Source organism: Xyrauchen texanus, chromosome 21 (assembly GCF_025860055.1).
Source record: "Xyrauchen texanus isolate HMW12.3.18 chromosome 21, RBS_HiC_50CHRs, whole genome shotgun sequence".
Taxonomy (NCBI): domain Eukaryota; kingdom Metazoa; phylum Chordata; class Actinopteri; order Cypriniformes; family Catostomidae; genus Xyrauchen; species Xyrauchen texanus.
The window spans coordinates 25,372,078-25,444,166 of record NC_068296.1 but is presented as its reverse complement, the minus strand read 5'-3'; the positions used below and the strand labels follow the sequence as shown (position 1 = coordinate 25,444,166).

The 72,089-nt window shown below is 39.9% G+C and overlaps 1 protein-coding gene and 1 non-coding gene across 2 annotated transcripts; both read left to right on the top strand.

The window, feature by feature from the left end:
* Positions 1-32,830: 32,830 nt before the first annotated feature.
* On the top strand, positions 32,831-65,010 carry LOC127661480 (eukaryotic translation initiation factor 4 gamma 2-like). Its single transcript, XM_052152218.1, has 22 exons — positions 32,831-33,028; positions 33,154-33,403; positions 43,500-43,608; positions 46,329-46,394; positions 46,475-46,597; positions 46,788-46,890; positions 48,485-48,616; positions 48,929-48,995; positions 49,086-49,237; positions 50,580-50,690; positions 52,230-52,412; positions 52,597-52,735; positions 52,836-52,990; positions 53,072-53,182; positions 53,477-53,605; positions 53,844-53,948; positions 54,039-54,254; positions 60,826-61,084; positions 61,558-61,762; positions 62,988-63,196; positions 63,315-63,436; positions 63,716-65,010. The coding sequence occupies exons 1-22, from the start codon at positions 32,831-32,833 to the stop codon at positions 63,779-63,781; spliced, it is 3,210 nt and encodes a 1,069-aa protein (XP_052008178.1). The 3' UTR covers positions 63,782-65,010.
* On the top strand, positions 53,226-53,393 carry LOC127662024 (small nucleolar RNA SNORD97). The gene has a single exon (XR_007972845.1). It is a non-coding gene; the product is annotated as a small nucleolar RNA SNORD97 (small nucleolar RNA).
* Positions 65,011-72,089: the final 7,079 nt, after the last annotated feature.

Below are 72,089 nucleotides of genomic sequence, written 5' to 3'. Positions count from 1 at the left end.
TACTCAAACAATTTGAGTTGCTATGCACAAGAAGCATCTGCTGACGTGGACCATGCCTCTCAAAAAAGAGATTTCAGAAGACCTACGATCAAGAACTGTTTCTTTGCATACAGATGGAAAGGGTTACAAAGTTATCTCAAAGAGCTTAGATATGCATCTGTCCATAGTTTCAGTAGTTTGTATGTTAATATAATTTTGTGTTGAAGCAGTAAATGTATTTGGCTTGCTGTCCATATACTGGAGGGCTCTGAGCTTGAGACTCGACATGAGTCCAAATTACCCCCAAAAAGGCGTTAAGATGAAAGATCAGTACCTTGACTATGGCAGGAAGTATTTAGGACAGCAAGCCAGAAACAACTGGCTTGGAAGATACTTCTGAATTGCTATTCCCCCCAAAATATGTCCTTTACACATTTGTTTGAAGGTGTGTTCTTGTATGATGGCTGGTCGATAGGGTTACGCTGTGATTTGAACAAGAGACCACCACTCCTCGTAGAAGTGGATGGGCTCACGGCATGTGAACAGGGAAGGTGGAAACGAGAGCTCGTACTTCGTTCGAAATGATGGGCTCACACTGCGATTCAAATGGGAGACTGTTCTAAAGAGAAAGAGGTTTAGCTCATGGTATTTGTGCGGGTAAGCCCAGCATGCAACAGGGAAAGTGAGAATGAGCGTTGGGTCTTGCTGCATCGAAAGGGAGGGCTCACACTGCAATTTTAATGGGAGACTTCTCTGTGGAAAGAGAGAGCTCACGGCATTTGAATGGGTAAGCCCAGCAAGCAATCAAACGGGGAGAATGCGAGTTGGTTCACGCTGAGTTCGAAAGGGAGGGCTCACAATGCAATGTAAAAGGGAGGGTGGGTGATGACGTGAGTGGCGGTGACAGGTGGTACTGATAAGGGATTAGCTGATTAGCTTTCCTGATGTGGAAACAATTGGATCTGATGTAGCTGTGATATGTGACTGAGGACCAATGACTGAGAGAGATTGTTGTTCTGATAAACCTTTTTGGGCAGCTGTGGTTGCTGTACTGATACGGAATGAATGACTGAAGTAAAATTTGGCCGGGATGCCGGAATGGAGGAGGACTGATTTAAGGTGCTTTTGGAACCAGAATCTTGAAACTGTGTGGTTATTATCATCGGTGAATTACTGATCAAGAGGGGACTTAATGTGGGAATGTCTGTAAGAATGAGTAGGGGCAGAGCCGCCACTCAAGGCAGAGGCATCCTCATGCCTGGTGCGGCTCCGAAGGCAGGATAGGGTGAGAGGGAGGAGCTGGAAAATGTAAACATAGAGCTGGAGCATTTGTCCTTAGCGGAGGCAGTCTCGCACTCGATTGCGCTCTGAAAGCCCAAGGGTAGTATGGGGAGAGTCCTGGGGAAGGCTGGTTGAGGACAAGGATTTAGAGCCTCTGAGGTTAATGATACTCAGAGTGGTGGCAGTAGGCAGACTCCTGCGTCAGGGTGCCCGGTGATTGGGTCTGAAGTAAGCGGAGGCTGGAATTGGAAAGAAAGGAGAAGTGGTGGCTTGGCAGGCGCTTGGCCTGATGCTGATTCCGCACTGGCTGAAGGCCTTTTATGGGATTGAAGTTCAGTGAGGGAGAAATGTCCTGTGCCTGTAAAACCAGAGGGTTGTGAGCAGTCAGAGTGTTTGCGAGCTGGAGCGTTGCATCTAGAGGATTCAGCTATAATGTTTTCAGGGGTTTTAGATGTAGAGGGAATGTCATGTTGGTTGGGGCACTACTGCGGCAGTATCAAATGGAGTACTGCTGTGGCAGTATCGAGCATAGGCGGGAACTGCTGCACTGGTATCAAGCGTGTTCAGGTGCTGCAGCACAGTATAATGTGGGGCAATGCTACAACGGTACCAAGTGGGGCGCTGCTGCAGCAGAATCAAGTGGGGCACACGTGGTTTTATTACATTTACACAAGCCTGTAAGGAAAGCACAAGGTTATTTTAGAGGTTATATCAGGCTCTATTATTATGTGTTGGCTCATTTTAGCCATGAGCAAAATAAATGTGAAGGCTAACGGGAAATGCTAAAGGATCTCAAGATCACTGCACCACTACTGCACTCGAACGGGAGAGCCCATACTGCTTTTCAGACAGCAGAGTCCATGGAGCGAATGACGTGAAATCTCACACTGCATTTGAGTGGGAGAGCCCACCCTGCAATTCGAACAAAAGAGCCTGCATTGCAGTCAAACTAGAGGGCCCACACTGCGATTCGAACAGGAAAGCCTGCGACCAATGCGCTGAGGCTCACACTGCATATGAACGGGAGAGAGCCCACTGCAGTTCGGCAGGAAAGCCTGCTTAACGTTTGAATGGGATGGCCCAGACTACGATTCAAACAGGAGAACCAGTGGCCAAACTGCATAGGCTTACACTGCATCTGAACATGAGAGCCCACACCGCATTCGAATGGTGGGTGGAGCAGAGTAAAGAACCTTGCCGAATTGCGGTTTGTGATGGGTATATATTTATGAGCTATGACCCTTAGACTTTTAATAAGAGGAAACATAAGAGGAAACAGGAAACATGATTGGAGTGTTGTGGGAGATTTAGTGGCACGGCCTGAAAGGTTCAACAGTTGTGGCACCTGGACAACACATTTGTGTTGCTTTGCGGTGAGGTGGGACATTGTCGCATGGCAGAGGTTTAGGCATATGGCCTAAAATACTCCACAGTTGTGGCACTTGGACAGTACATATGCACTGCTTTGTGGTGTCATCGGATTTTGATGCATGACCCGAAAGATGCCGCAGTTGTGGCACGTGGACAGCACATTTGTGCTGCTTAGGGATGTTTGAGCCAAAGGCAGTGCAGTTGTGCTTTCTTAATGTGGCAGGGCGGAGGGCGGGGCCGGGTCGTGATCCTACACACCCGGTCCCATATTAGGCTAATCAAGCCTCTGAGGTCTATCAAAAATATGTCCATCAATGATCTCTCTCTCCCGCACGATCCTCTGCAGTCGACCTTTATACCTCATAGGCTTGATTAGCCTAATACGGGACCGGGTGTGTAGGATCACGACCCGGCCCCGCCCTCTGCCCTGCTACACTTAACAACTAATGTTGAATGGTAATGGTAGTCTTGGAAAGCAGTGGCGGCTGCTGGTCTTTCAAAGAGGGGAAGCTAATTTTCGGCCTACATTATAAACTTATTTACCCTATTTTTTGCACTAAATCAATCTTAGGTGTTGATCTGCCCTGCTGTTTAATTCAAATTTTTTCCTCGTAAGGAAGACTTTCAAATGGCTTCGCCAAAATCAAGTCGACAATATTAGCACCGTCTGCCATCGTGCGCAGTTTCACCCGTACGACGCTAGCCTAGCCTACTGTATGAATGAATGAATGAACGAACGAACGAACGAACGAACGCTCTAAAACAAAATATATTAAACTTGGTAAAACTGAAACAAGGAATGTGGTGTATAATTGTGTGAAATGTATTAGGCAAATTGACTAGCAATTTCGCCAAACAAATATAAAGAAATAGGTTGCAGCAGTTTGTCTTTCGACTACACTTGAGAAATCTGCGATGGGACTGAGCGCGAAATAGCTTCAGTGACTTCTTATAGTACAGATTCGCTGTCAATCAAAAGGAGATGCAGTCTTTCGACAGATCCTCCAATCATCACGCGGAAGCCAGCCCACTCCTCATTCACCCCCAGAGACGCTGAGCGACCGTGGGCGGGACATAATCGCAGCATTTATCCAATGACCGTCTATTTTCGGAGCACTGAAAAAAACTGTTCAGAGCAGCCCCATTGAAGTCAATGGACGCTCGGCTTCAACAGGGAAATGCACTGACGCTACGGGAATGTATGAGAAGTAAATCGAGTCAGCTGACCTGCTATATGTAATGTAGCTGATTCTGAACGAACTCGTCTTCGAGATGAACGTGTTCTAACGCATTTTTAGTCAATAAATTGTTTACACAATAGTACATATTTGACCATTATTTTTTTGACATTATAGGGGAAGCTGAGCTTCCCTTGCAGTCTTAAAGAAATCCCCACTGTTGGAAAGACACCTAGACAGAGAAAGTGAGAGGTAAACCTGCTGGAAGTTGAAACCCCTGCAGTAGGCGCAATTTCAGGCATTGCTGTAGAAAATATATAACAGTCATATTTAGATGAATCTTATACTAGAAAGACATTTCACAACCCTGTGAAATAAGAAATAATCGGTGAAAAGTTAACTCCATGGCCACTGGATAATGGGCTGCACTTGAGAGAGAGAGAGAGAGAGAAGAGAAAATAAAAATTAGTATCATTTCTAAAAAAATGTGACCAGAAGAATAATGATCTATGAAAAGAGAGAGCAGCTTTGCAATGCTTTCGGAAATGTAGGAGAAGTGTGCTGGGGAATACAGTACATCTTAATAAACAATGTGAAAAAACAGCATAAAATGATCTGAGAAATAAGAGCTTTGGCTCTGTACTGCATACTGATATGCAGGAGAAATGGACTTGCAATCATTACCGAAGGATTCACTTGTGGTCATTCGCTCCTTAGGAGTATGTCTGCCCCCTGCTGTTCAATAAACATCAATAATGCTGAGAGGAAGCGAGACACGTTGCAGGATGATTATGAATGAGTTGGGACGTGGCGCATGATCCACCTCTTGCAGAGCCAAATTCCTCTCGTGTCTGTTTAGACAGAGACCACGTATAACTGCAGTGTGCTGTGGAATGGAGAGAGTGCTGCGTGGCAGCAAGCTTGCGTTAAAATGTCTGCTTTGGTTTGAAAAGAAGTTGTCATTAGATTATCGGTCGATTGGAAGGAGTTCTGTTACATGATGCCCCTGTGTTCAGAATGGAATAAATCATGCTCCAAAAGGGCTCTTTAGAGGGAGAAACAAGTGTGAAATTCATGTTAGAATATGACAAACAATCGTTGGTAAGAGCATGCCCTGAACAAGCTGTGGCGAAGTAATGAGGCTGACAGGCCTCACCTGTGTGGCAGAACCTGATTACAAAATACTGGGGGTTGAAATTATCGAAATGGATTGAATTAGTTCATCTTTGTGGATTGAATTATCGAAATGGATTGAATTAGTTCATCTTTGTTTCTCTCGCTTTAAAATAAAAATGGAACTCTAATGGCATGAAGCCGGAACGGCACCCGTTCGCGGAGGCAGCTCGCACTGCTTTCTATGTTTAGATAAGAGTGAGCAGTTGTAGAGAACTGTTTCGCATTTTTAAAAGATGGAGCAGCCAGTTTGCGTAAGCAACTTCATGCTATAAACTGCTTCGGCGAAAGGAGCATAGAATATTATAAAAAAAATTACACTTAACGCGGTAGCCGTCAATACTGCTAAAATGAAAAGAGTTGCTTTGGCAGCTTTTGTTGAATAATGAGATTGTTTGGATGGAAGAGCTGATCTGGTGGAGCCGAATGCTTTGCAGTGAAGTTGCATCTGATGATCCGACTGCCTGTGTCTGTTCGTGGGCAATGGGTGGGGCTGAATGCTGGAAAGACTGTCATGTCAGGAGAGTTGTCATTGGAAGCAGGTAAGCGGCAGCTTATATACTCCTGCATTCTTGCTGTGATTTGTCAGATTAAAATTAACATGCTCCTCCCGAACCTCTGTTAATTAACTTCATTAGACAAATTGTCTATAAATGGAGATGATTTAGTACCAGTGGCGGTTCTACATTGAATTGCACCCCCCCCCCAAAAAAGAAATGTATATTTCTCAATTGCACAAATCCGTCCTAACATCCGACATTGTGCAGAATTGTGTTCATTGTCTTTTGGCAAACTATGACAGTTCTCAGAACTTAAATATACACTATATACATAAATGTGCCAAACATATATATACAATCAGATATATAAAAAATTTAACAAGTGCAGAGAGCAACAATAATATAACACATTAAGAATAATATACAAATAAAATATAGAATAGAATATATATATATTATATATTACACACAAATGTGAAAACACACTAAAGAGAATCTAATTATTACACTATTGCACTAAGAACAGAAAACACAAACTAAAACTAAAACCTGACTTTTCTGGCTTTCCTTGATGCAAAATCATCAATGATGTCATCGTATGAAATCTGCTCCCCTATTGAGTGATTGATACTGATGACGGCAAGGCCAGTGAGCCGTTCCTGGGACATGGTTGATCTCAGCTCCTCTCTGCTTGAGCCACAGTGACTGGCAGAGTAAGTGCAATCCTGATAGCAGTCCAAAAATTGGGGTAGATCTCCGATAGATCCTTATCATGCATAAAAGTGATAAGCTCAAGGAGGCTCATGGTCTTTGATGGCAGTTCAAGGAAGTTCTTATTTTCCTAAAAAAAGAATAAAGAAAAATATTCATGACAGCCAATGTCAAAACCAACATGGCAGTTTAATGTAATGTTAACTCATAAAGCTAAGTAGTTTCTTAAGTTTAATAATTAATCTGCTATGTCATGTTTTTTATGACATATTTATGACAGGTTATGATGTCTTGGTAATGTCAAGTTGTCAACAAAGGCATCTCAAACAAATAATGTCATATTTGCATTAATAATGTAATTATTGAGCGAGTGACACTTAATAACAGTTGTCATAAACATGCATAAAAACCTCCTTTATATTCATGGCATGTCATGTAGCAAATAATTAGTAAATAAATAGCAAATGTCGTCTCTTTGAAACTACCTACAGATTAAAAAAAATTCTGTTGGCTAATTACAGGGCCTAACGTAACCCAACTGATGGAAATAAATGATAACTGAACTTGTAACAGTTTGGTTGCAAAGCACAATATTATGGTGAAATTAGATCTCGTGTTTGTTGACTTAAAACCGCATTATTGTTGTATAAGATAACAAGCATCATAGCAAATAGGCTAACAAACGTAAGAGTTACCAACAATTAACATTAGCCCTTCATTCATGACAACATGGATACCGTAATCATATCACAGAGAGAACATAGTTGCATACCTTTATCTTTTGCTCGTTTCTCCTCTTCTTCTTTTCTTTTTTTTCTAAATTGTGCATCTGATGGCTTTGAACTTTTCCTATCCATCCCTGTTTATTTGGCACTCGACAATCAACAGATTTCCCATCCCCCGCCCCCCAACACTGTCACTCACTCACCACGTTACGAGTCACGGCCAGAAGTCAAGACTAAACCAATTCACCTTGGTGAGGTGACCACATAATCGTTTTGTATTACTTATTTTTATTAGCCATTTCACACAGAAAAACAAAAATGTGCAGGAACTATAGGCCTGTATTTATAATATTATGAATAAAATGTGCGTTATTTGGAAGAAAGTCGAGTGTGTGACTGACTTTAGCCCACTAATTTCATTAGAGTATTGCTCTGTTATACAGTGGACCCCCTCCCCCCAGTCAGTCACCCAGAGGTGAACTATTCCCTGCCTGCTGCGCCCCCTCCCCTTTCCCCTTCTCACACACGGCACTTTCTCAGCACGCAGGGGCGCCAATTTGCCAATTCCCCACACAGTGAAATGATAGATAATAGAAATCTCTATGTAGAAAACCGCTTCGCAGCGCAGAGGATTTTAATGGTTTTGTTTTGTAACTTCTCGTGCCGCCCGCCATGTGACATGAAAACATGCCGCCCTGGGCGAATGCCCGGTTCCCCCGTGCCTAAAACCGCTACTGTTTAGTACAGTGGCTACTCTCCCTAGAAGTGGCCATCCAGCCAAGATGACTTAAAAGGGCACACCGTAGAATGCTCAATGAGGTAAAAAAAAAAAAGAACCCTAGAGTGACAGCTAAAGATTGAAGGAATCATTGGAACTGGTTAACATCTCTGTTCATGAGTCTACTATATGGAAAACATTAAACAGGCATGGTGTTCATTGCAGCACACCATGAAGAAGCCGCTGCTTTCCAACTAAAACTTTGCTGCGCATCTGAAGTTTGCTAAAGACCACCTTTACACTCCACAATGCTACTGGGAATATGTTTTGTGGATTGAGGAAACTAAGGTTGAACTGTTTGGGAAGAACACACAGCACTATGTATGGCTTAAAAACGGCACTACATTCCAACATGAAAACATCATCCCAGCGGTGATGAATGGTGGGGGGAGCAATATGATTTGGGGCAGCTTTGCTGCTTCAGGGCCTGGACCTCTTGCTATAATTGAGGTAAAAATTAATTCCCAAGTTTATCAAGATACTCTACAGGATAATGTCAGGGTGGCTGTGTGAGCCTAAACATAGAAGTAAATCCACTACAGAATGGCTTCAAAAAAGAAAATCCACATTTTGGAGTCAGAGCCCAGACCTTAACCCCTAATAGAGATGCTGTGAAATGACCTCAAGAGAACCATTCACACCAGACATCCAAAAATATGCCTGAGCTGAAGCAGTTCTGTAAGGAAGAATGGACCAAAATTATTTCTGAATGTTGTGCGGGTTTAATCTGCAACTACCGGAAATGCTTGGTTGAGGTTATTGCTGCCAAAGGAGGATCAACCAGTTATTAAATCCATTAAAATAATTACTTTTTCCACAGCACTGTGAATATTTAATAGGATGTGTTCAATAAAGACATGAAAGATTATAAATGTTTGTGTGTTGTTAGCTTAATCACATTGTGTTTGACTATACTTGTGACTTTGATGAAGATAAATTCATATATTATGACCAATTAATGCAGAAAACCAGCTAATTCCAAAGGGTTCAAATTATTTATCTTGCCACTATATATTATATACTGTATACACATACAGTATATCATATCCACTATTTCTGTTCCAGTGGATAAACAGACATACCTATACAAATCTTTTCAAAACTTAGTGGGTACTTTTTTTAATTACAAAAATTCATTTAGGACATGATTTAATTTTATCGATATGGAACTGATTTGATTGTATAAAAGTGGAGGCCAATACTCCATTCTAAAATGGAGGCAGACCTGATACCTGGACCGATAAGACCAGGAATGTGTATTAAGAGTAAATATATGTATTTTAAATTCATGTTTTCTTAACCTTAAAACATTGGTTAACCTCAAATGGATGAAGAAATAGCAGTGTGGTGTTTTGCTAGTATGCATGTTAACAAGATGGCCATATTAGCAATAGCAGTAAATATATACAGGTCCTTTTTTTTAACTAAAAACACATTTATTCAGTAGATCTCTATTAAAGAATTTCTTACTTCTGATGAATAACGTAAAGAGAAAACTGCACAAACTGATGAGCAGGTAAAAAATACATATCCCTTAAAAAAACACTAAATACTAAAACTAAAATACTATTTTCAAAAGAAGATTTTTATAGTTCTTTGAAATACATAAATGCATTATTTAACAGTAAGATGTTAACAAGTCTTGAGTCAAATGCTGTTTTTGTGTGCATGGAACACCACTAATCACTGAATCTTGTCTTATGGCTGTGATCACCCATGTTATTCCCGAGGCATAACACTCCAGCTCTTACAACAATTTACAAAAGTGGCTGACCTGAAGAAGCACAAATGCTTTTTTTTTATCTGTTTATTGAAGCTTTATAATATACTTGGGTTTGCCATGAGTACAAAATTATACAAATCATACAAAAACAAAAAAAATACAGTACACAACCCCTATGAAAAAGATAAGGAAAGGGTCCCAGGTCTCATAGAGCAATCCAGTATTGGCTTTTATGGTGTATCTGATGCTCTCCAAGTGAATGCAACTCATCAACTCACGTAACCATCCCTTCAAATGAGGGAGGAGAGTTCTGTTTCCATAACAAAAGTATAAGTCTTCTGGCTAGCAGTGTGGCAAAAGCCAGAGCATTTGTAATAGGGCAAGGGAGGTTGATAGTTTTTGGAGGGAGACCAAAAAGTGCCACCAGAGGACATGATCAATCAATTAATTTTTAACCTGTGAGAAACCTGTGCCAAAAAGGAGCTATAGATGGACACTGCCAAAATATATGTATTAGGTCTGCAGGAGCCTGATGCTCTGGTCACATGGGGTGTCAATGTCATGTTTAATTTTTGATAGTCTAACTTTAGTCCAATAAATACCATTTATACATTTTTATTTGATAACACTTGGTCGAGTACAGATAGAAGAGGAGTGAACACGAGCAAGGATCTGATTCCAAATCTCATCATCATATGTGAGCTGGTGGTTTGATTCCCATTGTTGTCTGATATGAAAGAGAGGGGATGTAGAAAAGGAGGAAATAAGATTGTATAGAGTAACTATTATGCCCTTTCCTTGATGCTCACCTCTAGGATTTGATCAAGATGGGATTTTAAAGGGATGTAATGGAAATTAGCAAAAGTGTTTTTAACAAAATTCCGGGTGCTGCAGATATCTTCAAATTTTTACCTTTGACAGAAGAAATTGTTGTGTCAGTTCAGAAAATCTTGAAAAACCCTTATCAATGTAAATATCCTTGATGGCTGATATTCCCACTCTGTGCCAAATGTCAAATGCATTGTCGTTAGTGAAGGGGGAATAAAGGATTTTTGGTTATGGGTAATGTGACTGACAAAAGTTGAAGACCGAAGCAAGACCTGAATTGACACCAAATTCGTAGTGATTGTCAAACAATGGGATTGCCATATGCATCGGGAAATGGTAGCGAGAGGGCAACATAGTAGCGCAGCAGATGAGGTTGGAGTGCAAGAATGCTCCTCAATACTGTCCCAGGCCAGTACCCAGTCACTGAACCCAAAATTACTCTGGAGCCAATACAAGGTACCGTGTATATTGGCTGCCCAGTAGTATGATAAAAGATTAGGGAGAGCAAGTCCACAGACTTGCTTAGATTTCTGGAGGATTTCTCTGTGTATTCAAGCTGGGCCTTTGTTCCAGATAAAATAAGAATATGTGTTGATTAAGGGTCTTATAAAAGGATTTAGAAATGAAGATGGGGATACACTGAAATAGATATAAAGTTGGTCTCTTTAAGAAAACCAATGTGTGTGTTTAAAAATTGTAAATACTATTTATTTCATTTAATTACATTGTTCAGACCTTTGACATTCCAACTGTTAAAGTAAATACATCTACCCCCTGAGTAAACGCCGCCTGGAGTGGTAATCATTGATCAACAGCAGCATGAAGATTATAATATAAATGTTGTGGTATTTTTGACTGATATAGGATTGGAGGAAGAGAGAAAAAAAGCCATCCATAAAACCCAGTAAACACAAACCGTGTAAACATCACCCATCTGGAACATCGCAAACTTACTCTCTCTGAAAAACATTCAGAGAGAGCTCCGTATTAAACATTCAGATTAAAGGAAGCGCCATGTAGCTTAAAGCTGAATCTGAAACACATTGTGACCATCAGGGAACTAGCCATAAAAGATGTCAAATATAAAGAAAATAATACAGTTATTGCCAAAAGAGAGTGAAATAACAAAATGACACTAACGTGAGTCCAGTCCTTAAACATCAGTGCCGAACAAGATAAAGTTTACTTTACCTCCTCCCAAGTGAATACAATGTATTGTGTATCAGTCTCTTTTTTTGAGACTGCAGGTTTCCCATTGGACAGCTTAATGTCCTTAATAACAGTCTTAATAACGGAGATAAAGGAGGTGGATACAGCATCTGATGTTTCGAAGCTGTGACGGTACCACTGAATGTCAGCTGGAGCTTACAGTGGTACAGCATCCTGAAACTGATGCCAGCTCCATGCAGATCTGCTTTTACCCCTTTGAACTACTACCTCTTGAGTTCTGCAGAGAAGTCAGGGAATATTCGAATCTTAGATCCCTTATAGCACAGTTGCCCTTGCTCTCGACAATCGTCAAATTTCATCCCTGGTTTGAAAACACAGGACTTGTAATAACGAGCCTCGGGGGTGTACAAGGCCAGGATTTGGGTGCAAGGGTCCGATGCACCCACTTGATATCCGGTGTATGAGATAATTTTTCCTTGATGAGTTCGGAGAAAAACTACATCACGAAGTGCGAGGGTTTAGGTAGTTCAACGTTTTCAGGAAGGCCTAGAATGCGGAGATTGAGTGATTCTCCAGGTCGTCAGCCTTGCTTTTAGCACTTTGTTATCTCCTTCGAATGAGTTACTTTTATGCTCGAGGACATCCATCCTTTCATCTATGCTGTTTATCGAGGTTTCAGTGTCTTTAATTTTGGAACTATGGTTTGAAATAGTGTGTTGAAGAGCCACAGTTGAGGCTATATTTCCATCAGAAACTCCGACCTCACCTGAGCGATTTCCTCCCAAACTGTTGCAGCGAGCATTTCCTTTAGAGAGGCCAGGGTAAAACCTGCCATAGCTCCGGCCATGTTGTCTGCTTTGTATTTCCTCTCACACGGGAGAATTTAGCTTGGATTTAGGTATGATAGTGAGACAACGCAGATTCTAAAGAAATTCGATGGAAACTTAATGGTCCCAATGACATATTAAAGAATTTACAGGGCAACTTGCTACATTAATCAAAAAGCGTAGCATAATACAGAGCAGCTCACAGACACATCTTACCCCTCCATTCACACACCGGAACTTTTTTGTATTGCCTGGACATAAGGGATTTAGTTTGCTAAAATGAAACAAACATCTTTTAGAGGAAAAGTATCATCACATTAGTTGTGCAAGTCCAGGTGATTGCAATTGTGATTGGAAATCAATGCTATAGTCAAAAACACCCACAAGAATTAAAATAAATACCCTGGCACCCGCAAATATTTCAGTAATAGGCAACAATCGAGCAGCACAATATCGAAATGAGGTGTTGTACAGCATGGCTAGCACTCAGTGGTTGTCTTGCTGCAGATTTATGGGACAACCTCCAATCATTTCCCCCCGGAATCCATTATTTCTGCTTCCTTTCTTCTGTCAAGGTTGTGTGTGTCGAGTTGAAACGACTTTTCAACCCAAGCTTACAGTTAAATTTAGCAGCTGTTTGCATTTTACTTTCTATTGGTTATGTGCATCTGTGCAGGAAAAAAAATCTAGATCTTATGTAGTTACTATGCATTTTGCTATTGAGTTTTACTTTTACAAGAACATTGTGAAAAAATATGCAGATTTAAAGATCAAATCCAGTAAAGCTAATAGGACTAGATGTTTCAATCCCTTTAGTAGGAAACTCTTGACAGTAGCAGTCGGTGTGGAGTGGTGAAAAGGAGGATAAGGTATGTCATTGGGGTCTTCAGGTGGGCACCCTGCTTCATCGACGTTTCGTTGATTGAAGCCCACAACGTCTCCATAAGGCTCAACAGTGTACCCAGCGTCCCAGGTACACCCCCTCCATGCCATACCCTCCATATCCCTAAAGGACTCTGCATGGCAGGGGTGTCCTTCTCCCTGAATCAGGCCTAAGCCTGACCGCATACCATCTGTTTCTACCTTACTGCCCAATTGGAGTCGTTACGCTTGATCCAGAGCCAATTACTGCTTTTTTCGGCAGCAGTTGACATGGACTTGATGGCCTGTTGGAGACAGTGACCCTTCACCCCTATCTTTTTCAGCAAACTGATGGTAGATGTAGCAACAAATCCCCTGCATCCCACCTCTACTGGAAAGATGCTGGTCTTCCAGCCACTCTGGGATGCTTCAGCTGCTAGGTCGGAATATTTGGTCTTTTTCCTCTCATAAGCCTCTTCAACTCCATCTTCCCATGGTACTGTTATTTCCACCACATATACTAAATGTGACATATTTGGCATTTTTTTTATCTTATCTGAAAGAATAGTGGCATTATTGCTTTATGGCAAATAGACACCTGATTAAATCTGGATATAAATCTAGACTAACATGGGTTATAGATTGGTTAATAATAATTATAGTCTGTGTGGCATAAGTGACAACAATCAATAAGTTGTTTCATGGAGTTTTGTTTGTTTGGATTAACATGCACAAATGAATCGCTCACAATAAGATCAGGAAGCTATGAAAGTAAATTGGGTCAATTTAAATTAATATTGATATTATTCTCATCCCTTTGCTTAATATCAAAGGGATGTGGACATAACTGTGCAGACACAATGCCAATGTAATTGACATGATCAGTGATTCCAGTGAGCTTTTTTTTCAGTGAGTGACATCCTTAAGCAATGCAGTTACTTTCAATAAAGCATTTATTCAAGAAATAATGAAGCTAAAGACAAAATGTGTGCAGAGTATCAGATTCCGCTGCATATCATCAATTTTGTTGATTAAAATTATACCTCAAGGGACTGAAGAGGCCTCTGAAGATGTTAACATTTTATTGCATTTGGACTTGATAGTGGTGAATATTGCGCAAGGCATGATTAAACAGGTGTATTTGACTAATGGGCGCATAAGTTATGAATAACACATGGGTTAAATGCTATATGAGGTATTAGCTAATAAGATTGAGCTGTTTTGTGAAAAATATTCACAGTTGTGTATACATATTATTTTTAATGCAGCAACAAAAACAAGCCTTGTGTGTGGTTATCATTTCAGCGCTAAATCGGAAGCATGACCTTTAACATCTGAAGAAACTCTAGGTCTCCATAATCTACAGTATATGATATTACTCTGAGTATGAATACCAATGTCTGAACAGTTTTTTTCATGTGTTATCACAAAGACCATCAAAAGTTCTAAAGTCATTTGTGATTCTTTTTAGTTAAAAATGTCCCCTTTTTTGTTGAGGAGAGTGTGCTGGCCTTTCATGTGCAAATCTAAAAGGATGGTATTTCCAATAGAGGAAATAAAAGGCCACCGGGTCATGTCAGGGTTCAGAAGGAAGAGGACTCAATTGCAGGGTTCAAAAACAGTTTATTGGGAAACTGACAAGCACGGGCCGGACAGGACGAGGTCCACAGATAGTAACGGCCTCAGGAAACGTAGACTGGGTCCGTCGGACGGTTACTCCCAGCCAAGAGCAGTCTGCAAAAGAGGTCAGTGATGATGGCGAATGAGACGGGGGAAGCAACGGGAAGTGTTGGCAGGTGAGGCGCGGCGAGGGGGAAGGGAGATGACTGCTGGTAGCCCGGAGGTGGCGAGGGAATAGGCTCTGTCCAGCAGCCTGGGAGACAGTGAGACTGGAGAGGGGAAAAAAGGGGAAAAAGGGGAAAGGCTAAACAGCTCGAATAGCAAGCCACAGGGGATGAGAAAAATGAAGCAAAAGTCTATAAACTATACAAAGTTAATGTATAGCAAAATAAATAGAAAAACATCAAAAAGGGAAAAAATAATAATAATACAAATCAGGGTAGAGCAAGCTGGGATCAAGACACAGCAAAAGAAAAGCAAAATAGGAAAACCCTAGGAATCCAAGGCAAATCTAAATAGAAGAAAAAATAAAAACTTGACTAGATAACTAAATTACCACAAATAACAAGAAAGAGCAAGATTAGCTCGACGTGAATGACACACGCAAAAACACGATCTGGCAAGAGACAAAAAACACAAGGGGAATATAAAGAGAGGCTAATGAGGAGTGACACGTGAGTGTAATGATGAACTAACAAGGTAACAAGAGGGAGGGGCGACAGCTGACAGTGCGCGCATGGAAAACAACACGTGCGGACACACATGGTGAACGAACACAAACACCACGCGCAGAAGCGCGCGGGTGGACAAACAAGACAGCGAAGCGCTACGGACTAACAACGACACAGACACAAACACAACAAGGCTGATCAAACCGGCATCCTGACAGTACCCCCCTTCAGGGGCATCCCCAGACGCTCCCTGGGTAGAAAGGGGCCGCTGCTGGTGGAAGTCCTCAATCAGAGAGCGGTCCAGAATATCCCGGGATGGCACCCAACATCTCTCCTCCGGGCCGTATCCCTCCCAGTCCACAAGGTACTGGTATCCCCTACCACGCCTCCTGGAGTCCAGCAATCTCCTGACGGTATACACAGGGACCCCATCAACCAGACGGGGGGTGGGGGGGATTGGACAGACACAGTAGGGTTAAGGGGGGAAGAAAATACTGGTTTTACACGAGAGACATGAAAGACAGGGTGCACACGACTGAGAGCAGGTGGGAGTCTGAGCCGCACCGCCGCTGGACTCAAGACCTTAGAGATGCGGTAGGGCCCTATGAACCTGGGTGCTAACTTGCGTGCCGGCACCTTAAGAGGTAGGTCCTTAGTGGACAGCCATACCCTCTGCCCACAGACATACTTGGGTGCGGAGTCGCCGGCGGTCTGCTGCCACCTTGGCACGTCTCCCTGCCCAAAGCAGGACCTCTCTGGCTCTTCTCCAGGTTCTTTTACAACGCTGGACAAAGGCCTGGGCAGAGGGGACAGCGGCTTCAGATTCCTGTAAAGAAAACAGAGGGGGCTGATAACCAAGAGAGCACTGAAAAGGGGACATACCAGTAGATGCCACAGGAAGTGTGTTGTGTGCATATTCTGCCCAGGTGAGCTGCTGGCTCCAGGAGGCGGGATTATGCGATGCCAGACAGCGAAGAATGCACTCTAAATCCTGGTTGGCCCGCTCAGACTGCCCGTTGGTCTGCGGATGGAATCCTGAAGTCAGGCTGGCAGTAGCCCCAATAAGATGACAGAATTCCCTCAAAAAGTGGGAAACGAACTGGGGCCCCCTGTCAGACACCACGTCCGTCGGAAGACCATGAATCCTGAAGACGTGATCGACCACCACCAGTGCCGTCTCCTTCGCAGTGGGTAGTTTGGGAAGGGGAATAAAGTGCACCGCCTTGGAAAAACGGTCAACCACCATCAAAATCGCGGTGCAGCCCCTTGAGGGAGGGAGGCCAGTAACAAAATCAAGGGAAATGTGAGACCAGGGGCGGGAGGGAACGGGCAAGGATTGCAGCAGACCAGCGGGGGGCTTGTTAGAAGACTTATTCTGGGCGCAAACCAAGCAGGCTGCCACGAACTGTCTGGCATCTTGGTCCATGTTGGGCCACCAGAAGCGTTGACGAGCAGAAGCCAGAGTTCTCCACACTCCTGGATGACAGACCAGCCTCGATGTGTGGCTCCACTTCAACACAACTGCATGCAATGGCTCAGGGACAAACAACAGGCCATCCGGGCAACCCATCGGAACAGCCACCCCTCGTAGGGCCTCCCTGACCTGTCCCTCGACCCCCCAGGACACGGCAGCCACCACAACATCTTCAGGCACTATAGTGTCGGGAAACGACTTACCCCTAGGGCAGTCAAAAAGACGGGACAGGGCATCAGGCTTAACGTTCTTCGATCCTGGCCGATATGAGAGGGTGAAACTGAACCGGCCGAAGAAGAGTGCCCATCTGGCCTGCCGAGGGTTCAACCTCCTGGCCGAACGGATATACTCCAGGTTCTTATGATCGGTCCAGACCAAGAAGGGCTCCGCTGCGCCCTCCAGCCAGTGACGCCACTCACCCAGGGCCAGCCTCACCGCGAGCAGCTCCCGGTTACCGACATCATAGTTCTGTTTAGCCGGGCTCAGGCGGTGCGAGAAGAATGCACAGGGGTGTACTTTTCCATCACGAGGGGACCGCTGGGAGAGAACTGCTCCAACCCCAACCTCGGAAGCATCTACCTCCACAATAAATTGCAGATCAGGTTCAGGAACAGACAGGATAGGTGCAGAGGTGAAACATTTCTTAAGTCTCTGGAAGGCCTCCTGAGCCTGATCTGACCACCTGAAAGGAACACGTGTGGAGGTTAGAGCTGTCAAAGGTGCCGCGGTTTGACTGAAGCTGCGGATAAACCGCCTATAGAAGTTAGCAAAACTCAGGAATCGCTGCAACGCCTTGCGGGAGTCAGGGACTGGCCATTCGGAGACAGCCCTTACCTTCGCCGGATCTACCTTGATCCCCTCCGCTGAGATTATTTGCCCCAAGAACGGAACGGAGTCAGCGTGGAACATACATTTCTCTGCCTTGACGTACAACTGGTTCTCCAGAAGACGTTGCAGCACCTGGCGTACATGCTGAATGTGTACCTGTAATGAAGGGAAAAAAATTAAGATATCATCAAGGTACACAAAGACAAATCTATTGATCATGTCTCTCAACACATCATTGACCAGGGCCTGGAAAACGGCCGGGGCATTGGTGAGCCCAAAGGGCATCACCCTATATTCAAAGTGCCCAGTGGGGGTGTTGAATGCCGTCTTCCACTCATCACCCTCCCTGATCCGAACCAGGTGGTAGGCATTGCGGAGATCCAACTTAGTGAAGACCTGGGCTCCTTGCTACAGCTTGTGAGCAGTAGACATCAATGGCAGGGGGTACCGATTCTTTATGGTGATGTCATTCAGCCCACGATAATCGATGCAGGGATGGAGTGAACCATCCTTCTTCCCCACGAAGAAGAACCCCGCGCCTGCGGGGGAAGAGGAGGGTCGGATGAGGCCAGCCGCTAATGACTCATGGATATACTTATCCAGAGCCCCCCTCTCTGGTCCAGAGAGGGAGTATAGGTGGCCCTTGGGTGGAGAGGTGCCAGGGAGAAGGTCAATGGCACAGTCATATGGCCAATGCGGAGGAAGGGATGCCGCCCGGGACTTGCTGAACACGCGTCGCAGGCCAAGGTACTCCACAGGAACACCGGTTAGATCCAACGCCTCCTCCTGTAACATAGAAGAAACAGAGCCAGAATACGAAGCCGCACCCAAACAAAACTTGTGACAAAAAGAGCTCCACGCTAACACAGAATTTTCTAACCAACTCACATGGGGATTGTGCTTAACCAGCCACGGGTGCCCCAATACAATGGCGGTGCTAGGAGACTTAAGGAGGTAGAACACAATTTCCTCACGGTGGTTGCCAGAGATGACTAGGCTTACAGGGTCAGTGACATGGGTTATTTGGGCCAAGATGGAGCCGTTAAGTCCCCTCGCTGTGATAGGTTTCTGGAGGGGGGAGGTAGGAATTTTCCAACGAGCTACCAAATCAGCATCAATAAAGTCACCCTCCGCACCAGAATCAACTAAGACTGAGCAACGTCTTGAGTAGGGGCCCCACCCGACAGTGGCAGGAAGAAGGGTGCGGGAACCGGGGGAATAAGACAAGGGAGTTACGCTCACCAGTATTTCCCCAATTACTGGCGAGCCCTGGCTTTTAACTGGCACTGAGCTGCAAAATGTCCTGGTTTGCCACAGTAGAGACAGAGTCCCTGGGATATGCGGCATTGTCTCTCCTCTGCTGCCAGCCGCATTCGCCCCACCTGCATGGGTTCTGGCTCTGGGTGAGGCTCAGGGCCATGGCTGGTTACTGCCAGTGGAGATATGGTTCCTCTCCATTGAACACGAGCAGATCGTCTCTGACGTCGCATCTCCAGACGAGTCTCCACTCTGAGGGCCAAATCCACCAGGCCGTCGAATGAGGATGGCAAGTCATGAGTGGCAATTTCATCTTGGAGCTCGTCGTTAAGGCCCTCCCGGAAACGGTCCCAGCAAGCCTCCTCATTCCATCCAGTTAAGGCAGCAAGAGTACGGAAGCGGATTGAGAAGTCGGTCACAGAGTGGTCCCCCTGTCTCAACCTGGCGAGCTGGCTAGCGGCCTCCTTACCTGCCAGCGATCGATCAAATACCTTCAGCATCTCCTTCTCGAACAGCTCGAAGGTGGTGCAGAATGGAGCCTTGGCTGCCCACACAGTGGTTCCCCATTCACGGGCCTTGCCGGTGAGCAGAGTGATGACAAAGGCCACCTTGGTGATCTCAGAAGCATAGGTGGTAGGTTGCAAGGCAAAGATGGTGGAACACTGAGTCAAGAATGAACGACAGGACTTGGGGTCGCCATCATAGGGGGTAGGTGTGGGCACTCGGGGTTCTAGACCCGCATGAGCAGGTACGGGAGGTGAGGCAGCAGCAACAGCTCTGATGGAATCTTGGTCCCTTCGCAATTCTCTAAGCTGTGCGGTGAGGTCTGCCATCTGGTTGGCCATTAACTCTACATCACGGGTAGTGGTAGTAATCCGTGAAGCATGTTGTCCAAGCAGAATCCCCTGCTGGGCGACAGCGGTCCGGACTACATCTGAGCCTGCTGATTCCATATCTGGCCAGATCGTACTGTCAGGGTTCAGAAGGAAGAGGACTCAATTGCAGGGTTCAAAAACAGTTTATTGGGAAACTGACAAGCACGGGCCGGATAGGACGAGGTCCACAGATAGTAACGGCCTCAGGAAACGTAGACTGGGTCCGTCGGACGGTTACTCCCAGCCAAGAGCAGTCTGCAAAAGAGGTCAGTGATGATGGCGAATGAGACGGGGGAAGCAACGGGAAGTGTTGGCAGGTGAGGCGCGGCGAGGGGGAAGGGAGATGACTGCTGGTAGCCCGGAGGTGGCGAGGGAATAGGCTCTGTCCAGCAGCCTGGGAGACGGTGAGACTGGAGAGGGGAAAAAAGGGGAAAAGGGGGAAAGGCTAAACAGCTCGAATAGCAAGCCACAGGGGATGAGAAAAATGAAGCAAAAGTCTATAAACTATACAAGGTTAATGTATAGCAAAATAAATAGAAAAACATCAAAACGGGAAAAAATAATAATACAAATCAGGGTAGAGCAAGCTGGGATCAAGACACAGCAAAAGAAAAGCAAAATAGGAAAACCCTAGGAATCCAAGGCAAATCTAAATAGAAGAAAAAATAAAAACTTGACTAGATAACTAAATTACCACAAATAACAAGAAAGAGCAAGATTAGCTCGACGTGAATAACACGCAAAAACACGATCTGGCAAGAGACAAAAAACACAAGGGGAATATAAAGAGAGGCTAATGAGGAGTGACACGTGAGTGTAATGATGAACTAACAAGGTAACAAGAGGGAGGGGCGTCAGCTGACAGTGCGCGCATGGAAAACAACACGTGCGGACACACATGGTACGCAGAAGCGCGCGGGTGGACAAACAAGACAGCGAAGCGCTACGGACTAACAACGACACAGACACAAACACAACAAGGCTGATCAAACCGGCATCCTGACAGGTCATTGTGCTAATACAGAAAATCCCAGAAAAAGTACACTCTCCACTGATAAAATCCATTTATATGTTGTGTCTGTACCATAGAATAAAGAATCTCCCTTAAACTACAAAGATCAGTATTAACACTGCTATGAACCAATAATTCTATGGCAATTGTATAATAATGCTGAGGGAAGATAGAATAAAATTCCATATTAATTTCATATAATGGTTAAATCCATATCTTCAGAAGCAATATGAGGGTTAAGGAGAGAAACAGATCAATATTTAAGTCAATTTTCACTTTCACTTTCACATTCTTCCTCTTTTATTCACATTCTTTGTCCATATCACAACCTACTGATCAGGGAGGATAATTTAATATTACTGTTAATATTGATCGACGTTGTGTCATTGAAGTGACACTAGGGGTCACTCTTGGGACCCTGAGATACCTTCTGATCTTTGATAAAAGGCCAATGGGAATTGGTGAGTGGTATTTGCATGCCACTCCCCCGCACATACGGGTATAAAGAAGCATGGTCATGTTCTTCACTGCGAGAACATGACCATGGCAACATTGCGGTCACGGCTCGCTTTCGTAAGGCTCCACACCTCAGTCAACCTACCAAGGTTATGAGGCCAGCGCAGCTAGCACTGGGGGCGATTTGTGGACCTCAATGAGACCATCGGATAAATCCCCACGGACCTCCCATTCCCCAGCACGCTTGTTTGCTGCAGCTATGCTTCCGGATGAATGTGAGTTCGACCGCTTGTTCTGTGCCCGCAATGGTGATGAGCTCTCGAGTGCAGCATCGGAGAGCAGGCTCGTCCAGTCAGATGCAAAATCCTCGGCTGGGACACAACGTTGAGTGAGTGACTGATAGGGAACGTCCTGGTTACTTCCGTAACCTCCATTCCCTGATGGAGGTTACGAGACGTTGTGTCCCTCCTACCACAATGCTGGACTACCTGCTGAAATGGCTGGGACATTCTCTCTCGGCTCCTCAGCACAAAATCTGAATGAGCGGTCCGCACGCCAGCTCCATTATACCCGTATGTGCGGGGGGATTGGCATGCAAATACCACTCGCCAATTCCCATTGGCCTTTTATTAAAGATCAGATGGTGTCTCGGGCTCCCAAGAGTGACCCATAGTGTTACTTCATTGACACATCTCGTTCTCTCCATCAGGGAATGGAGTTTAATGAAGTTACCAGGACGTTTCTTACACTTATATTGCTTCAATTATATAGATTTAACCACTGGAGTCTTATAGATTACTTTTATGCCGCATTTATGAGAATTTGGGAGATTCAAAATGTTGGTATTCTCCATTCACTTGCATTAGATGGACCCACAGAACTGAAATATTCATCTAAAAATCTTAGTTTGTGTTCAGCATAAGAAAGAAAGACATACACATCTAGGATGGTATGAGGGTGCGTAAATGATGAAAGAATTTTCATTTTTGGGTGAACTATCCCTTTAACACCTTGTCTCAACCGCTGTTTCTGCTACTTGTTCACACGGGAAGTCTGCATGTTGCTTCCAAAACTTCCAGTATCCTGACATAGGCTCCATTATGTTGAGTGATTGCCAATCTCCCATAATTTTTATACTGGATCAACTGTTTACCTTCTCATGTGGTGTGGCCAATAGTGCATTGCATCAGCTGAGTGAAGACCCAGGGAAGTAATTGCATTTGCATAATCAGTGACAAGCGTGATTCGGAGGTTCCATTTTCACTCTAAGATTAAAGTTTTCTTCCACTGTAGATTAGGCTTAGTGTTAGGGTTTGGGGTAGAGTTAATAAAATATGCACTTCAATCTATTACATCATGTACAGCTAAAAACAAGTCGCTTTGGCGCCCCTTGTGGCCATTTCACCCGGAAACTGAAGTTCACTCATGCCCTTACAATTAAAAACACTTCACGTCTTGGCCGCTGGGGGCAATGCTTCAAATCTTTGGTAAGCAAAGACCAAGTTTAGCTTAAGAAAATGTAACCTACTGTTCCGAATTCACTGTGATATGGTTCCAAAATAATTTTGCTAGCACTGTCAGCTCCACAAAAGTTATGTTCCACTGGCCCTTGTCTGCTTTTGGTCTATTTTACAACTTAAAATCACATCCTTTTCACCCTTTTTATGGTTATGCCATTATAAATGTGTGATCGTGTTATGAACAGGCTGAAATTACACCTGCCCTTTAAAAAACCTTGAAGCCTCAATTCATCTCCTAATTTGGAGGTGACGCTATCATCTCCAAACACATCTTTGAAACGTGGCCCTCTGGCTGCCACCCTACTGGTGCTCATTCCCACCAGCAGATAAAATCTTTGAGCTTGAAGGGTTTTAATGAGGCAGAAGATTCCTGTTAGCAAGGGTTTTTTAATTATCACTTCACTCATCTTTAGGAGGGGAACAAAATGATTGGATGCATCCAATCTTGTTGACATTTTTGGCACTATTATGGAAGACCTGGAGAAATACTCAGAGGTTTAGCCTTTTATCCTTTCTTTGTGATTGTGAGTCAGAAAATGAAAGCCTCCAATGTTTTAATTCATCTTTATGGAGAAGACAATAGGACAACGTTACCAAAGGAATGCATTCTCTGCAAAGATCTGTTTTCAAAAAGGCTAGCTTTGAATATTTGCAAAACTATGTGAAATTGATCTTTGTTGCTGCTGTCTGGGTCTGAGTGACTTTTGCCCAGGGGTGGAAAGAGTACTGAAAACTCAAGTAAAGGTCTGTTACTTAAAAAAAAAATTTGTTTGAGTGGAGTAAATGTTCCTGTCCTAAAAACTACTCAATTAAAAGAGTAGCTCATTTAAAAGTACTCATGAGTATTGAGTACTGAGTTGCAAAAGCTATGCCCTTTATTATAAAAACTCTATGCTGCAATTTAAAAATGTAGCACACATACCGTAATTTACATTCCTTTTATGGCCGTTTGACAGAAAGAATAAAATAATATATTTAATTGGTGTTTTTGAAATACATCACTTTTTTTTTTTTAAATAAATAAAAGGGCGACATGATTACAGAAATGAAATGTCATAATGTATGAAACAATTACATTAAAATCAGTTTATGTGTAATGTCTAAATTCCCTTAATGCCGACTGAGAGAGTTATTGTTGAGCATAAAACATGTTCAAAACAATGCAACGAATGCAAAAAAATTTAAATAGAAACACTAAAAAGCAGGGACACTTAGCACGTCATATCACGCACAATTGAGGCAGTAGAGCAGTTGTTTGGGACTGGGGCCACATCTGGCTTTAAAGGAATAAGTCACACAAAAATGAAAATTCTCTCATCATTTATTAAACCTTATGACATCTCAGATGACTTCAGCAGAACTTCAGCAGAACTCAAATTAAGATTTTTAGAAGAATATCTCAGCTCTTTTGGTACATACAATACGTGAATGGGTAGTAAACTTTTTAAGCTCCATAAAATCAGCATAAAACTAGCCTAATCCATGTGACTCCAGTGGTTAAATCCATGTCTTCAAAAGAGATATGATGGGTTGGGGAGAAACAGATCAATATTTAAGTACATTTTTATTATTAATTCTCCTCCCTTCTCAGTCAATCTTCAAATTTAACTTTCACTTTGTTTTTGGTGATTCACATTCTTCATGCATATTGCCACCTACTGGGCAGAGAGAAGAATATTTAGCAAAAATGTACTTCTGTTTCTGTTTTTACACCTATAATATAACTTCTGAAGTCATGGATTTAACCACTGCAGTCATATGGATTACTTTTGTGCTGCCAAGAATTTTCATTTTTGAGAACTATTTCTTTAAGTTGCACATGGGGAGGCACATTGTCCTTTTGAGATACAATGTTCCACATTGATTTAATTATTGTATCTTTAATCCCAGAAATAGTTGTGTTCTCATTGTAATGCATGATGCACAATTTTCTGAAGTTTGTGACTGTTGGAATGTTCTGCTTAAGTATTGCTCTACAAAAGTTTATACTTTTCTATCTTTATATAAGGCCAAGCATAATTATAAATTATTTTATCATATCTAATTTCCTGGTAATTTATTATACAAATTAACACACTCTACATCAGGGGTCAATATTATATAAAACAAAATATATATATTATTAAAAAAATATATTTTTATTAAAAATGTCACTGTTTTATTCTATTAAATTAATACTTTTAAAGATACTCAAGTTATTCAGCCAAAATTAGTGAGTTGTTTTCTTGTTATTGTTGTTTGATTAATAGCCTTTATATGATATACTAGTGTTGTAGACATTTTAATGCTAGTGGCCTAGTCCCTGTATCTAAGGAATGTAGAGGGGGAAGATCTGCTTCTGTTGGAGACCTTGGGGAAAAGAGGTATAAAAACTGCTCAGCCCTCCCCAACTGGGTCTCACTCATGTCACAGAGTAATTCCTGTGTAATGACTGGGTCCTTCTTGCAAGAATAAATTTTTTTAAAAGACTGTTTGATTCAGAGAGTCTCTTACGCAGTGATAATGGTTGGTTAATTGTTTTGCCACAACACTAGACAGTGCTCTATTTGGTTACGTGTACACTTCAAGTCATTTTGATGCAAAAATGCTTTTTGTCCAACTGTTTATGTTCACTTTAGACCAAATCAACTGCATTTATATTAATGCCTCACCAAGATGGGCACTGGTGGAATTATGAAGTGTATTTGATCATTTAGGCCCGCATTAGCATATGAAAATTAGCCATCAGTTACACAACTAAAAGCAGAAATTAGGAAATAAAAAGTCAAACTTTTATATTTTATCTAGATCAACCAACCAGTGGTTGTCTTGCTATCACTATTCTAGATGTCGAACATAGGCTAAGTATAGAAAATTACTCAAAAGTTTATAATTGATATCGATCTCTCTTTTTTTATTTTTCAGATAAACATCAAGATTGGTTTATTGCCCAGCCCTATTGATAACATTGCCTTAATCTCTCACATCAACCCAAAAATCTCAGTAATGGATAGCTAATTTACAGGCTAAATTATAGACACACAGAATCTAGTAAGCAGAAATATGAAATATACATGACACAATCATGCATTTGGCCTTTTTCACTGCGAAAAGCCCTTTCAGGTGCGGCCATGATGTTCAGGTGTTGAAATGTGTTTATGGCATCCTCCACATCCATAACAGTTGGCACAAGATCTACAGCTGCCATTATAATTTTTATGTGTGATATGATTTGACGGGAGTCACAAGACACTTTAGCCAATCATGTTGATAGATGAAAATAAAATCAGGACAGGGAAGGCACGAACTCAGATGATGGTAAAATAGCGCATTAAAAGTACTCAAGTAAAAGTATACATTTTTAAAAATACTTTAAAAAGTAAAATTCCTGGGAAAAACTAATTACATTAACATGAGTATTTGTAATTCATTACTTTACACCCCTGCTTTTGCCTTTGAGGTTCATATGTTCTCACACACTCACGAACACATACATACAAACTTTAACAGCTCTCTTTCTTAATCCTTTTCCAATTTGATGTCCCAACAAGAGACAACTGTAGAAAACACACTTTTAAATTTAATTCATCCAGGCATTACAACAAGCTAGTATAAACTCATGTTTGTTGGTCTTTTCTTGGCTCCCTTGAGTTGATTTACGATGGATGAATGTTACAACCCTCCCCGATTTATCGTTGTCTAGGGAGTTGGGAGAGCAACATTGTCACAAAACACACCGTTTATACACTGGGAGAGGGTGAATGAGGCAGATGGAAACAATGTAGTAAAGTATATACACAGATTTATTTAAAATACCAACCATGTACCGTTTACAATACGAAACAATCAAAAAGGTATTTTACTAATATTTACACTATGCGCATCAAATACTGTAGACAGGGAGGAAAAGGAACTGGACAATGCCAAATCAAAGAAATGAATAAAAACACAAACGTCCAATCTTCCTAATCTTTTGATTTAGTAAGCCTACCTAAATCAAAAAAGAAAATGTAGAAACAAAAATATTCAACATCTGTGACGTCGTATCTATACTATACTAACTAACCCAAAAAAGAAATACAGCGGTTGGCACTTGCCCCTGACCTAATGTGATTATACAGCAAGTCGTTCTAAGTGTGCAAAATGTATATGCACGTGACATAACTTACCTATTCCTTTTCCTCCAGCCAGCACAATTACATTGAAATAGTCCAACAGTTCAGAGACGTGAAGGAATAAAGAGTTTACATCAGGGCCGTATCAAGACAGTGTGGTGCCCCTGGGCACTATATCTCAAAAGCCCCCCCCCAAAAAAAAGTTTGATCACGCGCGCGCACACACAAACACACACACACTCCAGCATTGCAATCTTGATCAGACTGTTCATTATGCGAAATAGAGCGATATGTATCGCTATTTAGTTTTAGTTATTTTTATACCGTGTATTCTCTGTGTAAATTCGTGCACCGAGACGTGACGCCCGTACCGTTTCGGTTCAATACGAATAACTTACATGTACCGTCCCACCCCTAATATTTATCTTCATTAATGTCCTCTTCCTCACCCGAGTCTTCCTCGCTCCTGTCTCCCCAAGGACAAGGAGAATATCCTCATTCGCCTGGCGGTCATCGCCGACGCCCTGACTAACATTAGCAGCTGCTGCATCTCCCCCGCAAGCAGCGCCAGCGGTGTCAGACTTAGTGCTGCTGGTGTCTGCAATTCCCGTGTTCTCCCAAAAAACTAGTGATTTAACAAAAACTTTGTCGATCCCTGGAACATTTTTTATTGTAGCTAAACGTCTAGCATCCTTCTCTTTCTTTAATCTTCTTTTTGCGAAACCACTCAATTGCCGTCTGTCCATTTTGGATTTTGATTCATTTTCTGTAGTAGCCGTTAAAAAAATGACACATTTGCGCGTAATTTTTGTGGACCAACTCAACTGTGACAGATTGGGGAGGGGGAGTGATAGTGGTCATGTAATCTTCATTTATTTATAATTTATTATTATTATTATTATTATTATTGTTAAATTAGTGTTCATAAACAAGTTATGTATGGTCTTTCAAGAATTTCAAGTTAATAATATAACAATTTACGAAAAATATTTTTAAAGCTTGTGTCATGTGGTGCCCCCTAGTGGTTGTGAATGGTTGGTGCCCCTGGGCACTGGCCCAAGTGCCCTTATGGATAATCCGGCTCTGGTTTACATGGTCAAAACCATAGTCAAACAAGACATCAAGAGAAACATTCAAAGCATTCGGAAGAATCCGGATGTGGAGCGAGCTGTCAGTGTTGGCGTTGGCGTGCCGTTTTATATAATTGCGGGCTTCCGGTTATGGGCGCAGGCATCACGTGATGTCATCAAGTCGGATGATTGGCAGTATAGTAAACAAAAAAAACTTTAAACCTGCGTAAAGTGAAAGACAGAAACCGAGAAGAAAGGGAGAGAGAAAAAAAAAACTCCAAAAGAAACCAATTACGTCACACAGGGACGTAACAATGAATTATAAAATAAATTATTTTTACATTTTTCTTAAAATAAATAATGCAATGTCATTTTTATATTAAAGTGATATAATGAATGGTAAAATGTTTTCCTTGGGTAAAAAAACAGACCAGTGGGACATAAACAAGAAATCAAGTGGCTGTTACCCAAATTTATTTTTGTCAGTTCAATGGGCTTGCACTGCAAACACTACAAAAGGCTTACTGTGTGGGACACCCAGGAGACTAGGTTTGACTTTGAAAATTATTACCATAGGGACCTTATAAACATATTGTTTTAAAATAGATGTAATATGCTTGAATTTTTGCAAATATCACCAGCTCTGTATTCTGATGACAAGGAGCTGTTCTTTAAAAGGTTCTTTGTGGTTTACTTGGAAGTACAGGCTTTTGCTCTTGGTCTTTGAAATACTGATTATAGAATATGCACTCTCCAGGTAGACAAATGAAAAACAAGGAAATGAGCTGTGCTGTGAGAGCTAGTACAGTAATCTCTATGGGTAGCTTAACGTTTCACACTGTATAAAAGTTCACACTTTCACAAACAGTTGTTACAGAAATTATTTGCCAAAGTATCATGGAGTACAGGCAACTGGAAAAAGCCAAGCAATTGTGATTGTATGGTACAATCCTTTTTTGAATATTATGGATTTGATGCCACTATTTTGCCCATTACCACAGAGGTACCATTAAAAATCATGATAAACAACAGTTCTCCCCAAGCTTACAACCTAGAAATATGTAATTTCAATGGTTTATAGCTAATAGAAAATTGTATCATCCATTAAAAGGAATAAATAGATGGCATTGCTTTGCATTATTGGTTATCCTGTAAAAATGGCAAGCATATTTATCTGATCTTAGCTCGGCAGATGGTCTCATCTTACTTTCGATGAGATTCTAGGCGTCAGCTCACAATAAAAGAGTCACATGTAGTAAAATTCGTAAAGCTCATTGATTTCTGAAAAATTTAATCAATGTGAGATATTAGTTAGAAAGAAGAATTAGGCCAAGAAGCTGCATTGCATCTTATAATTAAAGAAGACAACACTCTGTACACGCATTTTGTATTGTACAATATTTTATTTTATTTTCTAAAATTTATTTATTTCAATATTGATCGAATGGGGGTAAAAAAAAAAGATGAAATGATTTAAATGTTTTCTGAAACACAAAATAAAAGACCTGCAAGATTAGGTTAATTTCATGTGTATAATAAAGTATTTGTGGTAAGTGGTTGTGTATTGCTAATTGTGAATTTCAACTTCATTAAGTATTTTTTGTCACATCCTATGCATGGATACGTGCACTTAGTACATTCAGTTATCACTTATAGAGAATATGAAAACATAAAAGGGGTATAACAACATAAAAACCTCAAGATTACAGATCATTTAGAGATCCTGAAGAAATCTGCTCATCTAATGTGGATTAATGTATAATTTTGGCTACTACATTTTTAAAACTTTGCGTTTGATAAGCGGCTATTTTTTAACGTTACTTTCAGAGGGCACTGTATTTGCACATTTAATAACTCTTTAGATCTTCTTTTTATGTTTTTAACTTCACTGGGTCTCTGCTGCCATTTAGTGGATAAACTCAGAAATACAACTACTTAACCATTTATGGTATGTCCTGTATTATGTTGATTGAATATTTGAAAGAACGTAATAACATTAGAATATTTTGTATTTATTTTATTATTATTTATACATTTCGTACATAAAATAGCTCCAATAATAAAAATAAATAAATATTTTTCTAAAGAATTACTGAAAGGTAGCCTACTTACACAAGTAGGTAGCCTAATACACAAGCTGATTGAAAACTGCATACATCTTAATGCATTATCTGTAAAATCCAGTTTTATTTTATTTATTTATTTATACATATTAATGATGTGTATTATTTATTGATTTATTTATTCTTAAATACAAATATACTACAATAACACATCTAAATAAATATATAATTATGTTTTCAAATTCCCAATGTGAAAATGCATTACTGTTCTTTTCAGAAAAGTGGCAATATTGCATCAATTCAGATATTCCCAATTTACAGTAAAATTAAATTAGACTAAATTAATTTGTCAACAACAGCAACCTATATTTTGTCATGGTCCTGCCAGTCTGGGTTTTTGTCTGAAAGGACCATGATATTATCGTCCCATGTCTGTCTTGTGTTTCGTTGTCTGTCTTTGTGTGGGCGCATGGTTTTGGTTGTATTCCCTGCTGTGCTCTCTTCAGTCTGTCTTGTTTCATGTCTGGAGTATGGCGTCTGGATCCTGACATCCTGTCTGGCGTTTGCCTTGCGATGCATGCTCAGGCTTCGTTTAGTGTGAGAATGCGTGGCATAGCTTTGTTTACCGTTGCTACGCATTCTCTCATCTTGTTTGTCTGTTGGCATGGGTGTATATTGCCTCATTGTTCTGGTGATGTGCGCTCATGCCATTCAGGTATTTTGTTGACTTGTGAGACCACGTGGCTTTGTTTTGTTTCTGTATCGCTGCGTGTCTCTATGTCTTACGTCGTACCCCACCTCCTTGTTTGTTTATTATTAGTTAATTTGCCTCACCGTGTGGGGATATGCCCTAGAGATTTTGTCATTGTCCTTGGGTCTGGGATATAATCAGATCTGCCTAATTGATCGTTTTTGGGCAGGTCTGAATGAACCTATTAGACCTTGTGTCACAGGATCGTATGAGGATGAGTCCTTTCTCGAGGCAGTCAGGCAAGCCCTTAAAAGGGGGGAGGTTATCATAGACAGTACCTCAGGAGACTTCAGGAGTCTTCCCAGCCTCATCCCAACCCAACGATGATGGCACTCCCCACAAAGAAGTGGACACATCAGCCGAGCCCACTGCTGCTGACCGGAAGGAGGAGGAGGCTGTCACAGCAGAAGTATTTCCCTCCGCCTGGAAGAGGAGGAGGAGGGAGTCCACTCCCCTGCCACTCTCAGCGGCAACGAGCCAGTGCCCACTCCTGCCACGGCCAACGAGCCGGTTCTTGAAGCCTTGTCCGTCCCAGAGTCGGCGTCTGAAGCCTCATCCATCCCAGAGTCTGCGTTTGAAGCCTCGTCTGTCCCAGAGTCACCGCCTGAAGCCTGGCATGACGGGCACTCCCACAGTAGTCCTCCCACTAACCGGAAGAGGAGGAGGAGAAGGGCTCCTGTTCTCCAGTCAAGGCCACTCCCCAGTTGCTGCCGGCATTCATGGCCACGGACGCCATTCCCCTGTCACGGCAAGTGCCAGAGACTTCTATGGCTCCACCCCCTGAGCCGTTCCCTCCTGACCCCTATCAAGCAGCCGCCACCCAGTCCTCTGACCCATCTGCCCTGAGGCCTCCTCCCAGGCCGCAAGACCCCGCCTCTGCCTTAAGGCCTCTTCCCAAGCAGATAGACCCCACCTTTGCCTTAAGGCCTCTTCCCAGGCTAATAGACCCAACTTTGCCCTGAGGCCTCCCCCCAGGCCGACGGACCCACCCCTTTCCTTGAGTTCCCTCTCTGGTTTCTCTCCCTTTCTGTTGTGTTTTATGTTTTATGTTAGTGCTCATTTTGTCTGTCTTGTGTATTGTTTGATGTTCCCGTTTTAGGACACCGGGAGGGGGTACTGTTACGGTCCTATCAGTCTGGGTTTTGTTTGACAGGACCATGGCATTATCCTCCCATGTCTGTCTTGTGTTTCATTGTATGTCTTTGTGTGGGCACATGGTTTCGGTTGTATTACCTGTCGTGCACTCTTCGGTCTATCTTGTTTCATGTCAGGAATATGGTGTCTGGGTCCTGACTTCCTGTCTGGTTCGGTTTCGGTCAGTGTTGGGCTCTGGACACTTGTGCTCATGTCTGTCTGTTATTGACATGGGTCAATCTTGCTTATGTCAACTTGACAGCAAGCACTTGCGTCAGTAGTTTATGTCTGTCTCTCGTGAACACAGGTACGCATTGCGCACCTGGCTCACAAGCTGTCTTCATGTTGTGCTGAGGGTGTTTTGTTGTCTTGTGAGAGCGTGTGGCTTTGTTTTATGGGGTTTGCTGTATTATAAAAACATACTGTAAATTTCAAAACACAAAGCTTCCTTCCCACTGCACAAAGAGCATTTGTTGAAACCAAGCTGCCAAAATGATTTGTGTTCTACGTCTTCCAAATTGTGATGTGTCATGTGTATTTTGTTGATTCATGTTTTTCATGTCTTTTATTTTGAAAAGCTTAGTTCCAGTTTCATGTCATTTGATTCCTGTTGCCCTCCATGTTCTTGTGTCTTGTTTTCATTGAGTTATTTGTTTTTTTGTTATTTTATTTTCAGTTCTGTCTGTTCATTGGTTCCCTTGTCATTGTTTTACACCATGTCTTAGTATTTAAGCCTCGTGTTTTTCTTTGTGCATTGTCAAGTATTTAATGTGAATGTAACTTTGTTGTTTTAGTCAAGTCATGTCAAGCCATAGTCAAATCTAGTCATGTTATGTTTATATCAGGTCTCAAGCTTAGGTAAGTTTAATGCCCCAGCCTGCACCATGCCATGTTACAGCAATGCCCCAGCCTGCTCCATGCCATGTCACAGCAACGCTTCAGCCTGATCCATGCTATGTCACAGCCATGCCTGAGCCTGCTCCATGCCAGGTCACTGCCATGCCTGAATCTGCTCCATGCTATGTCATAACCACATCTGAGCTATTGGACCTGGAGATGGTTCCCTCCCTTGTACCCACCCTTAGTTCTCCTGATCAGGCAAGGGGAACTTTCGATCCTCCGACTCCACCTAGACTCTCTGAGCCCTGGACTCCGCCTTGGCCTGTTAATCCTTCGACATAACCTCGGCTATACGTTCCCTCAGCTCCACTGTGGTTCTTCAGCCTGTTGGCTTTAACGGGGTCCCTCGACCCTCCAGCTCTGTCTTGGTCAGTCAGTCACCTGGCTCCGCCATTGGCTCCGATCCTGTGGCTGCACCTCGTCCCTCCGATCCATCAGCTCCACTGAGGACCTCCTTCCCTACGGTCCTCAGTCCCACCGGCTCCGCCCTCAGTCTTCCAATCACCCAGCTCCACCTTACTCCTCCGAGCCTCCAGCACCACCTTCGTCCTCCCTTCCATCAGCTCCACCCTGGTCCTTCGAGTCTTCTGCTACTCTACGGGCACCAAGTTCCACGATCTCATCCTTCAAGTCTATCATGACTCTGCTTTCCATGGCTCCGAACCCTCAAGTCTCTCAGGGCCCCACCTTCCATTGACTCTGCCATGTCCCATGCCCCACGCCATGCCATCCCAAGCCATGCCTCAAGGTACCTTATCACTTCTGTAGCCTGCCCAGCATCAGTGAGCTGTGATATTGCAAGAAGAGAGCAGGTCAGTCAAGAGCAGAGAGCCAATCATAACAGTGGAAGTATACTTTCAAGTCTTAAAGGAGCACTCGGTAATTCGGTAAAAAATACCTTTTGTCAAATTCTGTATATCTCCTTACAGTCTGTTAGCTGTCTATTCGGTGGGTGGACTGAAAAACAAATCTATTATTTGTACACAGCCAGGCTGTGGGACAAAATGGGACAAAAACAAAGTGGAGCAGACCGATCCACACAACACTACACCAGGCAATCAGCAACCGGGCGTGCGCATGCACAGGATGTGGTGGGGTGGGCATGAGCAAGGTGGACATTCATGAGAAGAGCAACGGCAAATATGGCTGATGCGAACTTTCTAAACTCAAAGGAGGACAAATGGCTGAGAAACAAACCTTTTATTTTGACACCAGTCACCCCCTTACATATTACTCAGATAGCTTGCTGACGATAATGGAATGTTGGTCAAATACAAGCTATTATCAAGGCGTGAAAATGTACAACATGCATCAAATGTTTGCTAATATACATAAACGTATATTACTGAAACAGCAAGCACTAACAATTAGCTGTATTTAGAAAAATTCACAAAAACTGTCATTCCAGAAAACATCCTCATAGGAATGAATGAGTAACTATAGTAACATGGATTTGCTAAACCACGCACGCCCCCCAGGGTATGATGCTGTAGCAGGTTTTAGTAGGAAGGAAGCGGGAGCCGGGGTTGCAGTCCACATTAGTGTGATTTTACTCTCCAAGTTTAACTCAAAAAGGTGCTTTTCAGCAAGTCTTTTCACAGCTTCACCAATAACAGTCAGAACAATACTAACTCTTTTAATCTGTCAAAAAGTTGATAACGCCATCCTAACTGTATCTGTTATGCTGCTTTTCAAAAGAAAGTCGCGATCATACTAAATTACCTTAATCATTACTAAGCACAATTTTTAAATGTAAAATTATATCTAAAATAGTCACCAAAAATCTTATATACATCATTTTTATCTTAGAAATTACAGAAGTGTGGTGACCCACAGACTTCTTCTCCAAAGATCCATCAGGTAAACTCACGGCTTTCACAAGGATATCTGTGGGTTTGTTGATCTGTTGGGTAATATTTTATTCTCGCCACAAGCAAACTGCGATCGCCATGTTCACATATGCCTAAATTGCAGTAGTGGTGTTAACCACCACGCAAACTGCTTAATTGCTTGGGGCCCCGGACAGACGACAAATCCTGCTGGGGTGATGTGCTGTTCTGTGTTCATGTGCAGATATGTTGTTTGAAGTTCTGCAGGTTCATCTATTCGTGCTATTCCAAACATTTAAACATTTAAATACGCAACGCAGTATCACAGAAATGGAGGTGACTGCATTTCACCAGATTTGTAATGAGGAAGACTGTAAACTGTGAAAAAGGCTACATACTAGCACTACAGTGCACTATCATTCAAAGCCCCATGTGAAGATAGATAGGTAAGTCAACATGACAGAAATACCTTATTACTATTGTATAAAACAAGCCCTCAAAATAATGAGCAATTTCAGCATCATATAGCAGTAAACTTGACTAGACAATAATAAATAATATTCAGCTAGATTGAAAAATAGAAGTGTGTTAAGTCGCACAGCTTGCACAGTCACAAAAATGTTTTGTAAAAATATAAGTAGGTGAACTGTAACGCTGAGGAAGAAATCAAGAGAGCTGGATCTAGGTGCGGCTATGGATTTTATGAAAAATAAACAAGTATGAAATAAAACATCCACAATGGGAAAACAAGATCAGGAACAGGAACAGGAACAGGAACAGGAACAGGAACAGGAACAGGAACAGGAACAGGAACAGGAACAGGAACAACAAAGGGTACTGGTCAAACACGGGTAGTGTAAACACATACAACAACTGACCAAGAACAAGCAAACAACAGGGCATTATATACACAATGGATAATGACATAATGAAACACAAGTGAGGACAATGAAAGACAGCTGGCAGTGATGAGGGCAGGGAATTATGGGAAGTGTAGTCCAGGAACAGATGACAGGGGAGAAACACACTTACAGTTGATGCGCTGAGCAGCCATTTTGCAGCCAGTCAGAACTCTGACTTGAGGGGGCATTTCAGTTAAAAGTTCCTACTGTGGACTCCGAATTTCCGACTTCCGAGTACAAATGGAATGCACCATAAAGCCCCCGGTTGGACAGTTGCTTGGGGCCTCAAATTGTAACCCTGCCTAATTGAATCGAACTAATGCTGCATTAAACTCGGAAAGTCGGGTTTTCCAACTTCCTACTGGGAAAAGTGCAATTATATTTGGCACCCAGGAAGATAAACAATATAGGTGATAAACATTCACTTGTATTAAATAATATTTATAAATGAGTCAAAGTTCCTCCATTGCATGATATTAAAGCATGTTTAACAAACGTTATCTGAGTAGTAGGTGTTCAAAACATGGTTAGTTACACTCTCTTTTGATAATCGTGCACCTGACGTACAAATGCTAGCATTGCAGATTGTTTCTGAATTGGGTTGCTAGGAGACATCTAGTGACAGTCAAGCACCTACTCAGCTAACGGGAACATTGCAGCTTTGTTTCCTTAAACGTCATCTTACGAGCATCTTTCATTGGCAAGAAAACACAGTTTCACAATGAACAAGACACCCTATGCCTTTGGGCATCATACATTTTGTCGCAGTTAACTAATTGACATTTTAAAAACATGTCTATGCACGAAAGTCAGAACTTGAAACGACATTTAATGCTCAAGCAAGCCTCATTTTAACTGCAGCATGACTGTTTGTGAAATTAACATCTCCCAAACAGACATTCAAAAATCATAATTTTTCATATGAATCTACAAAGGAGGTCTATAATACCTGGAAAAATAAAAAAATCTAATAATATTTGTGAATTAAATGTTGCTTGCAATACATTTTGTTTCATCAGGGTACATGGTAATGCTGCGTTCCATTCAAGTTGGATGTGGGATATTCCTACTTAATATCTCCGACCATAAATGCATTACATTCCCTGAAATTCGGAAGATGACGTTTAAGGAAACAAAACTGCAATGCTCCCGTTAGCTTTGACTCTCATTAGAGATGTCTCTTAGCAACCCAACTGATAAACAATGCTGCAGCGCTAGCATTTGTGCTTCAGGTGTACGATTATCAAAAGACATTATAATGTTTTATACACCTGTTTCTGCAAGTTTAATATCAAGTAATGTAGTTATAAGTTGTAATTCTGACTTGATGCATTCCATTCCACTTTTCCTTCTAGGAAGTTGGAAAATCCGGCTTTCCTAGTTGAATGGAATGCAGCAGTACTGCTCAAAACTTGATCTGACACTGAACACTCAAGCAGCCTAATTTACACTTAGAAAACTCCTGATGTTGCAATAACAATGCAAAAAGCACTTACCAATTTACTTGACGTGAAAATCAGTCCTAATTTCCTGTTTAATAAATGACTCAATCACAAGATCATGCAGAACATCCATAAGGATCTCTTTCTCAATGGTGATAGCGGCAGTGATGACAGCCGAATCGTCAGACAGCTTGATCTTATGCTTTTCGCTCTTGAATTACGTACATCACTAAAAGCATGACTGCGTCACTCAAGGCCAGCTAGAAGGCCTCGGCTGGGACATATCCTAAAGATCACATCCGAATCTGAATCTGACAATCTGACTTTAGTCGCTCATTCATGTGCACTGTTGAGAGATTCTGTGGAAATTCTGAAGCTCTGAGGGGGTGGAGCTCAAACTCACGCTGCTTTGGCTAATGAGCCTGGCTTTGGACATGTGATTTGTGAAACAGCTGTCACACTTTGCTTGTAAGCATCAAGAATACTTTCTGACTGGATAAAAATTTAGTTTTTCTCTATTTGTTTGTAGATTAATTAAGAGTGAAAAGTGATTAAAAATACATGGGCAAAAAGGTGATTGAGAATTTAAGGATGAAAAATATTTATTTATTTGGCATGTTACGCCAGCAGAGATGGCTTTGCTGGCCCTTAGAATTCGCAATTGGTCATTGTATTGCATTTATGTGTCACATATTCCCTGTTGTCTTTTGTTTTTGTGCTTTTATGTTGAAGTTCTTGTTTAGTTCCTGTTAGGTTTTTGTAGTTCTTTGTAGTTTCATTTTATGATTGGTTTTCCCCTGATTGTTTCTCATTCCCTGATTGTTTCCCCAGGTGTTCCTTTTTTTCCCTTGTGTATTTAAGCCCTTGTTTCCCTCAGTTTATTTGTCAGTTCTTTCATGTTTTGTTGTGCTTGGTTCCTGTGGTTTTCTTTATTCTGAGTTTTCGTGTTTATTTTAATAAAGCTGCACTTAGATCCTCATTCTTTGCCTGCCTTGTCATATTATGGTTGGAGATCTATGGGATAGTTTTGTTTCATATTAACATACAAATGGAAAGAGATTTACAAATAAAAGATTGGTTCACAAATAAATGTAAGGAGTTTCACAAAATGTTAATTAATGTATGTAAATAAATGATTTACAAATATATATTTTTAACTCACAAACACAAGTCTGTCCAGCATTCATTGGTGAATTTTGCGCATTTATTTGTGGATCGCTTCCTATGCATTTGCGGATCGCTACACGATTTGTCAATTTTGAAACAAATCTAGCTTCAAGATGTGCACACAAATCTACAAATAGGTGGACTCCACACATCGTCTTCTCAAGCCAATCAGATAACAGCTACATTACTCGAACCAGTCGTAGCATGTTCTATCTATAATCAATCACGCTTCATTTTACTATCAGGGCGGGACCAGAGTCACAGCTCTCATGAGCATGGAAAGCTCCTAGGCCACAACATTTTAAGGAAATGGACTTCATCAGAGGAATACTGTGAATTAAGGTTTTCTTTCGATTACAAACGTGTAGTGTCTTGTTAAATGTTGACAGCTGAAAATTGCCCATTTGTAGAGTGTCTTGATCATTAGCTTTATATCTAACCTGACTCACTGTATGAGTGTGCTATTTTAATTTTAACTAAGTTTCTTGACTGAAATGTGTCGTCAAAGCCTTTAATCTTAATGTCACATGGCAGATACAAACAGACACACTGCTAGACACTACAGAAGATTAATAGTACAGATAGTGTCTTTATAAAACATGAATCATATTAGATGATCTTAGGAGCACAAACCATATATGAATACCCTATATTACACAGTGAACAAAATCTGCTATGCCAAAATGTTTGGATCTGCCTTGACGACACATTTCAGTCAAGAAACTTGGTTATAATAGCACACTCATACAGTCAGTCAGGTTAGATATAAAGCTAATGATCAAGACACTACAAATGGGCAATTTTCAGCTGTCAACATTTAACAAGACACTACACATGTTTATTACTGGGAGAAAATGATACAAACCTTAAATCACAGTATTCCTCTGATGGCAACAGTTTCTTAGAGTTTGTGGACTTGGAGCTTTCCATGCTCATGAGAGTTGTGACTATGGTCCCGCCCTGATAGTAAAAAGAAGTGTGATTGGTTTAAGAAAGAACATGCTACGATTGGTCCGAGTAATGTAGGTTATGTAGGTAATGTAGAGTAACGCAGCATAAGGGAGAAAGCGCAAAAGGTTTTTAAACAAATACTCAAAATGAACTAGGCGTGAAAACGTCCTAAAAGTTTGGGAGACCATTCCTGAAAAAAAATAAATGAATAAAATAAGTATATGGAAATTAAAGTTGCCGTAAGCGATTTTATCCTTTCTACTTCCCCTAGGCTGATAAGCCATGCCCCCTCTTACCAAAACTCCAAAGATACCAAAATGCTTTATTGTGAGCAAAATCGATTGGTAAACACAACAGTAGTAAAAAAGCGCTGTCAACTGACAACTGTTATGAACATCATGGCAAAAAATATGCTTCAATAATTCGCTGCAACTACTGTACAATGATTGACAGGCAGAAAGCTTCATTGTCCGCAGACACATTTTAGTTTGCTGTTTACATATAGTGATGTCACAGAGACTGCTGAAACATCTCATGACAGTAATTTCAGTCCACCTGAGTGTAAATCAAACTATTTCTCACTTCTGTAATAACTTTTTTGCTAATTTTTGTAAATCCAACTATTGTGCTTTTATTCCTGTGTAAAGTGTAAATTCAATTAGTGCTCTAGAAAAAGATTTTTGTGATCAGGATATACTCTTAGAAGAGGTAGCTGATGCTATAAAACATCTCAAAAGTAACAAGTCACCTGGAAATGATGGCATTACAGCAGAATTCTATAAACAATTCTCAGATATTATTGCCCCTTTTCTTTTGAAAGTATTTATTGAATGCATTCAAAACCACAAACTTCCTATCAGTATGACTCAAGGAATAATTTCTCTCATTCCTAAACAGAACAAAGATTTGCTTTTTATTGACAATTGGCGCCCAATAAGTTTATTAAATAATGATTATAAGATTTTGGGTAACATACTTTCCAAAAGAATTAAAAATGTGCTTGATTCTATAATAGATGAGGCTCAATCTGGATTCATAAATGATATTTCAAATAATATTCGTCTAGTTTTAGATGTTTTAGATTATTCTAGCCTAGTTTCTGATGATGGTTTTCTTCTTTTTTTAGATTTTTATAAAGCTTTCGACACTTTGGAGCATACATTTATTTTTCAGTGTCTTGAAAATTTTGGATTTGGAGATTTCTTCTGTGCCATAAAAACTTTATACACAAATGGCAGTAGCTCTGTTTTCCTAAAACATGGTCCACCATTTTGAAATTTCAAGGGGAATTAGGGAGGGCTGCCCCATTTCACCTCACCTTTTCTTTCCTTGCTGCTCAGCTTCTTTGTACTCACATAAAAACTAGCAATCTGAAAGGAGTAGCTATTGCTGAAGGAGAGGTGATCATCAGTCAGCTTGCTGATGACACCACCCTCTTTCCTAGGGATGCTGTGCAGATCCCTTTGGCAGTAAATTTGATTGAGTTTTTCTCCAAAGCCTTGGGCCTGCATTTAAATATTCAAAAATGTGAGCTTTTGGCCATAAAAAATTGCAGTGACCACATTATTCATAATATTCCTGTGAAAGACAAGGTTTGTTATTTAGGAGTTCATATAGTGATGGACCAAAAAGAAAGATGTATTTTTAATTTTCAACCCCTTTCGGATAAAATTCAGAAGAGATTTAACCAGTGGCTACAAAGAGATCTCTCTTTGAGAGGTAGGGTTCTTCTTACAAAGGCTGAAGGCCTCTCAATGCTTATTTATGCTGCTCAATTTGTTCAAGGTTCTGAAAACACTGAAATCAATCTTTACCAAAGATGGGTAAAGTTATTAACCAGGTACTCTTTAATTTTCTGTGGAAAGATTATATTCATTATATTAGAAAATCCGTTGTAATGAACATTAATGAAAAGGGTGGTCTTAATCTTTGGGATTTTAGTACATTCAATTGTACCTTTAAAATTAATTGGTTGAAACAGTTTAGAAAGAACCCAGGGTCTTTATGGAACTTTATTCCCAATTATATTTTTTCTCAGTTTGGTGGCCTAGATTTCCTTTTGTTATGTAACTACAAAATTAAAAAATTACCTGCAACATTATCTGCTTTTCATAAACAGGCACTTTTGGCTTGGTCTTTGATAATCAAGCACAATTTTTCACACCATAAATATTTTATTTTGAATAACTGTAATATTTTATACAAGAATAAATCTATATTTTTTCAGAATTGGTTTGATAAAAATATTTTGTTAGTCAGTCAATTAATCAATTCTCAAGGGTTGTTGTTTTCATATAAGGAATTTCTAGATCATTTTCAGTTTCCTGTTCTCCCAAAGAATTTGCAATAGTGATGGGATCAATCCCATCAGGTGTTTTATTGAGAGATGTTAAATCTCTACTTCCAGTCTCTTTGAGTTTGGTTAATAACCCTGTTGGTAAATTGTGTTTTGCTTCACCCTACAAAAATAATAATAGATCAGTCTGTTCATTATTCCAGCAGGAAATGTTTATTTTACCACCTGTAACTGCTTACTAAAAAAGTGTGGATTCTTCCACATATCTTCATTTTAACCAATAAAGTAATAGAAATTTCTTTTAAAATAATTCATAAGTGCTACCCTGCAAACCACTACTTAAGAAAAGTTCAAAAAGGATCTTTCCTCCAGTTGCTCTTTTTGTGTCAACTCTGTAGATCATCTTTTTTGCTTTTGTCCCTTTACTAAAATGTTCTGGCAAGATGTTTTAGGATTTATTAGGAATTAAATTCTTAATGAATATGTGTTGTATTGGAAGGATGTGGTTCTAGGCTTTGTTGATTATGATCAATCTAAAAAAGGTAATTTTTATGTAATTAATCTGATCTTGTTACTCACCATGTTCCACATTCATAAATCTAAATATCTAAATGCTAAACCTCTCTTTCTTGTTTTTATGAAAGAACTTAAAAAATACCTAATTTCAATTAAATTCTCTGAGAACAGAAAAGCCTTAAAAACATCTGTTTGCAATACTTTTCCTTTTTTCAATGTCATGTAATTCTAATAATTTGTTAATATGTTAAATTTATATTATGTGCACCCCCAGCTTTTAATTTATTTATTTTTTTAATGTATTTTGTTGTTGATTGTTACTTTTTACTGTACTGTTTTGAGCATCAATACAAATTAATATTAAAAAAAAGACAGTAATTTCAGTCATTTATTTTGGGGAGAATGAACATTTTATTGCATACCCTTTTGAAAAAAATCGCATACAACACCAATATTTAAATAATAAATACATAAATAAACAATTAATTAATACAATTCTAAATTAACTGTAGACAATGAGGTTCACATTATAGCGGAAAATTACTGCCAACCAGCCCCGACAAAATTAGATCGAGTTCCTGTATGACGTCAAGCAGTCAGTCAGGAGGTGGCTCGTGCACCACATTTTTTACACTCAGTGAGTTGCAATCTCTCTGAACGGTTGCCGTCTAAATACCCGAAGAACTCATCTATTTATTTATTTTGGCCCGTTTCTCTCTATAGAAGAACAAAACCAAAAACAAACCTGAGGTTGTCTTAGTAAAGGTAAGTCTTCTTGTCTTTAACATGAGGTAAAATGGCTGCTAAAATGTGTGCGTGACTGCATAAAATGGCGTCGTTACAGAACAAAACACCTGGAATCGTTTTCTGTTGCTATTGCCGATAATATAATCAATTGATATAAATTTCTGGCAGAAGACTGCTTTGTATTTGCCTGATGCGGTCTCTCACCGTGTCCCGAAACATATGAGATGTTATGTGTAACAAAATATAGCATGCTAAATGGCTGTTACGCCAAAGCTATAAACCTACATCAGGGGAACAACTTATATCTAAACGGTTATTTCGATTTAACTGGACATTGTTTGTACATTTGCTTTCATTTAGACATTGACAGGTTTTCAAAAGTACAAAAAGTGAAATGTATCAGCCTGCCTTTGTCACCCCTGTTATTGTTCGCAGCGGTCTGGCGCTGAACCCCCCATATTGCTATTTGCACTTCTGGTTAGATGCTAACAGTATTTCATTTTGTTCTGTACTTGTAATCTGCTCAATGGCAATACAGTTGAATCTAATCTAAAGGTTCATCCTCTCTTTCATAAAAGGAGGAAAAACGTTGGACTGACCAAATAGTAAAAAACAAAATGCTAATATTCTACCGTTTTCTCTGCTAATGAGTGATGTTTTATCTTAAGAGACAGATTAAATTCGTAAATGAGTAATCAAACTAGAATATCCAGTTCCCTGTATTTGGGTGTCTGAAATACACTGTAATTTCTTAACATGACAATGAAATTTTCTCATGTTTCCTTATATTTCTTAATCTAATTTTCATCCCTCCTACAGTTCGGATTTCCCCACCCCGCCCTTTGATTATTATTCTTTTGAAGATTCTTTGTTGTCAAGCCGCCAAAGTGGAGAGTGTGATTGCAGAAGGGGGTGCTTCTCGTTTCAGGTGTGTTGAAATCACATGCATTGGCCAAATCTTTTGTCTACCAATCTTTCTCATTTAGTTAACCGTCAATGGAGGAGAAAGGCACAAGACTTTCTTTTGTTTTCATCTTTTTAGCATGCTGTTTCTGTTGTGTGTCTGAATAAGGATATCTAAAAGTGTTAGGCCTCAATAGGCCTACTATTGAGTATAATTACTTTTATTGAAATATATAATAATATTTTTCAGCAACAGACTACATTTTGAGGCACTTGAATTAAATTGGACTGTCCCAATGTTAAAGCTTTTCAACTCAAGACAGTCTTGTGTTGGCCTACTCATGTTAACCCCTAATTACTGGCATTGTGAAATGACTGGCATTTCTCTCTATTGCACACTGGTTCAGTTGCGTTTTAGACCAGAGCATCTGCGTTGATGCTGCACCAATCGGAGTGGACAGTTCAATCGATTTAACTTAACTCATGACTGAGGGGTAAAACATTTGCCTGACTTTTAAGAGGATATGTTTAGTGTGATATTGAAATTATTGATCATATTTGAGCATCGTAGCAATCAATCTACAAGATGCATTTACTCCTAAGAGTTGTTCGGATCATGTGTTTTCAATGAAGTAGAACTATTGAGAAATTTGAGAACTTTGAAGCGATTTGTGACTGAGGAATTTACTTTCTTTTGCTTATTTCTTAATCTTATTTACTAGGGCTGTGAATTTAATCGCAGTAAAATAATAAGAGCATGTTCCATTTTTAAATTGCAACAAGTTGCAATTTTACTTGATTCAGAATTTTTTTTTAGTTCGCAATTCTGATTGGTGCACATCTTTGCACACTGACCAGATCAGAATGTGGTGCACTAAAAAGGTACCAGTGAGAAAACGGAACAGAAATTGGGAAGGTGAATAGAGAAACATAAATGCACAAAGAAATAACCAACACTTTCATCAAATTTATGCAAAGACTATTTTCCCCTCCTGAAATGCATTTTTTAACACCTAAATGCATTTACGTGTAAGGAACTACATTTGCCAAAATCGCAATATAAAAAAAAAATAGTGTATGTGTGTATATATATATATATATATATATATATATATATATATATATATATATATAATATTAGGGCTGCACAATTAATCGAAATAAAATCGAAACCACGATATGAAGGATTATTAAATTGCAAAGGGCTGGGAATTAAATAAATAAATAGTCTGTTCCCTTCAGAATGTATTTGCTCTGTCCAGTCTATATTAAGTTAGAGCATTATTACAGTGTTTTCAGAGCGGTTCTGTACTCCACAACTCCCTCTCATGCTTAAGAGTAACAGAAGTGTTCAGAGTTCGGGTCCGTTTGCCTACGTGCGCTAAACGCTTTATTTACACTAAACTGGTGCGTCCTGCGTGAAGCGTTTTTTTTTATTATTATCTGCGGTAGCAGCATCTCAGTCTCTGCAAGAAACAGGTATCATAATAATATCACGAATACAAGATGGGGTGTAATTCAAACATCTTTACAGCATTAACAGCAACACCTGTAGAGTCCAGAAACATCTCTTCAGTCTCCTGTCATTTGTTTACCTCACGAGAGAGCGTGTCGCCCTTATTACACTCCCCACGGAAACTATCTTATGTAGAGTAAAGAATAGTTTGTATAAGCCTACTAGTTTTTAAGGCCTAGAATAAAGAGTAACATTTATATTTTGTGTATACTGAATTAATCAATCAACATTATTTTTGACAGCAACAACTAGGCAACAACTATGGTTTTACCAACAGGGAAATTCAGTTAACAGGGACATTGAGCAGAAAGATTACATATATCCAGTTTTGACAGAGCTGCTGATAAAAAGTTACATGATCAGCAACGATTGATGAGATGAAAAGAAAATTGGAGATCAGTATCGGATATTAAAATCCTGATTGGAGCATCCCTAATATTCAAGTTGACTGTTTCAAAAACTAATGATGATGATTAGTGGGCTGAGACCCTATCACAAAATTGACAAAAACAGGTACACAGTGGATGGCAACATTTGAATACGAAGAAGACTTTGTTTCACAGTTTAGGAAGGAATTGTCATTTGTTTTTGTTTTTTTAGCTACCACAGAATGCAGTAGACTGGCATGTCTTAATTTCAATATTAGGTCAAAAATGGCAAAAAAGGAACTGCTTTCGCTAGAAACTTGTCAGTCAGTAATTGTTTTGAGGGTTGAAGTCTATACAATGCTTTAAATTGCCTAAAAAACTGAAGATTTCATACAAAGGTGTACACTACATGTTCACAAGTTGGCCACTATGGCAAGTGCTACAGGGTGAAATGGGAGTATCTGGACAAACTGACAGCTAGAATGCCAAGGATCTGCAAAGCTGTTATTGCTGCACATGGAGGATTTTTTTGATGATAACTCTTTGTAGTTTATAAAGTTCTGAACATTGTTTTCAAATTATTCAAATTTATTTTTTTAATTAATTTTCTGACTATACATTGTGATCAGTTTGAATGCCACTTTGAGTAAAAGTACCAATTTCTGTGAGAGCAAAATCTGTACTTCATTCCAATCTTATATATCCATATCCACAGGTCGATTAGTTAATTTAGTTTTTCTGTCAAACTGTCTTTTTAAACTGTTTTCCCTCTTCCCCCATAACCATAACAAATTGGATTAGTGTTAGTCATTTAAGCATTCTGAAGCTGCATTCTAATCACATTTTGTTTTATTATTCTAGTGCTTCTTCGGGCGGAGGAGGAGGTAGGGGTGCAACTCAGCACTATACCAAGACTCTCGGTAACGGGTAAGTCGCGACTTCCGGCAAAATGTGTAGATCAGTACAGCTTTAATATTATACCATCCAACCACTTTGTTTCTCTTTAGCGAGTACCTGGGGAAAACCCCAGGGCTTAGCGTTCAGAGATGGGTTCCTTCACGAAGCACTAGACGAGATGTCAACTCCAATGAAAAAGAACAACATGATGCAATATTTAGGAAAGTAAGAGGGTGAGTGTCTTTGGAGAACATGAATATTTGAGCTGTTACTCCTTGTCCTTCAAGTCTCATGAGCATGCTTTTGTGGTGCATCAGCTGATGTTTTCAAGTTCAAATAAGCACAAATGTTTTTAAATGCAAAATAGTCTTTATTTTAACCTGTGTGAGATGTTCATTCTTTGCTTTTGCATCTCTCTTTCAGCATACTTAATAAACTGACCCCTGAGAAGTTTGATAAGCTATGCCTTGAGCTTCTCAATGTGGGCGTAGACTCTAAACCTGTCCTCAAAGGTGTCATCTTGCTGGTAAGATGCATGTGTGGAATTCAAGTGTCGTGCCATAAGTTCCTTTTCCACATACAGTCCCAATACTTTCCCCTTAGGAACTTTCTAGATTAGAACACTAAAAAGGAACTTGACATCCCTGGAGACTTTTCCCTCTTGCATACGCGCACACTAAAGTAGGCCCGGTAGTGACGTCATGTAGTGTCGACCACTTTTCTTTGCACGCACGATTCAACCGAAACAAAATCCATGCCAATGGAGGATGTCTGTAGCAGAGAAACACATTTTGTTAGGGCTGTTTTACACAAACAGTGTCTTTAGGTTACAGTCTTAACACTGGGCCTTCGACATGTGCGATGCTGCGTCCCTGAAGTCGCATTGAGAGGAGAGATGAGATGCTCAGCCTATGTTAGTTTAATTCAGAGGTGATTATCCCTATGCCATATTCCCTTCTAAGTCTTGACCTTCCACTGTGAGCGCTTTGTAATGCAGAAAGTTGTGGAGCTCAAAAATAACTTAAACAGCACTGATGTTATAAACTTCCATTGCAGAAATCATATGGCAGCTCTGCTTAACCCTCACACTCACATATGTGAAACATGCAATACTCTTTGGATACTTTGTTGGTTTTATGTTGTTTCTGTGTAAGGCATTGGAAAATTTGTGCAATCCTCGGAGTAGCAGCTACAAGTTTGTTTACTCATGGTGGCTTCATCGCTTTGTTCGTCTTGCGTGTTTAACCAATCAAAGGTTGCAGCACCTCCCACTATCCCTCTACACTAGAAGTCTGCGTTCCCGCTGTACTCCCATGGGACCCAATCAGATTTCATGCGACATGGGATTACATTTCTGAATTGAAGGCGGTGATGGACCATCCATGTGTTGTGTGCAGGTGGTCATAAAAGAGCCTAAAAAAAATCAGATGTGGATATATTTTTATATTAGGCTATTAATTCATGAATCCAAAAAACTAAACAATATTTATTTTAAAATAAATGTATTTTTGATAACCATAAACAAAATCCAATATAAAAGATATTTAGAGCAGGCCATAGTTAACCGTGTTTTACAAGAATAGCAGAGCAAAGCGTGGACACACTGTCACCAAAGGATGTGAAACTGGTATTTGAAAATGGTCAACTTATGTATTAAGAAACCAACCTCAGGCAAGTCAGATGGGCATCAAGTCACGCGTCATTGATAATAGCAATAAGAGAAAAATAAAATGTTTTTTGCGTAATCGTGTCTATTTGTATGGCTTTTGCCCTATGTGGAAAACAGTAAAGAAAGAAAATCGGGGGAAAAATCATTGCGAACAGAGAGGGGGTGAACATGGAGTAAAATTCAGCGGGAGCATTCTGGTGTGGGATAGAAAGTTGCAGGAGCGGTATGGAAAAAGCAGTCCCACGTAAACCAACTCTACGCCACCAAATGTACCTATCCTGGAGTAGAAGCCAAAAAAAGTCTATTATAGTTCCTTGTGTATAAAACAACAGAGTAGTAGTTCTGATTAAAAGTACCTAAAATGGGCTTTAGATGCTGCAGTGGGAAAGGACCATTAGTTGCTGACTGTTGTGGTTTAATAACTTTTATCTTGTCTCATAATAATATATAGATTGTAGACAAAGCCCTAGAAGAGCCCAAATACAGCTCACTCTATGCTCAGCTATGTCTGCGTTTGGCAGAGGATGCACCAAACTTTGATGGCCCTACACCTGAAATCCAGTCATCTCAAAAGCAGAGCACAGTGAGTACTCATGCATGTCATTGTGAAATATTATCTTGGCTACATTTCACTGGGCTCGTTAAATGTGTGTGCATTCTCCTAAAACAAATCCTTATTTGCTGAACTCACTGAATGAAAATTCATGATTACAATGAATTACGGTCATAACAGAGAAAAAAATAGCACACTTAAGTTGAGCTTGCTGATTCTTGCATACTACAATAAAGCATGCCTGTTTTGTTTTAAAAAAAAGTTTTTTTTAATTATAAAGCATGTACTTTTCATTTTGCACATTTATGTATTGGTTTCTTCTTGTACCACGTGTGTTTGCAGACCTTCAGAAGACTTCTAATTTCCAAGCTTCAAGATGAATTTGAAAATCGCACCAAAAATGTTGACAGTGAGTAATTTTCCCTCCTGCGTGTTTTGTACTTTATGGCAAAGATTTTGTGGGATGTTTCTAACATTTCAAATGTGCCTTTTCATTTAGTCTACGACAAACAAGACAACCCTCTTACCTCTGAGGAGGAGGAGCAGCGTTCCATTGCCAAGTTCAAGATGCTTGGCAATATCAAATTTATTGGAGAACTTGGAAAACTTGACCTCATCCATGAATCTATCCTTCATAAGTGCATCAAAACAGTATGTGATCAAGTATTCATACCCTCTATTGGTTCCACTCCACTATGAACACATTTGCATGCACTTAAAGCGGTTTATTACAGGATTTTAGCAGAAAGGGCATTCATAATTGTCATGAAACGAGAATGCCTGTTTCCTTATGCCACTTAAGGTATTAAGTGGTTTAACACACTCTGGTTTCTCCTCAAGAACGCAGCTTAATGTTATAATTTATACACATAAATGGCATTTGCATGAACGGAATGGATAACAAATGTCATAGAATGGAGCCTAGCAACAATTCTGCAATTTTGCCGAGTACATTGGGAAAAGCACATACACCAATCAGCCACAAAATTAAAACCACCTGCATAATATTGTCTAGGTCCCACTCGTGCTGCCAAAACAGTGCCATCTATGCTATACTTCTCACCACAGTTGTACAGAGCGGTTATCTGAGTTACAGTAGACTTAATCAGTTTGACCGGTTTTGCCATTCTCTGTTGACCACTCTCATCAAGGCACTACTGTTTTTTTTGTTTTTGGCACCATTCTAAGTAAAGTCTAGAGAAATTTGTTTGAATCCCAGGTGATCAGCACCAACTATCATGCCACAGTCCAAATCACTTGGATACAATTTTTTTCCCCATTCTGGTGGTTGATGTGAACATTAACTAAAGCTCCTGACATAAATCTGCATCAGCTGGGTGCAGTTTAAATCCCCCACCCCCCCTTAGATTGGACACTTCGTGCAGCTCATTGAAGAGAAGCTGACCACACAGAGAAATGACAGTTTCTGAGTTTATTATTTTTCATTACCTGCTTCGTTGTTATTTAAACGTTAATAAAGCTATAATGCATTAAATATAACTGCAATAAAGCTGTAACGCCGAGGTGTTTCCTTTAAAGATGCTCAACATGCAAGTTTTTCTTCAGCAGCTCCACTTATTTCACCTCGAGAGTGCTTCTGTATTTACTTTGTATTATTCCCTCATACTTTGCAATCTACATCATCTGAAGCTGTTTGGAATGTTTAGAGTGTATTTGGACTGTGAGCTATATTCTTCCTCTCCTCAGTCAGGTGCAAGCTGCAGTGCTGTCTCACGCATCATCATTAGAGTTTCATATGATCTCATGTTACGTTAAATGAGATCAAGCGGCTGTTCGGCGACTAAAAAAGTTTCAGTAAAACGCTTATACTGTGTATGATAACCAGAACACTTTATCGCAATAACCCGCTTTCTCCCAATAAGGCACTTTCTTGTGTCCATGTAAATGATTTGTATTTGACTTAACTAGTGGTGAGACAGTGATTTTGATGAGTCTCATTCACTACACTTTCTGTTTTTCATTTGCCTCCTAGCTTTTGGAGAAAAAGAAGAGGATCCAGCTCAAGGACATGGGAGAGGATCTGGAGTGTCTCTGTCAGATAATGAGGACTGTGGGGCCCAGACTCGACCATGACAAAGCCAAGGTACCACCTGACTGATGAGCCATAGAGCTGTTCAGACATGACCTTAATTTGTAGGCGAACCCAGAAGTCTAATTCGCCATGGGTTCTCAGGATTTTCCTATGGGTTTTTATAATGGTGTTTTTAAACTTGTGTAAAATAAGGTCTGTGGTAAACGTTACTTGACTATACGTGGACATTTTGTTCTACAACATAAATTAGTCATACCTCAAATGTGAATTTTGTAGCCACCGTGAGTTAAATTATTTTTATGTAATTCAATACGGCTTTAAATTTCACGTTTGCAGTATGACTATGTAATATATGTTGTAGAACAAAACGTCCACATATTGTCAAGTAATGTTTACTACAGACCTTATTTAACACAAGTTTAAAACACCATTATAAAAACTAGATCTGTTGGAAAAAATTGTTTCAGCGATTCATACACAAAGTTCAGTTTAAATCACGGCAGAGCAGTGGTGCACGCCAAAGATAGATGTGGAAACAAAGACACAAGTGCATACACTAAAGTCATGTGCACAAACATGACTGTTTGCAGACCAGCTGTATCAAACACATGACCATTTGTGCCCGAATGAAACTACTGACATTCTTTCACAAACCCACGCACAAAGGGAGAGTTTATTCGTGATAAGCCAACAAACAACATGAAAGACAAGCTTGCACTCATAATTGCGCTGATTTGCACACAACGGGGGAAAACGCAGAAGAAAATGATGAGTCAGTGGTTCGGGCGAAGTTGATGTTTTCATTTAAAAATTTGTTTTTGGACTACAAGCTGAACGGCTCTTTTAAGGATCACTGTAGTATTTAAAGATGCTATCAATTGAAACGGCCAATTTCATTCTTTGCCCAGTATATTAAATCAAGTTGCAGTTAAAACACTTTAGAGCACATAATTACATCAGTTGAATCACTGTCTTGCAATGTTATATCTTGATGGACTGCCTATGTATAGGTGTTAATATGATATTGAAGGATTGTAAGAATTGAATTTAATCATAAACCAGCTGTACTCTTGAATTTTCTGCCTCTTGCTGCCACATTTCCAACATGGTCTTGTAGCTGGAAATTGGCCTTGTGTTTGAAACAGCCCAAAATGATATGTCACTGTGATAATAGAAGAAAATTTCACTTATCTTTGGTACCTTTTTCGGACTGGTTTTCTTGAATGAGTAAAAGCCTAGTCTGAGATGACCGTATTGCCCTGGGGTAGTTTTAAGGGGATAATGCAGCCTTTGAGAAGCTTTTTGTGCGATTTCAAACCATTTGAATTGACTTGCTGTGGGCTCTTTAAAACAGTGTTTCCTAACCTGTTTTGCATGGCTGAATTTCAAACATTACAAGTAAACTCGCTACTAAGACAGACAGAAAACATGGATGAGTTCTTGAAAAGTAAAATTTTTGACAATGGTTAGCCTATGTGGGATAGCGGTGTGCTGTAGAATTTTTTTAGGTGTAAAAAGTGTGCCGTGGCAGAAATAAGGGAAACACTGCTTTAAAACATGATCTGTCTCATTTACTGCTGCCTCCCACAGTCTTTAATGGATCAATACTTTGGCCGAATGCGATCCTTAATGAACAACAAGGATTTGCCTGCAAGGATTCGTTTCCTACTGCAGGATACTGTGGAGCTGAGAGAGAACAATTGGGTTCCTCGCAAAGCTTTTATTGACAACGGACCAAAGACGATTAACCAGATTCGTCAAGATGCAGTGAAGGTGTGTGTGTGTGTGTGTGTGTGTGTGTGTGTGTGTGTGTGTGTGTGTGTGTGTGTGTGTGTGTGTGTGTTTTTCTTCTATTATTTTATAAGCTTTCAAATGTTATCCCTTGACTGACTCTACAACAGAGCAGAGTTGGAGTTTATTGTTGGTAATTACAAGGTGCACCCTCCCCCCTCTGAAGGATTTGGGTGTTTTTATTCCACCCATGAACCAGGGAATGAGACTGGAATTCTTCTTAGAAGGCCCATTTATGCCGAACAGGATGAAATTGGACAGAGAAACTCTTGGAGGATTGGCCGATATGTTTGGTCAGATGCCAGGTAAGTGTGGCATTTTGCTTGTTGTATTTATTGAATCGTTCTCAACGCAGTGTGTTGGAAATATGCCATGTCTTTCCTTACTTTATTTATATATCTGCAGGAAGTGGCATAGGGACTGGTCCAGGTGTGATCCAGGACAGATTTTCACCCACCCTAGGACGTCATCGTACAAACCCACTTTTCAATGGACACATGGCTTCCCAAGCACAGTTACAATTTGACTTGGGTTTGAAGCCTTTCATCAAGTCTAGCCAGGTGAGCATAAACGGATGTGTAGCACATGCATTACATTAAACATTTTTATGAGATTAAAATGTAGTTATCTAATGTATTTAGGGACAGAATCCGCATTTTCACAATCAAAACCAGAACCATTCAAACCAGCAGCAAGTTCAGTCGAAGGACATGCCACCACGCTTCAAGAAGGGGCAGCTCAATGCAGATGAGGTAAACCAGGGAGATGCATTAAACTGAATTACTCTGAACCTTTGCACCCTGTGATTATAAAAAGACGCGTTATTCTGAGGGACTCCGCTGGATGGCAGTTTTCTTCCTTTCTCTATTCTTTTCTTTACCTCCTCCTTTATGCTTCTCCCTTGTCCCTCAGCCTTAAACTGCCAGCTAGTCCGCTGACTGCGATTATGAGATATGAGAGTGTGCATGTCACCATTATTTCCAATATTTGAATCATTAAATACTCAAGTCTTTTTGTCTCTTTTGTCCAATGGTCTTTTCTTACAGATCAGCCTGAGACCAGCTCAGTCATTCCTTTTGAATAAAAACCAAGTGCCAAAACTGCAGCCCCAGATCCCCACCATGATTCCTCCTAGTGCTCAGCCTCCACGCACGCAGACTCCACCACTTGGACAGGTAGAGAATTCTTTCTCACATGTTCAAAAACAGTGATTGGGATAGGGCGGGTATGGTGCCTGTAATGAAGATTAAAAAACCTTTAACAAGACATTTACAATCTGATCATTCAAAGCTCAGACTCATTTTAGATTCGTTAATTTATTTTATTGTTGTTAATTTTGTTCTCCTCTTGGTCTGTCTCCTTCACTATCTTTCTTGTTTTTGCTAATGTTTACATCCTTCTCTGTTTGTTTAGCCTCCACAGCTTGGGTTGAAAACTAACCCTCCTCTGATCCAGGAGAAACCTCAGAAGACCATCAAGAAACCACCCCCTGCCAAGGAGGAACTGCTTAAAATGACGGTGTGCACACACCGCCTTTCATACTACTACAAATCACTAGTTGTTGGAGATATTAAGTTTATTAACCTTTTACTGGTTTTGTTAAAACAGGAGAATGTTGTGACTGAGTATCTTAACAGTAAGAACTTGGAGGATGCAGTCAGTGGTGTGAGAGAGATGAGAGCTCCAAAACACTTTCTGCCAGAGATGTTGACTAAGACCATCTTGTGTTCTTTGGAGCGGAGTAATGAAGACAGGGAACAGGCTAGCACTCTTATCAATACACTGCGCAACGAGGGCTTGATCACTGGGGAAAACTTTATGCAGGTAAATTGTTTTGAAGTTTTTTTTTATTATTTTAATAAAAATTCTGTTTATTAACAGGGGACATTTATCATACTAGTGATATAGGTAGTTTTCCATGAACATTTAGCAAACACTTATATCTTAAACAACTTACAAAATGAGGAACATAAGCAATTTGTCATGCAATATCTGCAGTACTGTACTGCCAAGTTCTAATCGTAGCTGGAGTAGTATAAACGTTAGAGCAGAAGAAACGCGCTGAAGAAAAGGTGTTCTTTTTATTTGTATTTTATTTTAGAATGCAAGTGCCGAATGATTATAGAGTAAGTGCTCATAGAAGAGACTTGTCTTTAAGCTGTTATTTGAAGGTCTCAACAGGACAGGTGTGGTTTGAAAGCTCATATGAACATTTTCAGGGTTCCCATACGTCATAGAAAACCTGGAATTTTGGTACAAAAACATGCTAAGGATCGGGACTCGGAAATCAGACTTGGAAATCTAAATCAAATACACAAATTTGTGTATTTTTGTCACTGCCTTCATAATGAGCCTTTAAAATATACATTTTACAAGCGCATGCTCTAAGCAAGCCGCAGCGACGCCGCAAAAGCGGTAATGATTCTGAATGTGTCTGGAAAAACCAGCAAGGAGACTGTCTGAACATTTCATTAATTTATAGAGAAATGCATTAGGGTTGTGCTGACAGATGATGATCTTGGGGATTGACGATGGTAAGAGTGATCTCCAATAGCTGATGCCTTTGATGTCAAGACAATATTTGGCATTAAATTATTATTATTTATTAGGCTATTATTATTATCGCATTAATATTACAAATATTTTTCCTGTAGACACTTGCACGTGCTTGAAGCACACTTTATTATATTATTCAGAATAGATGAGGAAATCCCTCTATGCGCATGTATGTTTGTACGGAGGTGTGTGTGGTCTCTTGGAACACGTGCATGTATAAGATTCTCTTTGTTTTTCCCTGCAAACTTTTTTTTGTTTGCGAGAACAGTATCATATACGAGTGCTGCAATAGACCTCAGACATCTAAGGAGGTGCTTTGAGTTCAGATCACTTTATTTCCACTGAGCAGTTCATTGTGACCACAAATCTGTAGCCTATACATCTGATTTAAATCATAAAGTAATACAAAAATTTTCACCTCGAACCATGATTTATATTTCAGTGATTATTATTATCATCATTATAATTATTATTTTTACATTTTATAATTGTTTTTATTTCTTAATTTGTGTATGTAATTTTCCGGCTGCATGTTTAGACGGATATTTACCTGACGGTAAATGGAAGTGTGTGTGTGTGTGTGTGTGTGTATAATATGTATAATATATATATTAGGGTTTCAGCAGTATACCAGTTTCACGGTATACCACGGTTTGAATATTGACTGTTATCATACCATGTACATTTGCTTATCTAGGGTATTGAGAAAAAAATGCAACTGGCCAGAGAATCTCACATGCGCGTGCGTGCACATCTCCTTTCCTCGTCTGCCTGTCAGACTCATCAATTTGCATCTCTCTCTCACAAACAAATGCAGCAGGGAAAATGTCAGAGAGAAGTGAGGCAAGGGGGTCTGACATGAGTGTGTGTGTGTGAGTTAAAGCAGGACAAGAGGAAAAGAACAATGCCGTTTTCTCCCATTGAAGATATTTTGGCGGCCGCCAAAGTGATTGACTATTTAGGACTACCGATGCAGATTTAGTGATAATCTCGCAAACCGCTAAAGCAGACATGGGCAATTTACGGCTCGTGGGCTGGATTAGGCTCTCCACATGGTTTAATGTGGCCAGCGGCTCATTTATCGTAATGGTGTTTTTTTGTTTGTTTTTTTTTTTTCCCTCATTGGATAATTCGTTTAACTTGCATTGGGACGTCACACTCCTCCACAAGCATTTACATGCTTAGGGTTGCCATTTAAGAGATGCAGTTTCAGATTTATACTTGCGCAAATTGGAAATATTCCGCCTAATGTTTATTTTGTGCAATCTGGCAACCATTCACGTGAGTACGCTATTTCTGTCTCTCGCTTTCCCCTTTGAACAAATGTAGCGATCTGTAGTGCAAGATTCTGCTCAAGGAAAAGTGTTATACGGCTACTCTGTGTCCATTCTTGAGGCTGCTTGTGATGTTTGGTGCTTCTAATTTTGCAGGTTAACATTCTCAGTGATTAAATTAAATATAAAAGTAGATCTCTGCATCATTGACACACGGAGGGGTAATCATTGAAGTGCGAGCAAAAGCAAGCCAGAGACGAATATGTATATTTTATTTGAGCAATTTATAAATGTTGAAGTCCCTTCGCACCTGTATGTTAATCTAACTCTTGCAGTAATCATTTATCATAGTCATGCAGCTGGTGTTATTCAGTTTTGTGATAAGTCAAACCATCGAGGATACCCGCATCATGACCCTTTTAGCATGTAAACTGGTAATGTTTTAGAACTCGCCCACTTTGCAAAAAACATTAAAAGTTCTATAAATTAAAAAAAATATATATTATTAAAACAGACCCCTGATGTAGAGTGTTAAATTGAATAATAAATTAACAGGGAAGTAGAGATGGTAAAATAAATGTATAAGCTCAGCCTTTAGTTTAAAAAGAAAAAGTATCTCCCTTTGTTGAGTTATACAATACTTTAGGCAATTGCAGAATAGTCTCACTAGTCACAGAAAATTGAAAAATCAGAAACTTGAGTACACAACTATTTCTGGTTTTATAAGATACAAAAACCAAATCAGTGCAGAACATTGTATGCACTACTTAAAGCCCGGTGTGGCCCCTTTACGAAAATAGTTGCCCACCCCTGAGCTAAAGGCTGTTCATCTGCACTTTCGCATGAGTGTAACTATTATTTAAGTCTAGCACACTGACCTAACCATGGTAATAAGGAGCATTTCCTTCTGTGTAATGTGTATAAATATGTAATATTAGTTAACAAACAGGATAATAATGTGCTTATATAGTAAATATGCTTTTCAATTTTTAAAAGGGGGGGAGAGAAAACTTGACGACTTGCGATGTTGACAACTGTTTAAAATCCTTTCAAAAAACTTTCAAAAGTTTAACAAATTTAAATTGCATTTATTAAATTTTTTTTACCCCAGTTTCATTTGAATTTTTTGTTAATATAAATAAAGTTTGAAATCAAAGTGCCTTGCTTTATTGTGTAGGCTTAACCCCTAACCCTGCTTAAAGAGAATTACACCATAGTACCACCTAGAATACAACCTGCAGTTTAATTCACACTGGGTTGGTAGCGTGGTGTTTCGGTCTTAACTCTTTCCCCGCCAGCGTTTTTAAAAAAAGTTGCCAGCCACCGCCAGGGTTTTTGACGATTTTCGCTAAATTTTAATGGCCCGCAGAATATTTTCTTCCATGAATATATGAAGATGCTATATATCAAAATAAAGATCTGAGCCTCTGCTTTTAGGCAAAAAAAACGATTTTATTTTATCTTCATTTGTTCTTTTTTTATTGCCACTTGAACAGAGGTAGGTTTTGTCAAAAACAACATTTCGGACAAAAAGCTGAGAAAAAGGCATTTTTATCAAACAAGTGCTTTAGTATTAGTATGGTGTTCCACTTCACGTTTGAGACGATCGCAGTCTGTTTCTTTGATCAAAGAGTTGCGTACTCTTTCAAAACATGCGCGCGGGTCTTCCTTACCGTATACCACCTAAAACACGGATACCCGGAAAATTCCGTGTTTGGCGGGGAAAGAGTTAATACCTCGGGATGTGAATTTAACAATGATTCAATGATCGGAGTCAGCTTATACCATGGTTGCCACATGTGGTATGTGGAAAACACTGAATCTAGTCATATAAATGGCAATAGCAGTAAAACGCCTAATGTCATGGAAAATGACCTATTTGGATAAAAATAAATGTTTGAATTTACAATTAATCAAATTTAAAATTGTGAAATGTCCTAGTTTGATAATTAAACAAATTAATTAAATTTGATTTAATTGAATAAAAATAATCTGCAAGTGATATGCGCTTCAAAATGTATGTGTAGAGCTGGCCGCTCGCACTGAAAACACCTCATCGTGATCATCGCGTGCTCATGTGTGAGAGATGACTGAGCACTCTGAAGTGCGCATCGCATACAGATTGTTTTTTTTTTTTTAATTTATTGAATCTCTTTTACGGGGATTAATAATCACTGGGCCATGGAGGAAACTTCTTTTCTGGAGGTGAGAAACTACCAGCAAAAACAAACTAATTTAAAAATAAAAGCTAATTTTAAATGGATGCATGTGTTTTTGTTTAAATATTTCACATGTTGGGCACAATGTCCTGGAAATTTGTGCCTTGAAAAGAGTTTGAACCCTGATTTTTAATACATCAAGATTTTAGGTTAAATTTAGTGCTGTCAGTTGAGTTAAAATGTAATTGCAGGTTTTGAATGTGTTTTTAAGTGTGTGTGTACGTACACACACACACACAGACATTTGAAGTCAGAAGTTTATTAAACTTAGGTTGAAGTCATTAACTTATTTTTTTAACAACTCCACCGATTTAATATTACCAAACTATAGTTTTGGCAAGTCGTTTAGGACATCTACTTTGTGCATGACACAAGTAATTTTTTCCAACAATTGTTTAGACGGATTGTTTCACTTTTGACTATCACAATTCCAGTGGGTCAGAAGTTTACATTTCTTTAAGCAGCTTGGGAAAATTCTAGAAAATTATGTCAAGCCTTTAGACAATTAGCTGTGGATGTATTTTAATGCCCACCTTCAAACTCAGTGCCTCTTTGCTTGGAGTCATGGGAAAATCAAAAGAAATCAGGCAAGACTTTAGAAAAAAAATTTTGGACCTCCACAAGTCTGGTTCATCAATTTCCAAACGCCTGAAGGTACCACACTTGTCTGTACAGACAATAGTATGCAAGTATAAACATCATGGGACCATGCAGCCATCATACTGCTCAGGAATGAGACTATTCTGTCTCCTAGAGATGAACATGGTTTGGTGTGATGAGTGCAAATCAATCCCTGAACAACAGCAAAGGAGGAAACGGGTAGACATGTATCTCTATTCACAGTAATAACGAGTCCTATATCGATATAACCTGAAAGGCTGCTCGGCAAGGAAGAAGCCACTGCTCCAAAACCGCCATATAAAAAGCCAGACCACAGTTTGCAAGTGCACATGGTGAAGCATGTGGGTGGCAGCATCATGTTGTGGGGGGTGCTTTGCTTCAAGGGACTGGTGCACTTCACAAAATAGATGGCATCATGAGGAAAGAAAATTATGTGGATGTCAGGAAGTTAAAGCTTTGTTGCAAATGGGTCACCCAAATGGACAATGACCCCAAGCATATCTCCAAAGTTGTGGCAAAATGGCTTAAGGACAAAAAGTCAAGGTATTGGAGTGGCCATCACAAAGCTCTGACCTCAATCCGATAGAAAATTGTGGGTAGAACTGAGAGTGTGTGCGAGCGAGGAGGCCTACAAACCTGAATCGGTTACACCAGTTCTGTCTGGAGGAATGATCCAATATTCCAACAAATTATTGTGAGGAGCTTGCGGAAGGCTACTCAAAATGTTTGACCCAAGTTAAACCATTTAAAGGCAATGCTACCAAATACTAACAAAGTGCAAATAAACTTCTGACCCCCTGGGAATGTGATGAAAGAAATAAAAGCTGAAATAAATAATTCTCTCCTATTATTCTGACATTTCACATTCTTAAAATAAAGTATCGAGTACTGACCAAAGTCAGGGAATTTGTTTCTACAATTAGGTGCCAGGAATTGTGAAAAACTGAGTTTAAATGTATTTGGCTAATGTAAAATTCTGAACGTGTGTGTATACTTTTCCTTCCTTTCTTCGACAAGAAAATGAAAAAATATGTAACAATATAATGCTTTAACATTTTCCAAATCAAGCCGTCCACAGTATAAAGATGTGAAAAATGTGCCAAAAGAGCACTAATTCAAGTTGGTTTAAACTTTAAACATTTCCCAAAGTCTAAGTGGATGGTTGACAAATTTAAATAACTAGTCCCATAGGTTGAGTATTTATTGCAATAAGCTTTAAATGTCAGATTTTATCTTTCACAATATTAATTGGCCGTCAGACTGTGGCTATCCTATATAGCAATCTTGAAGCCGCATTCATGATTCATCATCGGGGCATCAATGCCATCGTGTTTTAACTACACATGTGTTAAGAGACAAATGTCTTGTGCGTTCAGTGCTGACCCTCTCAAATTGGTTAACCCTAGTTAAAATTTGAGTGCTGTCACTGATCACCATTTTTTTTTTTTTAAGCTTTTCACCTATTTTTAATCACCTTTTTGCTTGCATTAGTTCATTTTAAATGGTCCTGTTGTGTGACAAATTAATTTAAGTACAACTTATTTTTAGTCTCATAATTGATGATCTTAAAAACTGCATGTATAATAATAAAATAATTAGCCAAATGCTGTTTATAATGGTTTTAGATGGAGTATAGGATGTCACCACATGACATGTCAACCTTTTAAATGTATTTCATGATGGCTACCTTGATGCATTAAAAATCTGTCTGTCTTTTGTCATCAGGCTCTTCTGAATGTGTTGGATCAGTGTTCGAAGATTGAGGTTGACATTCCTCTGGTGAAGTCTTACCTTGCCCAGTTTGCAGCATGGGCCATCATTGCGGAGCTGGTCAGTGTGGCAGAACTGGCTCATCCCCTGGAGAATGGCAACCACTTCCCTCTTTTCTTGCTGTGTCTGCAGCAAGCATCCAAGCTCAAGGACCGTGAGTGGCTCACAGATCTCTTCCAGCAGAGCAAGGTTAACATGCAGAAGATGCTTCCTGGTATGTTTCACTTCTACACTTATCCGTTTTTAAGGGTGTGATCTATAATGCCATTAATTTCAAACTCGAGCAAGGCACTGCTGTATCAGTTGATATCTGGAATGTTCAAACCAAGATTGCTTACTGGGATAATACAAGCACCTCTTTTTTTACAAACATTGTAGTTGAATGTACTTTTTTTTGTGTAAAAGACAACATAAAATGTCAATACGCAATGCATTTAATGTCACACGTTTTTAAGAATGTATTCAGCTGGAAATAATGTTTGGCAGGATTTGATTTTTAGTAAGCTATGAAAGTGATTTAATGTTAATTTTACCAGCCTGAAAAGTTCTAGATTTTTTTTTTTTTTTCTTCACTCTCTCAGAAAAATGTGCCCTGAGTTGTGCACAATAGGACCAGGGATATTTAGTAAGCAAATGGGGTCCAATTTGATTTCTTGTCGACTTGTAACTTATTTTTGTGTTGCTCAGAAATTGACCAAAATAAGGACCGTATGCTGGAAATTCTGGAGGGGAAGGGTCTGAGTTTCCTCTTCCCCTTGCTGAAACTGGAGAAGGAACTGCTAAAGCAGATCAAAGTGGACTCCTCCCCTCAGGCCATCTACAAGTGGATTAAAGATAATATCTCTCCCAAACTCCACACCGACAAGGGCTTCATTAACATACTTATGACCAGGTACAGCCCGCTGATCATGTTCAAGAAACATAAGCCTAGTGTACCCTACATGACACAAGCTTGTCTCCTTTGATGTTTTGAATCTGCGACGAGACGTCTCAGATCTCATGACGAACTGTCTTGTTGTGCTTTCACTCCTGCGACATGCCGAAACTAGCCTCAGATGCTGCAAACGTTTTCGATATCTAGACTCATTGTCCTCAGGTGTGTGCACTGACCTGACGAGCAAGAGACTGACATCGAGCCAAAGCCAATTAACTATATAGGAGGGCAAGTTATTAGGCAGAAGACAAATAATTATTCAAATAATTCCTTCCCACTGTCTTTTTTTTTTAGCAGTTTTTGTCTAATTGTGTTTCCTTTTGCAAATAGTAAAATGGGCGCAAATCTTTCATGTTTGTTGAAAGAAAGCAAGTTTTGGGTAGCAAGAGACAAAAATAGTAATAAAATAAAACTATTCACTGTTTTTATTTTTATTTTATTTTTCTTCCCCTTGCAAATGGTGACAAGCATGTTTTGACATGTTTTTAAGAATAAACTGCACAAGTTTTTGAATGAATTTCTTATCTCAATTTTAAGATGCATTTTGGGTGATCCTTTTGAAATGGGATGTTGCTAAAGGCAGCTGTAACGGCCTTTATTTTTATTTTTTTAATTCCACATGTAACGACAAAGTAAGCAGATGATCGGACAATGTAAACAAGCGAATGCATGTACATGCACAATAGGGACACTGATTTGAGCAGCACTTGCATTAAAGCTTATTTACAGGTACTGCACTAAAATAACTCTGAAACATCTGCTCTAAACATAATGTTTGTGAACAAAAAGAAACTGTACGCTTTATTATAATTTACAATAACACCGAAGTAATGTCCTCCTGAAAGCAGAGACTCTTCTCAATCCGAACACAAGTAGTCAAAAGAGACAATCAGGTGTAACAGTGAAGTGTCTCCCTTGTACATTTGTGATTTTTAGATCACCCAAAACACATCTTAATTCCAGTTTATACATGGCCTCAGTCAGGAACAAATGGTCATGTAGTTTATGCGTCAGTCTTGAAGTGTTCACTCCAGCACAATGAAGAACAGGACTAAGTCGCAGGGCGCCAACTGCAATTCGTTTATTGTATGCTTTGCCTGAGAACTCCCAACTCTATAATCTAACTAAATTTGCCATATTAGTTTGACATCAGTGATGAACCTGACTGTTTCTCATACAACAGCTTTCTTCAGTATATCTTTGTTGAGCTTGGTGTGACTGAAGGAGACGAGCAACTGTCCACTCCTTCTAAAGAGCAGTTGGACCAGGAGAAACAACTACTACTAGTCTTCAAGCCAGTCATGCAGAAGTTCCTCCATGATCATACAGACCTGCAGGTCAGCGCCCTGTACGCCCTGCAGGTGCACTGCAATGCCAATGCATTCCCAAAAGGTAATGTAACTACTAGAATGTAACATCCCTTTTGTGATTTCTGAATCAATTAAATTGTGACCTTATGATCATTTAAAATGGTTTTGTTTTTAATAAGGGCTACAATTATTTTATTTAGGTATGTTGCTTCGCTACTTTGTCCATTTTTATGACATGGAGATCATTGAGGAGGAAGCTTTTCTTTCATGGAAAGAAGATATCACCCAGGAGTTTCCTGGAAAGGGAAAAGCCTTATTCCAGGTAATTGTTCCCTCTGCTGTTAAAGGAACAGTTCACTAAAAATTGTTTTTTACCTGGCACCATGTTGTTCCATAGTTGTATAAATGTATTAATACAAAAAGAGATGTATAAACACAAAAGGAGATGTTAGGCATAATGTAAGCCTCAGGCACCATTCAGATAGATTGCATCTTTTTCCATACGAGGAGTATTTTCATTTTTAGGTGAACTATCCCTGTTAAGGTAACCCAACTGTGTCCTAACATATTTTTTTTTACATGCATGTTTCATTCCTTTCAGGTGAACCAATGGTTGACTTGGCTGGAGACAGCTGAGGAAGAGGAGTCAGAGGAGGAAGCTGACTGAGGATCCAGGCCTCCCCAGTTTCCTGCTAAATAACATCCTGTCTTTGGTTTCTACACTTTTTGCAATAGCTCACACACTCAACCACCTCCACAATACACTGCTGCTAGGCTCATGAATTAACTGCCAGAAAACTGTCATATTCATAATCAATGTTTTGCTTGTTTCATTTGCTTGCCAATGGCAGGTTGCATCAGCTTCTTTTGAAGTTTTAAGTTCCAGAGGATATATCAACCACTATGTCTAACATTTTTGTATTAGACCTGAAGAAATTTGTAACCTGTTGCCTTGCTTAATTTGTTGTTTCAAAGGATATGGGATGGCTTTTGGTGTCTCATTCTTAGTAATTACACAGCTGTCAATATAGAAGTGATGTTTGCAGTCTGTCTTGTAGTAAAAGTTAATCATGAGATCCTGGTTAAGTGGCCTTCATAGGTTATGTTGAAGGTGCTTTTATTAGTGTTATTCTGGGTCGGTTGCAATATCCTTTATCCCTTTCATGCATGATTTCAACAACTGTAATCACTGACTTGCTATAATATTTAGCAGTTTCCATTTCTACCTCCTACTGAATAGGCTTTATTTAGAAACTGCTTCTGATGTCTGAAATTTTAGTCTTGAATTTAAGATCCGGTAAATCTGTATAGTCCTTCAGACAGTTTTGCACAACACACTACCTAATATAACAGCTTTCAGTAGAGCGTGTTTTAAGTGCTTTTCATTGAACATGCTTATCAGTTGGGAAGTCAAGCAATTAGTGTGTACTTAATGCCTATGCTGACCCAGCCAAATGTAATGTTGTCTGCAGTGTGTTCTGATAAGGTAACTGATTTGTTCTTTATGGCAGTAGTCATGATGCCCTTCAGGTCCCACCAAACTTCCGCAGACTATTTGAACATCTTAAACATTGAGATGGTGGATTTTAACCTGCCTTTTTAATAGGTCGTAACAAAGAAAAAGTACATGAGAATAGGAAGGGAAAAATCCTTGAGATTCACAAGAGGGGAAAGGCTTTTGTGCCAATAAGTGGTTCTTAGACAACCTAATGTTGACAGGTGTTTTAATTCTATTTGACGTTAACGCGTGTTAACTGCAATCCAGTTGTAAGAAATGAAATGAAATGGCTTATGATCATGTCATTGAAAGGCTGTTTTAGTGCTGTATTCACCACTATTGCTGAAATTACAATAAAGGAAAAACTTGATCAGCATAAGTGTGCTTTGTCAGCTTTTGTAAGAATTACACAGGGGGCTTTAGTATCATACAAAACTTGTAGTGTAGATTAGTGTAGGCCATATTTGACACTTGCCAGAATCACATTATTCCTACCTGCTGGGATACAGTAGAGATTGCAGTGATTGTCAGTACAACAGATTGTGTGGGTAAAGTATTGTACAAAATTAAAACTTGGTAAATGAAACCAAATCTGACAAAAAAAAAGTAACATTACAGCTGTTTTTTGTGTTTAATTTATGTAGCCCTTTCACATTATTCCTCATCAGTGGGGATCCAAAAATATTCAACCACATTCATGTCTCTTGGAAAACCAGAATCATTGGACTCTCCAAATAGTGACAGCTCTGAAGTTTGCTGGACCTGTGTCCCTTCCAACTTGAGGTGCAGCCACCATAAACATGGCTCTAAGGAATGGATAAGACAAATTAACACATACAGTAGTGTAACGGTCTGGTTATTCCATACATTTTCTCCATAGGCAAATAGGTTTTTAACATTTACTTGTACTCCTTTAAAGAATGGTGTAGCATGAACTCTGAAGAACCATGAAAGTTGGTTGAAACCATCGGCCTGTGTTCTATCAACTCCATTGTATAAAAATTGTGTGAATTCCTGGAAAGAACTACACTATCCATGATCCAGCAGAGAGAGAAATACCAATCGGAATCACGGCCAGCAAAGTGTACCAAACAAGAATTTAAATATTGTTTTTGTAATGTACAGTGGATATAAAAAGTATACACACCCCTGTTAAAATGCCAGGTTTTTGTGATGTAAAAGAATGAGACAAAGATTAATCACGTCAGAACTTTTTGCACTTTTAATGTGACTTATAATGTGAACAATTCAATTGAAAAACAAACTGAAATCTTCGTGGGGGAAAAATTAAAATTAAAAACCTTACAATAACCTGGTTGCATAAGTGTGCACACCCTCTTATAACTGGGGATGTGGCTGTGTTCAGAATTAACCAATCACATTCAAACTCATGTTAAATAGAAGTCATTACAAATCTTCCATCATTTAAAGTGACTCTGATTAATCACAAATAAAGTTCAGCTCTTCTACCATGGAACACAGTGAAGACCATCATAATCAAGTGGAGAAAATAAGGCACAACAGAGACATTACCAAGAACTCCAAAATTGATGAAAAGACGAGAAGAAAACCAGCAGTGAGGTCTCTTAAAGGAGTTCAGGGAGGCATGTCTTATGTACCAATACTTGACTCTGATTGTTCCAAGAGGCCTACAGCAACATTAAAGGAACTGCAGGAATTTCTGGCAAGTACTGGCTGTGTGCTACGTGTGACAACAATCTCCTGTATTTTTCATATGAATTGGCTATGCGGTAGGGTGACAAGACGGAAGCCTTTTCTTACAAAGAAAAACATCTAAGCCTGGCTGAAGTTTGCAAAATCAAATATCAAGTCTCCCAAAAGCACGTGGGAAAATGTGTTCTGGTCTGATGAAACCAAGGTTGAACTTTTTGGCCATAATTCCAAAAAGTATGTTTGGCGCAAAAACAACACTGCACATCACCCAAAGAACACCATACCCACAGTGAAGCATGGTGGTGGCAGCATTATGCTTTGGGGCTGTTTTTCTTCAGCTGGAACTGGGGCCTTTGTCAGGGTGGAGGAAATTATGAACAGTTCCAAATACCAGGCAATTTTGGCACAAAACCTTCAGGCGTCCGCTAGAAAGCTGAAGATGAAGAGGAAGTTCACCTTTCAGCACGACAACGACCCAAAGCACACATCCAAATCCACAAAAGCATGGCTTCACCAGAAGAAGATAGAAGTGCTTTTGCAAAGAAGAGTGTGCAAAAATTGCCACGTCAATATGTGCCATGCTAATGGACTCCTATACAAAAAAAGTGCTGTAATAAAATCAAAAGGGGCTTCAACAAAGTATTAGTTTAAGGGTGTGCACACTTATGCAACCAGGTTGTTGTTTTTTTTTTTTTTTTTTTCCTCAAAGATTTCAGTTTGTTTTTCAATTGAATTGTTCACATTATAGGTCACATTAAAGGTGGAAATGTTCAGACATGATTTATCTTTGTCTCATTCTTTTACATCACAAGAACCTGGCCTTTTAACAGTGGTGTGTAGACTTTTTATATCCACTGTATATTCAGACATTTTAAGTCAATGATTTATATATATATATATATATATATATATATATATATATATATATATATATATATATTGTCCCCAATTTTGCATGCCCAATTCCCAATGTGCTGTAGGTCCTTGTGGTGGCATAGTGACACCTCAATCCACATGGCGGAGGACGAATCTCAGTTGTTTCTGAGACCGTCAATCCGTGCATCTTATCACATGGCTTGTTGAGCATGTTACTGCGGAGACCTAGCACGTGTGAAGGCTCACGCTTTTCTCCACGGCATCCACACACAACTCACCAGGTGCCCCACTGAGAGCGAGAACCACATTATAGCGACCACGAGGAGGTTAACCCAACATGTCTCTTCCCACCCTAGCAACCGTGACAATTGGTTGCTTAGGAAGCCTGACTGGATTCACTCCGCACACCCTGGATTTGAACTTGCGACTCCAGGTGTGGTAGTCAGCGTCTTTACTTGCTGAGCTACACAGGCCCCCATATATGTTTTATGTATAATTCTTCATGAGATTGTAGTTCATTCCCCCAATCTAAGACTTTTATGTACACAGTCTTGTCCTTTCTTTTTTTTTATATATGAAAGATTGTAGAGGTTTGATTCAACTCTGAGCTGGTTGGTTTGGTTCATGGCTAAAGAACTCTTATAAATTATTTTATAAAATCTCTGTAAGAAATGAATGCAAAATGTACTTCTGGAACCAGAATGGCTGAAAAAGTGGACAAGAACTATTGCACTCTAACAATCAGAGTCAAGTATTGGTACATAAGACATGCCTCCCTGCACTCCTTTAAGAGTCCTCACTGCTGGGATCAGGTGTGATGTACACTGGATCTACTTTCTGTTAAATGCATATTATGAGCACGTTGGTAAACACTTTTATTTAGTAATATAATCAATGTTCATAAAAGAAAATGAGAAAAAGCATCCTTGGTGTGCTATCTTGATTTTTGAGAATCATAACCCTCTTGTCACTTTCAGTCACACACAGGAAGTAGCTCTTAATATTAGCTTGACACTAAAGTGAGATATGCTGGTATGAGGCTTATTAAAGTAAGTGGCATCAGTCCAGAAAACAATTTTCATCAACAACACCATCATGAATTTCTTTCCAGTTACATTACAACCAGTCAAGATGACTTACTCCTTTGGTCTACCTCTGAGACTTAAGCTCTCCCTGGGCACAGATTATTTCTGCAAGAGCCTGGTGTTTTTCTCTCAAGTTAAGGCACTCCCTAGTGCGATCTTGCCTCTCACTCTCGGCATGATGTCTTTCCTGCTCGGCTTCCTGCTGGGCTTTATTGGCTCTCTCGCTCTGCTCTTCAGCAACCAGAGCTCTACGTCTGGATTTCCCTTCTCTACAGATGGGGTGGATGACAATGACAGACCGCATCATGAACCAGACTGTATTCTTATAATTTACTATTCATTGCACTATAATGGCCCAACATATAAAGTAATTATTTTATCAATTCAGTTCACATTAAAGTTGCATGCAAGGATCCATTCACAGTGCTTCAATTGCCAAAGACAAATGGCATTACTAAATGATTGAGCTTACTTTTCCATTTTAAGCTCCTTCAGTTTGTACCGTAATGTATTCCTCTCATCTGCCAGCACTCTGTTCTCCTCCAAAAGAGCCTGTTTTTCTCCTGACACTATCCAGTTTAATCTTGGTCTCAATCTAATTCTTTTCAGTCTAGGCTAAAAGCAGCTGGACATCATTGTGCTATGGACAACAACATGCTAATTAATTAATTGGCACCATATGTTGCATCATTTTGAATCCTGTGTGTATACTACCTCTTACTTCAGCTGTTGCAGCTCCTCACCGAGCTGTGATTTATCAGATACTGCAAGATTATGCGCTTGCCTGCTATCCAGCATACAAGCCTCTGCCTGAGCTCTATCAGCATCCTCAGCTGCCCTGGAACATTGTGTTGCACTGTGCTGGCTGAGATGCAGCTTCTGTTTTAGCTAATTATATAAAACCGAAGGAAATAAGACACAAAACATTGTTTTATTATCTCTTTTTTTCCTCCTTGACCTCCTATGATTCCATATAGATAACCTCTTTAACGTGGGCCTGGAGTTCCTGGTTGAGATTGTGCAGGTTCCTCATGGTGAGCTCCATCTCCTGATCCTTTCCATGTGAATTTCACTAGACAAGTATTTGTTCTCCTTTTTCAGGTTTTCACATTGCTGAATGACACAGATATGGTCGTTCAGTCAGTGACAGTGAGGGACAGTATGTACAGGATAGAATTCAGATGTTAAGTTGACAATGAATAAAAAAACAACAACACTATTATCCTGCAATCTGAAAAACAGTAAACAAAATTAAAAAAAGGGTGGGAAGCAGATTTTTATTCTGTTTTGAATGTTTATTTGTTAGCTTGTCAAATTTGTAATCCTCAATTTAAAGCATGAACAGTGCACTGAACTTGTGAAGGTATACAGGGTTATATGAATAAAACAAATAAAGGATTCATGTCAAATAAGTTTGAACAAGTGATAAGGGGAGGACAATCTCAAATATGTGGTTGCAAGCCCTACCGTGGTGCTTTCCTAAGGCTAAATATCTAAACATTTATATATCTAAAAATATATACATTTATTATAGGGAGCCCCTAACCTAAACCTTTCCCTAACCGTCTTTAAAAGTGATGCCCCTTTTGGAGTTGGCAAAACCCCCTTTTGAAGTAGCCCTGCCCTCTTTTGGAGATCTCTGGCCTGCAACTATACCTACTTGGGATTTTGGGATATCAAAGTCAGTGAAGGCTGTATCTATGCTGCTTCAAAAACTGACCAGCAGTGGCATCTCAGGCTCTTCATTTCTGGTGGGGCACAAACAAAGATTGAACTCAACATAATGCCTCGCAAAAACATCCCTAATAATATCATCTCAGCACAAAACACCACTAATAGGTACACATCCAATTCAAAAAGCTCAAGTGACTGTGAACGCGAACCAGATTGAGCCAAATCGTCATAGGCTGTGCATATTACAGTATCTCACTAACTTGCAAGAACAGCATTACAAAATTTATCAAAAAGAAAGACTCTCAATATTTTGCAGTTATTGTAATCTAATACAAACCAATGCATTATAACATCAAAGCAATGGCATACACTTCACTGAAATGAGTGGTGTGCTAACTAATCCAACTAGCAACACGTTAGCAAAAACTAGCTTTTAGAACTTCCCAATCAAGTTTACTTTGCAGGTCTGCACACAAGAGCAGTAATTTCAAAGGACCATGTCAACTTGACATACTTATAATCAAAGCTTTTGATTGGCTGAGGGGTAAAGGCAAACGTGCCCCTGATGCTTTCATTGAAAGCTTGTTGCACATGTGCATGATGTTCTCCAAAACGATGGGCTAGCCCCACACAAAGCAAAGATAATGATTAAATGACTTTAACCCAACAGACCTTAATAATTATAGAATTTCTCAAAAGAATATCTACTGTTGTCTTGTATAATGAACATAAAACAAGATTGAGATGCAGAAAATATATAATTTTTTTAAATGAATTTATGATTATTCCATGCATATTGCACAACAGCACCACATCTGGTAGGGCTCAGCCCCACCTGGCCCTAATATAGAGACAGCACTGCTGACCAGGTAAAGGTATCTCAGTAGACAGGATGTGACATGAATTTTGAATTCGGACATGACGTGATACCTTCCTACATTTGCCAACAATTTTTAACTTTCAGATGTAGCCCTAATTTTCTCAAAGATCTCCACAATTACATCATGTCAGTAACTACCTTTCTCTACCTCACTAGTTCCCCCTGCAGGTGGTTAATCTGAAGGAATGAGCCACTAGCGCTCAGAGCACTGACGGGTCGGACTGCATGAATAGGTCTTCGAGGTGGGTATGTGGGCTTTGAAACTCCTTTAATCTCCTCTGTGCTCACAAACCGGCTGCCGATGTCATTGTTGCTGTGAGAAAGGGACTTAAACATGCTGCTGTCTGAAGCTGAGTTCTTCAATGATGTGAGAAACTGGAGTTCTCCATGAGAAGTGGCCCTCAGAGTCATAGTTTCAAGAAATGTCGAATGGATGCCGAAACCAGGTTCTAACTCCAGATTTTGACCTGTGTTGAAATTATCTAAATGTGTTGTCCTTGCTCCTACAAATCCAGAGTCCCTGTATGGTTGTGAACATCTTCAGATCTAAGGAGACTCACTAACATGCAGCCCAGGTAACTGTATTAGTTATTTATGAGGAAATATTATACCAAGTCACAGAGGGCAAAAACTCCATGCTTGTGCTAGGGTTGAAACCGCTCACCCCATCCATGACTAATTGCACCCTAGTGTCTCTCAGCTTCCTGAAGTGAGCTGGTTAGGGTTAATGGCATATAGGTAATGTTGTCACTATATTTAGTTATAGTAAAGCACTTCGTAATTGGTGAAAAAATGAATTGAATACCATTGAATCCATCAAAGAATAAGAGTACTAAATTTGATTTGACTATGTATCAGAATAGTTCTTTATTGTGTCCCAAACGTTGTGGGGAATATTGCAGTATATCACAATACCAACCAGATCCTTTACTAGTGTGGTATTTGATTGATCTCTTTACCTCAAAAGCTGGCAAGGAAACTCCTCTCCATTGTAGATGGATTATTAAAGCACCACCAAGCAGCACAAATAAGACAAGTTCCACTGGCTGTTAGCTTTGTTTCAGATTTTGTTATCTTAGAAAAACTTGAACGGCAGTTGTTACTGGCAACAGGACTCTGTAGTTTAGAACAACACTTCAACACAGTTGAAACCTTTTGTTATGGATTATTTCCTGTGCTCTTAGTAGATTCAGAGAAATATGGTGTTTTTATGTTCTCGTTCAGGAATTTTAGAGATGAGACAATAAAATGTGTGAATCTGCAAAACATCACAGGATGCTTTGAAAAA

What these genes read in the sequence shown, in the direction of transcription:
- LOC127661480 (XM_052152218.1), top strand. Translation starts at nt 32,831, where the DNA reads ATGCCCCAGCCTGCTCCATGCCATGTCACAGCAACGCTTCAGCCTGAT. An exon ending in CATCTCAAAAGCAGAGCACA is followed by an intron (nt 48,617 to 48,928) that starts GTGAGTACTCAT and finishes GTGTGTTTGCAG; the next exon opens with ACCTTCAGAAGACTTCTAAT. An exon ending in TCGACCATGACAAAGCCAAG is followed by an intron (nt 50,691 to 52,229) that starts GTACCACCTGAC and finishes TGCCTCCCACAG; the next exon opens with TCTTTAATGGATCAATACTT.